Raw genomic sequence first — 72,089 nt, 5'->3', positions numbered from 1 at the left:
GCCAGCTCTTCCCCCAAGAAAGAGAATTCCATGGAAGGGGAAGAGGGAACCTGGCTGACGGGCAGCTTTCCCAGCCAGGCCGAGGTGTTCACACAGCATCCAGATCCTGTGCCCAGCGCATCTGCCAGAATAGTCCACACAGCCACAGACATCTCATACCTTGGCCTGTGCACAGCTGTAGAGGGCAAAGTGTTGTTCTATGACCATGGCCCTTGCCTGTCTTCCCTGCTCCTTCCCCAGGACCAAGAGCTGGGCAGGCAACAGGGGACTTTTGTGCCCCCCATGAGAGAGGCAGAAATGATTCAGATCCAGTCATAGAAATAAGGATGAGAATAACAGTGATGAGAATAATATTGATAACAATAATATGAGATGTTATTGTTACCACTATATGACAATCACATGATTAAGCTCTTCCCATGTGCCAGAGCCTGTGCTTATTCTATCAAGTTATATAGTCTTCTCCCAAACCCTAGGAGGTCGTGGCCATTAATATTCCCATTTAAAAGATGTAGTAAGACCCAGAACAGTTAAGCAGATTGTTGAGGTCACTCAAATCAAGCCCAGGTTTGCTGGCTGCAAGGCCAGGCTGTTAACTGCCATGGGGGACTGTCCTTAAAGCCACCTGGAGCCACAGATGAGTGGGAGAGGGAGGAAGGATTCAGGCAACCCTTCATGGTCAAGGGGTCCATCGGGTCTCGCCTTCCAGAGTGGTCTTGCAGCCCTGGCACTGCCAACCTCTGTGCCATCCTGAGACACCCAGCTTCCTCTCACCCTGTGCAAAGCACAGGCTGCTTCCTTTGCCTGGGACACTGGCTTCCCCTTTAGTCAATTCCCCTCTAGTCCCCCCTAAATACACCTTGGTTTACTATTGCTTGCTCCACAAAGCCCTGCTGCGCTTCCCAAGTCACAGCCCTTGTCCTCCCCTCCGCCGCCAACAGCCGTCCATATGGTCCTGAGCATTGGCCTGTGTCCCCCACCAGGCTACCAGCCCTGCAAAGGCTGACACACACGTGTTTGTCTTACCCCTGTGTTCCAAGAGCCCAGTCCGGTGCCTGGCACGTAACGGGTGCATGGTGACATGTGGCAAAGGCAGTTGGATGCTGGCACAGACTCGGCCACCTGGAGCCTGGAGCTGCAGCCCCCATATGAGAGCTGCACCCAGTGCTGCAGAGCAAGGAGGAGGGTCATCCCTCCCAAGATCTGAGGTGAGAGCGGCCAGAGCCTTGAGGAGGGACTCCCAGAGCAAGGGCCACTGAGCTGAGATCCATGCATGGAAGGCTTTTGATGGCCCAAAAGAAGGGGAAAGGTGTTTCAGACAGAAGGATTGGCATGTGCAAAGGCTCGACGGAATGAGAATGCATGGTGGGTCCCTTGGAGTGAGTGACAGGAGGTGAGACCTGGAAGGTCCCTAGCACATAAGCGTTTGACACGGTCCAAATGAAGCGCCGAGTAAAATGTTGGAGAAGAGAATGAATCCAAGCCTCCTCCCACGCTATTCACTTCCTCTTTATCCAAGCCTGCTCTCAGCAACTCATCATGGAGGGACCGGTTTCTGAGAACAGCTTGAGGCAGGAGTCCTTGAGGGGATTCTGCTTGATCAGGATCCAGACCTCCAGTGGCAAGGAGGTCAGAGGCGGTGTTCCAAGTGCTTCATGGCTTTAATCTCTACTCATTTGGTCTCTACAAGTACACTGCGTAGTAGATTCTGTTATTATACCAATTTTGCAGATGGGGAAACCAAGGCACTAAGAGGTTAAGACCTGCCCCAAATCTCACAGCTAGTACACTGGGTGATGGAACTGGGGTTTGAATGCAAGCCAACTGCTTCCAGGGAGCCTGGGAGCTCGACCACCCACCCCATTGCCTGCCCCTGTATGAAGCTCTTACTGAGAAGAAGCAAAATGCAGGTGTTTTCCAGGAAGTACTCACCTCGTCCCCTGGACAATCCTGAGATGCGTTACTGATCGTCCCTATTTTAGAGATTGGTACAGCCTCATTTAGACTAAGATTTCACAGTTATGGGAAGGAACCTCCTGACTAAAGTGCAAAAGTTGGCTTTAGCCTTTATTCAAGGCTCAATTGAGGGAACCGTCTGTGGGGAATAAACCTGTCCTGAGAACAATGCAGGTTTCCTGCCCTGTAGCCCCAGCTCAGGCCCAGGGAGCCACCATGGTCATGAAGAGGCAGTTTAGGCATTTCAGGATTAAGGTTGGCCGCCAGGAGGCCTCCTTCTTTGAGCTGGTGGAGGGAGAAAGGAGTGGGTTTGGAGTCAATTGTCCTAGAATCAATAACATCACCACTTCTCCCAGCCCCTGCCTATCTCTATGACCTTGGGCAAATCCTTTAACCTCTGTGCCTTAACTTCCCCATTTGTAAAATAGGGGAGATAATAGCTCCTTTGCAGAACTGTTATAAGGAGTAAATTAAATGTGAAATGAATACCTAAAGCCCTTAGTACATGGCTGGTATGTAGTCATGATGATGCAAATATTAAAAAGAATAACTGAGGCTCACAAAAAGTTCCCTTTCTGCTGGAACTCTTCCTTTTGTAGCCTCTATTTTTCTCAATGACTCCAGCATTCCGGCAGTTCCCATGGTTTAACACCAGAGTCCAGAGTCTTCTTTAACTGGTCCTTCTCCCTAGCAGCCCTCCTCCCAACCCACCCCCAGTGCAGGCCTCTGGCAAGTACTCAGTGACATGTGAGTCTATCTCCTGAGCTGCATCCTCACTGTTTCTGGTCCCATCTGTCTCTCCTCTGGGCCAGCTCAATAACCTTCTCAAAAACCAGAGGCCCGCACGGTGCCTAGGACTTCACAGGCGCTCAGTAAATGTTGTTGAGTGAATGCAGTCATGCTCTCTCCAGACACTTTCCTTCTTCATCCGCCCTTTCCCTGTAAAGTCCTCTAATCCTGAGATGACTTCAAATGCCTTGTCATGCACATACAAAGGCCACTACTATCAGCCCCTGTGTGGTCCCATCTGCCCAGCTAACTAACTAACCCCATCATTTCCTCCTGTATCCTTCATAATTCTCATCATTTACCTGCCTTTGCTCATTCTGTTCCCCGTGCTGGGGATGCCCTTCCCTTCCCTTCCCTTCCCTCCCAGGCCCATTTGGCAAATTTCTAGACATCTTTTAAAATACTCTTTATTCATTCCACAAGTATGTATTGAGTGTCCACGATGTGCCAGACACTGTTCTAGACCTTGAGGCTACATCAGGGAGCAAAATAGAAGTCCCTGACCACGTGATACTGGCAGCCTACTGACTATCTGGTAGCAGAAGCATCTAACCTGGTTAGAGGTTAACTAGGGGTGGGGGGGAGGGTATCTGCAGCTCCAGCAACCCCCTCTGAGAACCCTTTTCCCAAACCCCCCTCCATTCTCAGATAGCAGTGGCCGCCTCCTTCCTGGTGTCCCCTCTGTACCAGGACACCGACTACAAAGGTCTATTTACATGTCTGTTTGCCAGAGACGCCCAGGACTGTGTTGTATCTGTGTCATGCTGTCTGAAGTTTGTTCATGAGAAGGAAGGAAGAAAAGAAAAGACAGAGAGACTCCTAGGAGATGGAACAGGAAAGTTTCAGGGAGGTTGGAGCTGGAGGAGATAGCAGTGCTGTAGGTAGATGGGAACTTACCTCTTCCACAGCTCACGGCCTGGCCTGGACTCTGCCTCAGGTCTTGAAACGACCGAAACCTGGTGTTGGAAGTTTTCATCCCTAGTGGACTGGATGTTCCGCATTTAGAGTGCTCCTGTGGCTCCCAAAACCCCCAGTGGCTCTCAGCCTACCCTCCCCAGTCACCCCGGGAAACCAGTCAGCTTCACTGAGGAGCTGGGCAGTGGAACAAGATGAGAATGAACCCTTGGCCTTTCACACAGAAGGGATGTCATTTAAAGCCATCACCTCCCCACGTTGGTATTATTAACCCTGTTTTCAGCTGAAAAAAACCAGAGGTCAGAGCTTAAGTGATGTGCCCACAGTCGTCAGCTAGTGGCAGAGCCCAGATTCACACTCAGAGACCATACACGTACCTAATTTCAGTCCAAGTTTTAGGGTTCAAGCCAGGGTTTCTCACCCTGGGCACCACTGACATTTGGGCCGCTGTCCTGTGCCTTGTCAGGTGTTTTACAGCATTCCTGGCCTCTACTCACTAGATGCCAGTAACCCCACACACACACACCAATTATGACAACCAAAAATGTCTCTTGCTATTGCCCCATGTCGCCCTTGGGCAAAATCTTCCCTCCCCTATAAGACACTCTGGGCAAGTGGTCTCCAAGTGCTCAGTAAGTTTGGGGGGGGCAGGTAGCAACTTTATACTTATTTTAATACTTTATCTATTTACGTTTAATTTTATCCAAGATAAGAAGTTAATCTTTTCTAGTATTTGCTATTTAGACTGATGGTAGAACACACCTATGCTTCTAAACAAACATGATGGATGAAGACATGTCTGATAGTATCTACTGAGAGATGAAGGATCAGAAATGTTTGGAGACCCCTCTGTCTGATGGTTCCAAGGTTCCTGTTAGGTGCCTGTCCTGTTTATGGGAATACGGGAGGGAGAACCCTCTGCAGTATCGTGATGCCACCGACCCTTTTCCTCTCTGAGCATCAAGTTCCCCATCAGTTAAATGGAGATAGGAAAGTACCTACCTCATACGGTTGTTTTATGGGCCAATGAAATGATGCATGCATAGCGCTTAGAACAGTGTATAATAATACCCAGAAAAGTTCTTATTTTATATACAGACGAGAACACTGAGGCTACAGAATGTCCCAAAATTCTCCTTAGGTCCACACTCCTGTGTGCTGAAGCACAAACTCAAACCCCAGTGGTCTCACCCTAGTTCACCTTACTCCCCCCCCAATACTTAGATCTCATGGCACCCCCAGAGAATTCACTGAGGACAGACACCATTGCTTTTTGCCCTATGTACTCATGTCCCTATTACCTGGCACACAGTAGCACGTGTCAAATTTCTCTTGAACAAATAAACTGGTTCCCAGTCCCATTTCGTGTCAGCTACAATTTATACTTTCCTTGGGGAATGCAAAATGCAAAGCTATTACTCCAAAAGATAAGTGTTCATTATAATTTGTAAAAGGAATGAATCAGTGAATGAATAAACAATGAACAAAGGCAGTTTCTGTTTTGGGGTCAAACCTCAGTCAGATTTCCCCCAAATTACAAAAATGCTCAGGAAAGGGTACTGTCATAGCGCCCTAGAATGTTCCTTCAACATTCCTTCAAGCATCATGGTTTATAACTGTGTGATTGTCCGTTTCTCCCCTGCCACACCCTTCTCCCCAGGCGGTAATCTCCACGAACTCAGAATGTGTCCTTTCTGCTTGCTGTCATATGCCCTGTCCCTGCCTGCTATACAGTTGCACTCACGACCTGTGTGCTGACGGAACACGTGAGTCCATAAAGTACGTACCATCCTAGCCTCTCCGGTGTTTCACAGATGAGGCCTGGAGGATGGAAGTGACTTGGCCTCAGCCCACATCAGGACCAGGTCTACCGCTACCCCGATGCTTTTTTCCCTCCCTTCCCTTCATCAGGAAGATATGAGGACTGTGGCATTCCAGGTGTTCAGAATCCCAGGGGTGTTTCTGAAAAGAAAGGATAATAATTCCCTGCGGAACCAGTGGAAGATGCATGGCAGTAGGGAGAAAGCCATCCTTCCAGACTGCACCAAGGCCACACTGGAAACTGGAGCCAACCCCCCACCTTTGCCTCCCCAGCCTCTGACTCAATAGGTAATGACCAAACAGTGGTTTGTGGATGGACAGGTGTCTCAGAAGGAGAAACCAAGTAGTGCGCCCCAGCTCTGGGCTCACCAAAGTCATGCAGCCTCTCTTGCACCACCCACTCATCCGTCATCCCTCCATTCATACCGAGACAGAGAGTGGTGGTCAACAGCCGGGATGCCACTTGCTACTTGTGTGACTTTGCACAAACTTCTTAATATCGCTATGCCTCAGTACTCTTTCTGTAAAATGGGCACAATAACAATATTCATCTCAGAGGGTTGTTATGAGAATTTGCATTAATATATGTAAATGGCTCAGAGCGGTGCCTGGCACACAGTACAGCTATGGAAGTGTGGGTTTCTATTACTCTGCGCTAAGCACTGAGAATATACTTCACTGTCTCTTTGGCTCCTGTCCTATGACTTCTCTTTTGTTATCATGGTTGCATGCCAGGGCTTCTAGCAAACCCGCACTCCTCCCCTGGGTACCATATCCCATCCCGTCTCGTGTACTCAAGGCCAGTGCTCCAGTGATTCTCTCCTTTTCGCCCTCACCATCAATTTTTGCCTTTAGACTTGGTAATTCTCATCAGCATACAAACGTGCTGTGATGTCACACACACACACACACACACACACACACACCATCTCCTCTTGAGCCCACACCCTCCTCCATCCACCATCCTGCTACTTTGCTCCTCTTTATAGCAAAGATACTCAGAAAAGTTGAGTACATGCCCTACCTCCAAATCCTCTCCTCTCTCTTGCTCTTGGAATCACTCTGGTCAAGTTCACATCACCCTCCACCTCCCCTCTAAAAGTACTCTTGTTAAAGTCACAGCAACCCCTGACCATAAATCCAATGGTTGAGTCTCAGTCCGGATCTTAATGATCCAGGCAGCGGCAGGTAACACACCATTCACCACCTGCTCCGCCTCCATGAAGTTCTTTCTGCCCTTGGCTTTTACGATCAACAGTCTTTTGATTCCCCTTCCACCTGGGTGGCTTCTCCTCAGTCTGCTTTGCCGGTTCCTCCACATCTTCCCACACAGTTTACAGGAGGCCCAGGACTCAGTCCTCGGTCCTCTTCCCCTCTGTAACTGCCTTCACACGTCTGTGATCTCCTGCAGCCTCCTGGCTTCAAATACCATCTCTCCACGGTTGGCTCCCAAATGTCCACCTCCAGCCCAGCCTCTCCCCTGCCAGCTCAGCACCTCCACGTGGACGTCTTGAGGCATCTCACATCGCCTACAACACCTGGATGTTTACAAAAAATCCACTTCCTACCTCACCAAACATCCCCGCACCTCTTGCCATCTTTCCCATCTTGGCTAATGACAGCTCAGTCTTTCCCTTTGCTCAGGTCCAAATCCCTGGAGTCCTTCTTAGTTCCTCCCTCTTTTTCACACTGCCCTTCCAAGCTGTCAGCAAGTACTGTTGGCTCTCCCCTCAAAAGCGGTTCGGAGTCTGACCATGTCTTACCACCTCTGCTGCCCAAACCTGGGCACCATCGTCTCTCCCCTGAGTGGTCATCCAGTCTTCACAAGGAGTGTCCCCGCTTCCAGCCTCGTCCCCCTGGGCTGTTTTCAACACAGTCCTCAGAGAAATCCTATTAACACAAGAGGCAGGTCACGTGACTCCTCTGCTCCAAACCCTCCGATGCTCTCCCATTACAGACAGAACATAAGGCAGAGTCAGCAGAGGAGCCCGGAAGGTCCTGTAGGACCTGTGCCCGGCCCGCGCCCCCTCCGCCTTGCTCCTCGCCCTCCTGAGACCCGCCTGGGCCTGGCGCGCTGTGCCTTTGGAAGCCACGCCCAGGCTGGTGGGCGTCCCCCGCGTCTCTGTTCCAGGCCACCTTGTCAGCGAGGCCCTCCCTGACGCCCACGTGGATGTGGGCCTCTCCACCGCTCCCCTGTCTCTCCCCTGCTCTGCTGCCCCCTCCCCGGCACGCGGGGCCCTTCCTCCTGGGCCTGCGGTCAGCCCTGACTGGAACGCGAGCTGCTCGCCGGCCGCGGGTGAGGACAGCCTCGCTGACCGCCGGCGCCACGCAGTCAGCGTGCCGCCCACGTGTAACAAGCGAATGAATCTGCAGTTGGCTTTGTCTTCCTCCGTTTGTCGCCAGGGAAGAAGCTGCCTCTTCATATGTGCGCTCCTCTCAGTCCCAGTGGAGAGCCTTGCCGCGGTCTCCCATGAGAACATGTCGGAGGAACGAAGGGAAATTGGAGCGAGTAGCTGCACGGGGGTTGGGCTGGGCTGCGCCGGCCACGTTCTTTCAGGAGCCATCCTCCTTCTCAGTGGACTTCTCCGCCATGGGCGTGGGCTCCAGCTCCGGAAGATACGCCTCTCCTCTTCTCCCCCAAGGGGACCGCCTGCCCACAAACGCAGGACCTGCGCTCTTTCAGGGTCCACCTAGAGGCCTTCCCCTCCTCCCCGAGGCTCCTCCTGAGACCCTGGCCCAGCAGTCTCCCCCCTGGCCCTCAGTAACCTCTCCATCTCCAGCCTCGCCCCGCCAGGCGCCCAGTGAGTCGACAGGACGGACTCTTGCTCGCCCCTCCAGATGGGTGGAGACCGTCACCTGGGCAGAAATGTCCTTTCTCCAGCTGCCTGCCTGGAGAATGTCTCCAGAAGCTTCCCCTCCGCTTCTACCCTTAGACAGAGTAAGGCCCGCCCTCCCCAGGGCGTCCTCGTGGTAGGAGTGATGCGAGCACATTGGACTTCTCTTGCGAGGACTTCTGTTTCCCTGGTGAGCTGGGAAGCAAGGTCTCCAGCTGGAAGTGATGACGGAGGAGGAGGGGTTGGAGTTTGGAGGACAGAGGAGAAAGTTTGAAATAGCTGAGACTGGGAGAGTGACAGGAGAATAAACTATAGTATCTCGCCAGGCACAGTTAGCGTGTTTGCATGTTTTTCTCAGGCTGTGGTTAACTGCACGGGTGGGGCAGCAGAGTGAGTGGAGGGGCCACCATTAGCCAGGTTGGGGGCTTTGCCCTGCGGTGTAATGAGTCACGTGGGAACAAGAGAAACTGTACGTCAGGGAGTGACTGTAATGAAAATGACAATATGAGAGTTAAAAGGGTGTAATAAGGAAGCCAGTGGCCCAAAGGCTTAGGTTTGCTAGGAGGAGTCTGACAACGGATTTGGGATTTGGACAGTCCCAGAACATTTTTTCCAGAATGTTCAGGAACATCTTTCCCTGACCTACCCCTTTCCAGGGCAGCTCTGTCTCTCCTGTCTGTTCCCACAGCACCCTACGCTTGTCTCTGCTGTATTTTAGTACTTGATTTACTTGTCTGGCTTCCTTCTGGACTGTGGGCCCTTGAAGGAATGAACCAGGTCTCATATTTCTTTAGATCCCAAGGCCAGACCCAAGAAAAAGCTCACTCAGCAATCACTGACTGATTGACTGAATAAATTCATTTGATAGAAACCAGACCATACTCTGTATAATAATACATCCTCAACATTTGTATGGCAATTTACAGTTTGTAAAGCAATTTCACATCCATGATCTTATTTCAACCATACAATGACCCTACAAGATAGCAACTCATTCATTCATTCACTCACTCACTCATTCATTCAACTAAGTAAGAGCACTTAACTCTGTGTCAGGCACTGTTTTAGGCACCGGAATGCGGGAGCAAACGGAAGAGACAGAAGTCCCTGCTTTCATGGAGCTTATATTCCTATAGAACACATTACCTATTTTACAGATGGGCAGACTGAGTTTTGCTCAGGGAGGCTAAGCAATTTGGCCAAGGTCACGGGGCTTGCAGGGAAAAGAACCCCAGTTAGGACACAGGGCTGTCTGACTCCAAGTACAGAGAAAGCATTTTTCAAGAACACCAGTCACCTCAAGAGCTCATCCACTCGTCCATGAGGTGTCTTTTTTTTTCCCCCTAACTTAATGACAAATAAAAAGGAGACTTGGCAGAAATCCACACCCTGGGACTACCTTGGAGCTCCTTCCCTGGTCTGGTGTGTGTCTAACCAAGACGTGAGAAATACCTGCCAGGTCTCTTCTTGCCAGCGCCCACGACAGAAGCCACACAGCACTGTCAGCACAGCGTCTGCTTGTGTGCAAACCCGCAGGCATTTTTAGTAACTTTGGGGAACATAAAGAAAGCTGTTGGTTTTGTTTGCACATATTTTTCGCCTCTGCAAAAGGCTTCTCACCAAGCAGCAGCCTCAGAGCTGCCTTTTATTTGATCTTAAGACACGCAATGTCTTTATAACTCACGAGCTGAGCTACAGTTGGCAGATTCCTTCACCTGCGCTTGGATCCCACACATGGAAAATGGGTCTGGTAATAAAGGTTCCTGCCTCTCCTGGTGGTTGTGGGGATTAAATGAGGTCCTGCAGAAATGTCAGACGTCTGTAAAGCTTTGTGCCCGGGAGGAGGAGTGTGGTGAAGTCCACTGGAGGCGGCCTGGGGAGGAGAGGAATTTATTAGAATCTGAAGGATCTGGGTTGCAGTCTCAGCTCTATCACTTATGTGTGCAGAACCCCTGGCAAGTAACTAACCACCCTCACTCCTCCAGCCTCAGTCTCCGTCCTCAATGGGAATAGTGATACATACCCCCAAAGGATTGTTATGAATATTAACAATACTCATATATATACAGTGTCTGGCACTGAACCTGCATGTAATAATTGTCCAGTAAATGGCTCAAGGTGTTCATTAATATCATTATTGCTACTAGTATTGGGTTGGCCAAAATGTTCTTTCGAGTTTTCTGTAACATCTTATGGAAAAACCGGACGAACATTTTGGCCAACCCCATGTATGAGGGAAAAGGTCAACAAAGGCTTTAGGAATTTTAGGCTGTGAATTCCTTGGAACAAGCATATCTCTGTACTGCTGTATACCCAGTGCCGCGAACTCCATCTGGAAGTTAGCAACTGCTAGTGAAGTTTGAGAAGCTGGATTAGATGAAGCCCAAGTCCCTCAGAGTGGTAGCTCAGGCTTGAACAAGAACACGTGTCCACTGCACATGATCACGGGACAGCCTTTGTCTTTGCGTGTGTTTACTTCTCAGATAGACTTATGCAGCATGTCAGCAGTCAAATGACTTGCCCAAGTTCACACAGCTAGTGGGTGACAGAACAAGGGCTGGAACTCAAAGGGACAACTTTGGAGCTCACACCCTAAACCCCTGCCCTGCCCTGCCCTGCCAGGAAGAGTTCTGGTTTGAGGTTTGCCTTTCCTCTGACCTACTTGAGTTCCTGGCCCTCTAGCTGTTTCTGATGCTTCCAGCAGGAAGAGTACATCTCCTCTCTATAGAGGCCGAAATAAAAGATCTACATGGCCAGCCTGTGTTAATGTGTTGGGTGTTGGCTTGCGTTGTAGTGTGTCCCCATAACGGTGGGCGTTAGGACTGAAAAGAGAGGTGGACATCACACATCTGTGGTCATCCCTTCCCGGGCAGTGCCCACCCCCTCTGGAAGCAGATGTCACCCCCTACCACCAATGGACACAGGCATATCCGTTCATGAGCATCTCCTGGAAAGTATGTGCTGGCACCCAGAGCTGAAGGGGAGGAGAGGTGAGGAGGACCTGCTCCAAGAAGTCCTTGCCAGGGGAGCAGGGGCCAGCAGTTGGGTATATGTAGACACCAAATTCCTCCTCTGCTCCCAAACCATCAGCTGCTTCCATTAGGACATCACAGTGGGTATTCCCAACAGCCTTCTGTACAGCCCCACATCTAAATGCAGAATCATGGCCCCTCCGTCCGGAGATCGGAGAAGGCTTATCCAACGTAACACAGCCATTAGCGGTGGAGCCTGGACTGCCATTTCCCTCATTCCCAGGCCTGTGGTCTTTCTACAGGGTGATGTCAGGAGGTGGAGATCAAATCCCAAAAGAATTGTTTAAAGGACTATGTGAGTTACGTGTTTGAGTAGCACAACAACACAGCAGGTAGGACTTCTGTTTCTAAGGTGAGAGACACTGAGTCTGAGTTCCAGCTGCCCTGTCGCTAGTTTGGTGGCCTTGGACAAGTCACATAACCTGGAAACTTCAAGAGGAAGAATGTCCCTACCTGGGAGGCCACCATGGGTGTGAGATGATATAATGCATATAAAGCTCTTCACCCACCTCCTGGCAAACAGTGAGAGATCACAACATATTAGCTTTATTTCTTCCTTTGTTCTCCAAACATTTATTGGACATGAAAATGGGCACATTTACATACAATACTTCATTCAGTACTGACCATGCTCTAAGGTAGAGCCCCTTTAAGCAAGAGTGAACACAGCATAAAAAAGGTTAGGTGTCCGGGATCTCTTAACTGGTAAATGGGGACCCCGATTCTCTGACTCCAGAGCCCTTGTTTTCTATACTGGTTTGTAAGATGCATTTTATTTTGTCTTGTTTTCGTTTTAATGAGAGGGTGGTGTCGATGAACTAATAGTACCCTGCAAACTGTGACATGTGAGATTCCTGTTGTTCTTATTAACTGCCACCTTCCTTCAGAGGAACAGGATTCCTCCAAGCATGGTTCTCTTAGTACCTGCCTCAGAATCAGAAGGAGGTCTCGTCAAAGATGCAGGTTCCAAGGCCAAGGCCCCAGAGCCACTGAACCAGAATTGCTGGGTGCAGGGCTGTCTACCAAGCTTTCCTGCTGATTCTAAAACACACTCAGGCTTAAGAACAATTGCCTTTGGAGTCAATAATCCAGTAAACACTGGTTAAACAGAAGAGGGAAATCAGTTTTCAAAAACAAAACTCAAACATGTAACAAGCTTGAAAAGCCATCTGTGTGTCAGGATCAGAGTATGGCCATCAGGGATAAGCAGACCCTGGGCTGGGGAGAAGGGGATTCCAGACATCAAGAAGGCAGAACTGAACTGGTGATCCCCAAATGCCCCAGTTGTAGTGCCAATAGGGGTTCAGGTCTGGAAGAGCAGATATCAATGCAAGTAGTGTGGCAAAGGTGCCAGGGGTATCCCCAGCAGCAGGAAAAGCATCATGTCAGCAAATCCCGCAACAGGCGATGGGAAAGGGCCAGGGAAGAAGGAAGCAGGGACCGAGTCTGAACTTCTGGGAAACTGGCTGGAGGAAAAGGCAGGGGCCAGGGCTCCAACAGAGATGTAAGGCAAGATCTCCTTATAAGGCAAAAGACCAACCTAAAGGTCTAGGGCACAAGGTCAGAGGGGAACAGGGATAACTTGATGCAAACAGCTGAGCAAAAACCTCAAGCATACGGCCAGGGCAGCGTCCAGAGGAGGAAGTTAAGTGGGTCCAGCAGTGGGAGTTGCAGGGCTGCTGACATAGGGTGTCAGGCACACAACTGCAGTCTGCACCCCACATAGGCCACCCAGCTGAGCCACTCTTTTCAGAGTCTGACACTGGCCTGAAGCACACGGGGATGTATTATATCTTAATACTGGTCCTGCCATGAGCCGCCTGACCTCAGTCAATCCCCTTCTTGACTCTGGGTCTCTGTTCTCCGTCTGATACAGGAGGGACCATACTTGCTGACCCAGGTCCCTATCAGCTCTTACATCTACCTCCCAGCGTATCTGTGAACATTAACTACTGTATCTGTGAGCAAGCCAGACCACACACGTGTTCCTTGAATCTATCCTCTTGCTATTTTCTACCTGACTGGCATCTGCCCATCTTCTTCTAAGCCCAAGCCCAAGCAGGAGACAGGTCCCCAGTGGATTTCAAACCAGGGTTTCTCCCACTGATCAATCTGACTTGCCCTGGTTCTGCCACATGACAACAGAGCGGCCTGGGTGACAGCGGAGAGCTCTCCTGAGGGGGTGGGGTGGTGAGCATGCTTATCTTTGGCTAATGCAACAACAACAGAAAAAACAAAGAAGGGGAGGAAGGAGGCCCCAAGCCCAGAACACTTCTTGGTGGGCTGTCCAAATTTGGGAGGAAAATAGAAGCACTCCACTCAAGTGACAGCCCAGAGGACTGGGTCACATGAGAGCACTTGGCTAATCTGGAAAGTTATGAAATGATGGGAGCACACTGGTCCACTCACTCGAAAAATGCAAAGGAGGAAAAAACAAAGCAACACCGAAAAATATTTCCAGCCTGGGTGGCAGCAGAAGGAAGGAGCAGAGTTTTGCCTATTGTAGCAAAATTGACTAAAATCTTAGAAAGATTTTGCAAGATGATGGAAAGGGCCTCCTGAATACTCAGGGTGGCAATGGGAGGGTGGGAGGAAAAATGGAGAGAGGGAAGGGGGTCTTTGGAGGTTCCAGCTCTGCCAAGTATGTGTCGTGAGATCGAGGACAAAGTGTGTAGCCTCCCTGAGACTTAGTTTCTCAAATGTAGATGTGGATATCACCAAAATTTATTAGAGAATTTAAGGATAACTGTATCATAGCTCATAGATCCTAAGATAGTGATTTTAGCATCTCTGAAATTAGAATGTGTCTTGTAATCTCTCGCATTTTAGAGTCTATGAACTAGTGGCATGTAAAATGCATCACCCAAAGTGAACACTCAATAACTATGGACAAACATTATCTAGTAAAAGCCAAAAGGTGAATCCTGTAACACATCCTGCAATATAATTGAGGCAGTTAACAGAAATGTCAGGGTGGCCAGGTTGCTGGAGAATGGGAGCCACATCTTTTGTTCATTGTACACGGTTCATGATCTCTCAGGTGAATGGATATAACTGAAGGGCCTCAGGTTCATTTCAAATCCAAGATTCCAGGTTCCTCAGACAGTGTATCTGCTGCCGTAACACTACCAACCACCAAAGAGTTCCCTATTCTCTGAATCCAAGTTCAGGACACATGTTTTCTCATCAACCACAAAATGAAATCTAAAAAATGTCTGGTCAAACTCAAGTCATCAGTGGAGGCTAGAACCACCCCGAACAACCCAAAGTTCTTAGAACCGTATTGTTTCCCACCTCTGGCTCTTTGCATGTGCTGTTCCTCCTGCCCGGAATGCCCTCTTTTGTCCCTTCCCTTCTTCCTTCTTTCTCCTGTGTTGGGGGCATTGGATACAGCAGGACAAATGGACGAGGAATCCTTTCTGTCCACAAATTACTGAGAACTTGGCAGGAAAGAGAGTTAGACAAGTAATACCGGGTAAGGACAGGGTATGGGGAGTGCTGAGATCAGAAAGAGTGAACCTATCCTCACACTGACTACCCGACAAAACCCTACTCTTCTCTGAGGCATAAGTCAGCATCCCTCTTCAGTGAAGCTGTCCAGTACGCCTCCAATCAGGCGGACTTCCCCAAGCCTGAGGTAGCCCCTTTCACTCTGTGTCTCTGGACCTCTGACTTCATTTCTCAACAGTGAGCTCCTTGAGGGCAGAGATGTGTTTTATTCGTAGCTTAGTTCCTAGCAGGACAGCATGAACAGAGGAAGGGCTCAAGAAATGTTTGCTAAATGGAGATCAATGAAAAAAGGGTTTATCTGTGATTGGTGGGTTTCTCCATAGGAAAAGTCTTACAACAGATGTAAATAGCCAAATGCGTTTAACGCCTCTTCTCTGAGCCTTGGTGTCTGTCTCTGTGAAATGAAGAAATTAGTTACCAATGCTTTTCTTTAAAACACAATTCCCGTTCTCTCTCTGTCTCTCTGTCATCTCTCTCAATCTCTCTCTCTCTCTCTAGTAGTGAAATCTTTTCTTGAAGTGAAATCTTACTCGAAGCCCAATGTGCAATGCAAATAAAGTCCGAGCTTCTCTGAAGTGAGACGTGGTCTCTGACCCTTCAAGTCTCACCTCTGCTTTCCCTGTTCCAGGAGGAGTGCAGCTGGACACACTCTGAAGTCCCTCTCACCTCCAGGCCCTGATTACATCGAGTAGCCAGATTCACCTGGACCACATGTTACAGCCAGAATATAACGCTCAATATTGATTGAGTGCCTAACGTGTGTCAGAACAGTCAGGCCCTTTTAAAAATTATCTTATTTCCTCTTTTTTTCTTTCCATTCCTTTTTCTTTGCCCCCCGTTCTTTATTTTCCAGTTAAAAATAATCGTGTATTATTGTTAGCTGCCTTAAACACTTTTGGAGAATGAGTCAAGGTTGTAAATAGATATAAATACAAAACAAGGTGTTTGTGTAATCCCCACAACAAACCTGTGGGGTTGGTTTTAGCAATTCTGCTTCATGACTGAGATCAGCGGGGCTCAGAGAGGAAGGGAAGTTGCCCAAGATCATTCCAGGAAGTGCGTGAGCCCCATCCCAACTCCCACCTCCTGGGAGCTTCCCCCGCCCAGCAGCATGCTCACTAAAAGGTGCATGCTTACTAATTTATGTAACCCCTAGGAAACCCCATGAAGTGGATACTGTTGCTATAGGCATGTCGCAGATGAGAACACAGGATCAGAGAGGTGCAGTAGCTTGTCTGGAGCCAGGCAATCAATAAAAGCCGAGCCAGCCTTGAACCAAGTCTGGGTGATGCCCAAACCTGGGGTGGTACCCAATGTGGAGCCTCCAAAGCCCTGGTCCTAACTTCCCTCCCCCCTTTGAAGGGGCTCTCCATGCCCTCCTGGCCGGGGTTTGGGAAGATGCAGAAATGCCAGGGACAACACCATACAGAAGCACAAACCAAGGTCTTTAAGCAAACCAGGCTGCCTGCGGGCAAGTCTGGGTTTCATGGCAACTTGGCTGGGCGACTTTGACGAGTTACTTAACCTCTCTGTGTCAGTTTCCTCAGCCACAAAATGGGGATTACAATCGTAGCAACCTCAGAGGGATTGTTAGGCATGAAGACTCTTAGAACAGCATCTAGCATAGATTAAGTACTCGATAATTGCTAGCTCTTATTATGCGTGTAAAATGCCTAGCAATTAATAGCCGCTTTCTAATAATGTTATTACCATTTCAGTCTCTGTCTTGGGGGATTCCACACATCCGTGGAACTTTTGCCCACAGAGAAGCTAGAACAGGCCCCAGAACTGACTCCAAGTAGCGTCCTGATCCTGTTCATCTCTCCCAGGCTGAAGGCTTCTGCTCCCTTCCAACAGAAACTTACTCAAATCCACAGACACTCTTAAACACCTGCTATGTTCCAGGCCCTGTCTGAGACTCTGGGTCCACAGAAATCAACGAGAAATCTCCCCGCCTTTTGCGCGTGTGTGTGGTAAAGTATTCATAAGTAATATTTATCATTTTAACCATTCATAAGTGCCCAATGCAGTGGCATCAAAATACATTCTACCTTCTGTCTCTAACTACATGTTAAAACATTTTATTGTGATAAAATATACCGCTTAACATTTAACATTTTAACCATGTTTTAAGTGCATAGTTCAGTGAGTGGCATTAAGTATATTCACGTTTTTGTGCAACTATCCTCACCATCCACCTCCAGATTTCTCACGTTTTCAAACTGAAACTCTGTACCATTAAACACTGACTCCCCATCCTCTCTCCCTGGCTCCTGACAGCATTCTACTCCCTGTGTCTATGAACTTGACTCTTCTCGGAACCTGGCATCAGGGGAATCACGCAATATTTGTCTTTTTGTGCCTAGCTTATTTTCACTTAGCATCATGTCCACAGACATCAAGGTTTGTCTGTGTTGTAGCGTGTGTCGGAAATTCTTTGCTTTTTAAGGCTGAATAACATTCCATTGAGTGTACGGACCACACGCTACCTGTCCGTTCTTCTGTTGATGGATCTTTTTGGCTACTGTGATAACGCCACTACGAACAGGGGTGGACAGGTCTCCTCGGCTTGGAGCTGCTGTGGTCTAATGTGGGGGGCGACAGGTAGATTCACCAGCAAGTTACCCTGGATGAGCCCCCATTTTGTCATCTGTGAAATGGGGATACTGTTATCCACTGTAAGCGTTCAATGAAATAATGCACCATTTCGGGCAGTGCCGACACGTTGTAAACACTTGATAAATGTGACCGCTGACTGCAGCTGCTGCCGCCGTCGGGCAAGATGTGTCTAGAGAGGAGGAGGCCTGAAAGCGGGGGGTCAGCTTGCGCCCTCCAACAAAGGTCATGTCAGCCCACCCTCATGAACCTCCTGGCGAGTGGTCCTGAAGATCTCGATTTTCCAGGTGAGGAAACAGACTCAGAGAGGTCCTTGGCTGTGATGGTAGAGGTGGGTGTGATGGTGCTGGAATGGGGCTCCTCAGGCCTTCTCACTCAGATCCAGAGAGCAGGGATGGTGTCAAGGCCCAGGGGAGCGAGGGGCAGCCCACGACATCCCTCAGATGTCTGCAGCGCTGGCCCGGGAAAAGCCGACATGCTTGTCCCTGTTGGCCTTAGTGTCGGGAGGAAGAGCTGGGAAGGCAGAAGGGAGGAAAGGTGTTAACCTGGAGGCAGAAGGCACAGCCTGAGCGAAAGCCAAAGGGTGGAAGCAGCAGTGTCTGCACGAGAAATGGGAGGAGGCCGGTCTGCAGGGAGCAAAGGCCGCTGTGCGTGGCAGGGTGGGGTCGGGTCGTGGAGGGCAGGGGAGGTGGCCCAGCCCAGTCTGGTTCCAGTGCTGGGAGGGCTGGGATGAACTACACAAGTGGTGTTTCAGGAGATGAGTCAGGCTGATTGGACAGAGACGCTTGCCTCACGACGGATCCCTGCTTTCAAACCACGGGCGATATTTAAAAAATTATATGTGTGTTTCACCAGCATCACGTACATAGTTCAGAAAGTCAGACAGTCCTGTAAGGCCCTTTCCGCAGCCCCATTTCCCTCCATCCCCAAATCTCACTGCCCAGAGGCAGCCAACCACCAGTATTTCTTCCATAGTTAACTCCATATTTCTAAATAATGGGTTTAAACATCTCTTCCTTCATTTTCAGTTTGAGATATGTTCTATCGACTTGCTATGATGGAAGAGAAGGATCTAGCTCTCTTCCCTACAAAGCCACTTCCCCTTACCCCAACTTCCCAGTCCAGTTACAACATAATTTTTGGTTAGATTTAGCATTTAGTATTGCAACCCCGTAGATCACAGCTGGACCATATAGTATGATGATTAAATTTCTCCTTTTGTACAACTTATTCTTTTTGCTGAAATTAAGGTCTCAGTTTTTAATGTGATACACTTCATTTTCTGAGCACATTTATCCATCTGAGAATGTAAGTCTTTTCTCAGAAGTTTCGAACGCAATAGCTAATCAATTATCTGTCCGTCTTGCTTCCTTCCAGAGCCTTCAGTGCTCCTACTCTAATTCAGACACCTGTTCTCTGCATGCTGCAGAGGTAGCTACGCCCAGCTGTGTTTCAATGGAGCCCCTGAGGCCAGAGAGGTGACCAGGGTCAGATGCATCTTGGCCCAATGGTCATTCATCTATAGATTTTACTCAGAAAATACCTATTGTGTGCTTTCTAGGTCCCAAAGAGGTCCAGTGCCAGAGGCTGGGGACCCAGAGGTGAATTAGATGTGGTCTCCACCTCCAAAGGGGTCTGAGCCCAAGTAAGTGCTGGGCCAGAGGCGAGCTCTGGGAGTTTTGGGGTGGGGGGAGGGCAGAGAAGAAGCCCTTAACTCAGCCTTGGGAAGGGCCAGTATGGAAGGCTTCCCGGAGGAGATGAGGCTAAATGAGTCCCAACTTGTCAGGAGGAGTTTTCTAAGAGTTCTGGGAAGGGCATGCCAGGTAAGCAAGTGTCATGTGCACAGTCACGGGGACATGAGAAAGCATGACTCTTTCCGGGAATTTCAAATAAGTAATTAGTGATGATCATGTGGGAGGGTTCTAGTGGAGGGGCTGGTGGTGTCTTGTGTACCAGGCTCAGGGAGCTGAGGAAAACGGGGAGAACAGAAGGATCTTAAAGAAGGCAGACATGAACGGGTCTGCATTTTTTAGAAGACAGGATGGCTGCAGCGGGTCAGATAGATCGGAGAAAGAAACGGGCTAGTGAGGGGAACGTTGATGTCTGGCAAAGGATAAAAAGGGACTGAACTACCCCTGGCACTGGAGGTTAAGCATGGGGCTCATAAGACCTTATGGAGCCCAAATGGACTAGACTTGGGGTCACAGGGAACGTGAGAATACTGACCGATAATTCCCAGGTGTCCCAGGGAAAAGATGTTTCAATTCAATGCGTGGTTCCTGGGAAACCAGAAGCTACTCTGGGCTGGAAAGAAGGACATTGACTTCTTGGTGTGTTTGAACGGCCAGAGGTGCACAGAGAATGGATGCCCAGGGACTGAGGGAACAGGGTGAGGGCCAGGGAGTTTAGAAATTGGATGGCAAACACAAGATTAAAAGGCTATGGAGTCAGAAGGGTTGGTACAGCCTAGCTGGTAAGAGGATGAACTCTGGGCCCAGGCAGCCTTTGGTTTAAGTGCCTACTCTGACACCTGCTTGCTGAGCCTCTCTTTCTTCATCTGCAAAACGGGGACCATAATCCTACCTACCTCACGGGACATTTGTGAGGATTAAATGAACCCCTGGCTGTAAAGTGCTTGGCACAGTGGCTAGGACATAAGAAGTGCTTCATTTTGTGGCTTCCTATTATTTGTCTTAGGGATCAAGCACAGCTTCAAAAAGCAGGTGAGATCTGAGCTGACTTCGGAAGAGGAGGAGCCAGACCTAGCTTCATAGGAGTGTGACCTGTGCTGTCACACCAGGCCCTGTGCTCAGAAGATCCCTGTGCTTGGTTTAATGTTCTACTTTGCCATCTTGGAGTTCTGAATTTTTGAACAAAGGACCCCATATTTTCATTGTCCACTGGACCCGACAAATTATATAGCAGTGCTGCGAATAGGAGACCATCAGGCAGAGAAGAGGGGGTATCTTTGAAGCAAAAGGGTTCTGAGTGTGCAAAGGCATGCCGTAACTTGAGGCTTAGCTCATCCTGGAAACAGTGCCAGGCACGCTGTTTCTAGTCGGAGAGCTGTACATCCCGGGGAAGCGGGAGAAGCTCAAAGTGGAAAACAGTGAAAGGCTTCAAATGCAAAGTTAGGAGGTTTGGATGTTGTATGAGGTGTACATGGGGAGGCTTCCAAACTGTGAATTGGGAACGTGATAGTTCATGGATGGCACTGTGGCACTGTGGAGGCGAATGGTGCAGACGGTGTTATGATCTGTACTTTACAGATGGGGAAACTGAGACCCCAAGAGGTGATGTGAGCAGGGCTGCAAGAGAACTTTTGTGGGCTCTAGGCACTTTTAGCTTCATAGACCCCTTTCTTCATAGATGTGCATATATGTATACATATACATGTATGTACACATACGTACTCATGCACATATGCATGTACATATGTGTATGTATAATTATATTTTACAACTGCATTGGTATAAAGGCAAATACATTAATATTATATACTGAAACACTTTCTTTGACTTAAAGTACGGTGGGCCCGAGGTTCTGTGCCTGCTGCACTTAGCGGAATATCACCCCGGACATCGGCTGTTCAGCTCTTCTGGCTCTTCAGGAGCTGCCCTCAGGACTCCTGGATCTTCCTGGAATGGGTGGGCGGTCCTCTTCTCCCCAGGGGTAGCACTTGCCAGTCCCTAGGCCCCTTTCAGATGGAACCTGCTTTGCCTCCAAGGACTTTCCATCCCAGTTTCCTAAGGAGGGTGCTGATGACTGCTTGGATTTGTATCCGGATGGTGGGGCTGAGTGACAGGTAAAGGAGAGAGAGTTGCAAATGTCCCTGGGTTTGGGAGAAGATCAAAGGTCTCTGTGTCCGCAGATGTCTGTGACTTTTCTCCTGGTGCCACCTACAGCATCACGCCTGGAGACTGGGCTGCCCACTTACCCCACCCGTATGGAGGGTGGGGAGGCTGAGTCAGCGGTAGCTGCTGAGGATGCTGTCTGGAGAGGAGAAACATCACTGTCTGTCTGTCTGCGGTTCCAGGAAAACCTGCCTGGAGGTGGGGGAAGCACGAAGGTCTTTGTGGGTCAACTGCTCAGGTAGCCATCATGGAAGGTGGATGGGGGTTCGGGAACTGTCATCCCCACTTCATCTTCTTCCTCCAGCTTTCCTCACAGATGCCTCACTGGGCTTCTCGTTCTTTCCTCCGTATGCGCAGGATGGTGGCGGGATGGACTGATTCATGAGCTTCAGTCCAGTCTCCCACTTCCCACCTTTGGCCACTGGATGTACCTGGGTAGGCGAGGCGGGCAAGAGACGGCACAGAGAGTGCCAATTTGGGAAAGAAAAATAGGTCTGTCCTGGCTGTCCCTTTAGGTCTCAATCTTCCCTCATCTTCAAGTCACGTCTCTCGAAGCCCCAGATCCCTTCTCACTAGTTATTCATAATGGATGGATGAATAAATGAATGAGTGAACATCTAACCTTTCCCAGTCTTAGAAGTCACTTCTACTTCTGCCCTCCAATTCCTGCGGTCAGGACACAGAACCCAACTGTCTCTTCAATTTCAATGAAATTGAAACTTGCAGATTTGGAGAAAAGTCATTGAGAAAGTACCCACCTGATCGCTTCTATTTTCTCTATGAAGGCTGTGGGTCTGGTGGGAAGATAAAGGATGAAGTTTGGAATTGCTGTTGAACAGAAGGGAGACTTGACTTGATTGGGGATCTGCAGACACGTTGCAAGGTAGTGCCATGGACTCTATGATTTGGAGGGTGGGGGGTGGATAAGAGTAATAGCTCATATTCCTGGAGCAATTATTACAAGCCAGGAACTGGGCCTGGTGCCCTACTTACATGCCTTCCTTTCATCTTCACATTCACCCAGGAGGCAGGTGCCTAAGTAAGGATGACCCAGGTCATGCTGCAGAAATTTTAAAAAAACCACAACAACACACAAGAACCATTCTAAGTGGCTGACAGACACAAAAAATTTATTTCTTGCTCACGCAACTCGTCCATCCCTCAATGTATCAGAAGAAGAGACACAGAGAGACCAAGATCTGAAAGTCTGGGAAGGGAAGGAGGGAGGCGTCCAGAGCCTGGAATTCAGGAGGAGGTCAAAGGGCCAGTGTGGTGAGAGAGCTCTGGAAAGATAAGAGGGAGGGGTCAGAGAGTGGGACCCTGCTGTCTGAGATTTCAGGGGTGGAGCAATAGCCAGCCAAGATAAAAGCCAGGTGTGGCTTTGTGTGTGGGTAGCTGGAGTGGCATAAAGGTGAAGGTCCCCAGAGCTGAGGAGGTCAAGTTTCTGACAGATGGAGCTGTGCTTCCATTCCCTGGGGAGAATGGGAGTCCAGGCAAGGTTATAACAAGCCACTGATTAAGTATATTGCAGCTCCCTGGGCTGTACATTTCACCAGGAGATGAGGTTTGGAAATAATGACTTTTTAATAATCAAACATAGATTTATAAATATAAGACCTCAAAAAAGGTCTGTGTGGAAGCCCACTCCCCTCTCCAGTAGAAAGCTGGAGAAGCACTAGATGTAGAAGAATCACTGAAAAGTCGTAGATGATGACAACCAGGAGGATTTGAGATGCAAACATCCAACAACCAGGAGTCTATTAAAAGTTCCATTCAATGGTAACGAGAATAAAAGTTAACAGTTCATGAGAGCTTATTATATGCCACACACTGTCCTAACCACTTTATATGTATAGCTGCTTCAATTCTCTCATGACACCCTACACAGAGGTATCATTTTTATTCCCAGCACGGGTGGGGCTACATAACTTGGCCAAGGTTGTGTACTAATGTGTCAGAAGTGGGACTTGAACTCAGGCAAACTGGCTTTAGAGCCCATGCACTTAACTGCTACATGAGTGGGTCTCCAATGTGGGTCAGCATCAGAATCACCCAGGGCTCATTAGGCAGAGTGTTGGGACCCTCCCCTAGGGGTCTGGGGTGGGGCCTGAGATTTTTCATTCCTAAGAAGATCCCAGGTGATCCTCAGGCTGCGGGTCCCAAGACCACACTTGCTACTGCCTCACAAATAGACATAGAGCAACTATTCAGGGCACAGCAAGTACAACATCTCTTTCCAAACATGGCTACCAAATGCCTGGGAGCAGGTGTAGGTGTGTGCATGTGTGTGCGTGTGTGTGTGTGTGACAGAGGGCAGAGGATTATGACTTAAGTAGCACTGGGAGACAAGAAACTTGATCCTGCCTCTTGGCCCTGAGGTATGTGAGATATGGAAAAACAAAGCATCTCCAGAGAGAGAGCGAGTGGTACAGGTTCCGCTTAAAGCCCGGAGATGAGGCATACAGAGCGGCCAGGTTTTGAATGGCATGCATTTGGTACATATAGGGGCTCTAGAGGGCAGAGTGGGAAGAGGGGCAGAGAAGGCGGCAGCCATAGGCTAGAATGGGAGAGACTGGGGTGTGGGTGTTGGGTTGGTAAGGAAGATAGCAGTTGTCTGAAGATGGCCATGCAGGAGAGAAGCACAGACAAGTCATCACTGGAGGCCCTCCTGAAGCCGATTATCTCTCTTCCCCTTCTGGAAATTTCCCAGGGGTCTGTGATGACAAATAAGACAGGAGCTGATGCCTAAATAGAAGTTGAAGACTTTGAGGCTTTTCCTGGAAAGGAGTGAGCCAAAATCAGGTGTCAGCCTCTGCAGAGCCAGCCATAAATCTTAAATTCAGGGGTCACTGAAATGACCAACTCTTTGCCTCCTGAAGAAAACCTTCTGCCTTCCCCACTCACTGCCTTTGCGTGAGCATGCGGGGCCACCTCAGTTTCCCAGCCGCCATCCCTCCTGCAGCTTGGGGTCCAGCTTAATTAAGAGTCTGCCGGTCGATTGGTCTTGATCACCTCTCTAATTGGGCACCAGCTGTGTTTTCTCTCGACAAGGACTCCTTTATGGGAATTCTAAAATGCCTTACGTGAAAAAACATAACAGTTTAGGGTTATAGGATCATAAAACCAGGAACACTTGTTTTCTACAGAAATGGAGAGTGCATCTCTCTCTATGTTCCAGAAAATATTTTTTTGGAAAGTTGGGAGGGAGTGTACTGAACATCAAATTCTCCGTTCGTTTATGTTCTGGATATGAATGCTGATTGTGGTTTTAAACGGAGTTTTGCATAATCACAGGTGTTGGTGCATAAAGAATTCGGGAAGTTCCCTGGCAGAAATGTGAGACTTGAGAAATTGAACCATGAATGGCTCCATTTATGAACAGCCACCAGTGATTGACAGAATGACTATTAATAGCTAACATTAGCTGAGCCATTCATATGGGCTCAACCTTATGCCAAGCGCTTGGAATGGACTGTCTTGTTTAAACCTGGCAACATCCTTCTGAGATGGCTCTAAATGTTCTCCCCATTTTCACAGATCAGGAAAGTGAGACCCAGAGAGGTGAAATAATTCACGTTCAAGGTCACACGGCTCACCATTCTGTGGCTGAAATGGAACTGAAACCCACATGTCTCATGCCAAAATTCCTTTCTGCCTCTCTCAAACTAAACAATACAATTAACTTGCAGAACTCGAGTGCTTGGTTTGCAACAATTACAACAGCAACAACAATGACCCCTAACTTTTGTACAGAGTTTCATAGTTACTAAATTCACTTATGGTTGCTGTCTCATGTGATATGATAGCCCTGTGAGAGAAACAAAGCAATTCCTGAAACCTCTTCATCCCAAATTGGGAACCTAGGTATAAGGGGCTAGGTTATTTATTCAGACATGTACCACCAGCAAAGAACTGAGTCAGACCGTTCTAATTTCTACTCCAAGCCCAGTGCCCATTCCACTATTTCCCACCCCTCTCCCAATGTGGCACTTCCCCTAGAGGAAGCCAGATATATTTATATTTTTTCCCAGCCATTCATTCATTTATTCATTCATCCATCCCTTCATTTATTCATTCAGTCATATTACATTTTCGTTTCCCCTAGCCTGATTATTTACATTTACTTTGTTGCTGTCTGCCTCCCTTCCTTGGAATATAAGCACCATGAGAGCAGACCCCTGCCCTTCTTGTGGATTATAATGTGTCCAGCCCCCCAAATAGTGCCTAGAACTTAAGTATTTATTGTTCAATGCATTCAAACAAATATTAATTCATTCACTCAGAAAATACTTATTGAGCATCTACTATGTGCCAGGCACAAGTAGGTTGTAGGGATACTGCACAGAATAAGACAGGCATGATTTCCCACGTCCATGGAGCTTATATTCTAATTTTGGGTGGGGGGGTGGGGGGGTACTTATACACAAGTAAATAAAAAAGATAATTGCTGACTGGGATTTGTGCAATGTGGGGACTTCACAGAGTAATGCGATAGAAAATGACAGTTACTCAGTTCTTGTCCCAGAGCTGTTCCCATGCTGGGGGGGCAGACCATGCAGCCAACAGGCAGTCTCCATCTCGTGGGAATAGTGGGGTTTTTGCAAACTCAGAGGCAGTGCACTTAGCTCAGAGGGCTTGGACAAGGATGGAGGCAGGGAAGACTTCCTGAGAAGGCAGCACCTGGGTGGTTTTAAAGACAAATAAGAGTCATCTCGGAAAGGGGTGGGTAAGATTCCAGGCCTGTGCAGGGACAGGTGGCAGGAGGCCAGCTGGCACAGGGCACGGGGTGACCGAGCCTAGAGTGTGAGGTAGGGACAGAGAGAAAAAAAAGAGGTGAGGACAAGGATAGAGCAGGGCCAAGAGTATCATGTAGTGATGCTTCATTTTCTGTGTTGACTTGGCCAGGCTGTAGTTCCCAGTTATTCAATCAAACACTAATCTGGGTGTCACTGTGAGCGTATTTTGTAGATATGGGTAACATCTACCATCAGTTGACTTTAAGTAAAGATTATCCTTAATAATCTGGGTGGCCCTCATCTAATCCATTGACAGGCCTTAAGAACAAAACTGTGGTTTCCCTGAGAAGGAAGCAATTCTACCTGTGGACTGCAGTGTCAGCTCCTACCTGAGAGTTTCCAGCCTTCGGGCTGACCTACACCTCTGGGACTTGCTTAGCCAGGCCCCACAACTACGGAAGCCAATTCCTTGAAATAAATCTCGAGATGATAGAGATAGGGAGATAGGTAGATAGACAGACTCCTAATCTCCCCCTGGCTCTCTTTCTCTGGTAGACCCCTAACTGACTGATACACATCTAGCCAGCTAAATGGACTTCACCCTTAAGGTGGTGGAAAGGGGCCATGGGAGGCTTTGAGCAAAAGAGGACCATAACCCGATTTGTGTTTCTAAATCACACTGGCTGCAATGTCAAGTGGATTAGAAGGGCAAAACTCAAGGCTGGTAGACCATGTCAGAAGCAGTTGCCTGAAGTAAGTCATGGCAGTAAGAATGGCTGGAAAGAAGGGGACCAATCCAAGTGATATTACGAAAGCAGAATTGACAAGTCTTGGTGTCCAGTTACACATGGATGGTGAAGATGGTTGCAATGAGTCCCAGGTCACTGGACATCTTGGTAGACGGAACATAAATGCCATGAGAGCAGGGACTTTGTTCTGTTCCCTGCTGTCCTGTTTGCACCCGCAGCAGTGCCTGGCGCCCCAAAGCTGCTCCTTGCACGTTTAATGAATGGATGGTGGTGCATTTCCCTGAGATTCGGATCACAGGGTGGATGGCTGGGCGGCGAGGATGAGGCATCTACACGTGGAGTGTGGGGCAGGTTGAGTCTGAGGTGGCTGTCAGACAGCTGGGAGGCCCAGAAGGAAGCTGGAGAGATGGTCCAGGGGCAGAAGAGGCCTCCAGGATAGAGACTGAGTGTTGTGTCCTAAGTACCAGGATTGGACCTGAAACCAGGGGTGAGGGCACACGGAGGGTGTGTGGAGTGCGGAGAAAAGAGGTTGGGGGCTGAATCTTGGAGAAATTGCAACATGTAAGGACTGGAGCAGGGGACGGACCCTTAGAGGAGAATCAGAAGGAGTGGCCAGAGAGGGAGGAGGCAGATCAAGGGAACAGGGTGGCAGGGAGCCGGCAAGGACACGGGTCTCCCCCCTGCTGCTGAGAGGTCAAGAGTCATGTGGACTTCCAATAGTGACCTTGGCCAGCGAGGTAGGGGTGGAGGGGACAGAGGTCAGAGGTCAGATGCAGATACTTGAAAAAGGCATGGACAGTGACGTAGGGGAGGCCGTGTCTCCAGAGGTCTCTCCCAGATTCCCTTCGCAGTAGTTGACCAGACATTACCAGCCCATATTCAAGGGTGTGAAACTGAGGCCCAGAGACATGAAGCTGGTGAAACGTCATCACAGGCCAAAGGGGACCGTGCTCTAAGACAACAGCTGCTCAGAACGTACACACTGCCTTTTATGACTTGTCAGGATGCGGACTTGGAAAAGAGTGGTGGTTGTGCAGGGTGGGGTCCAGGCCCTGTCCCGGCTGATCGCTGGGACGACGTGCAGGGCAAGAGCCTCCAGGGCGTGCAAGAACATTTTCTCAGGGGGAACCACCTTCTCTTGAAACAGCCTGTTCTGCTGAGTTGACAGGAGAGAGGAATGGGGACTTCTCAGTCCTGGGCCGGGTGCCAAAACCTGCTCGAAGGCGGAAGGCGCCGGCAGGCCTGTCGGGCTGTAGCCTCCCTGGGCCCTGCGTGGGCCATACCAGCTCCTCTGCCTTCTCCGGGGACTACAGAGAAGCTGCAAGTGCTGGATGTTTTTGTTTTGAACTAACACTGAAGAAGCACTTACAAGGAGCCACGCTCTGTATTCATTTTTACGCACTTGAGTTTCTTTAATCCTCACAGCGTGCTTCGAGGAATGTATGCTGATTGTTCTCAGTTAAGAATGAGAAAACTAAGGCCCAGAGAAGTTATGTCCCCTGCCCAAGGCTTCACAGCTGGTTCTGCAGGTGGGAGGGCAGGGATGCTTAAGTCCTGAATCTGTGGGTTGGAAGACTATTTAGCCCTGGAGTATGGGTTCAAATCCTCAGTGCGGGTGGGGAGGAGGATACAGGCTTCTCTCTCCAGCTCTGGGGTCTTAGGTGAATTTCATCATGGTGCTGAGACTCTGTTTCCTCATCTGTAAAATGGGGGTAATGTTGCCCACCTCATAAGGCTATAATGAGGATCAACGGAAGTGTCTTTTGTTTGTAAAGTGTCTCACAGAGAGTGCCCAGCCCAGGGAAGACGTTCCCTAGATGTCCCCTTTCCCTTTTCTTTTCTTTTTTTTGGGGGGTGGGGGAGGGGGAGAAGCTTTGTCTTGAAGCTGCAAAAAGGTCCAAGAAAAGGTCAGAAAATTAGGACAGGAGCACTGGACTCTGAATCAGACCGACAAGGAATCGAATGCTGCTTCTGATACCTATTAGCTATTTGATTTTAAACAAGTCATTTTTCCTTGCCAGGGCCTCAGTTCCCCCAGCTGTAAAATATAGGAAGATCAGTTTAGTCCAAGATGGCAATCAAGCCTCCACAACCCCTTGCACCGCTCTGCAGCTATCACTAGTTGATCACATCTTTGTTTCCACTGAGCCAAGGTAATACAGTTTTATTCTCAAGTGGTATGAACTGCCTATAGTTTGGCTATAATTCTACTAGTAGGCAATTATGCATGGATTACATTACCATGTTTCCAGAAGGCACTCGCTGAAGTGCAAAGCCCTCTGATGGAGATAACACATTAATCTTGGCATATATTTGCATCACTAAGGACAATGTCTTATGGGGCTCTAGAAAGCACAGGTCCGTTTGTTGTTGTAGTTGTATGTTTTGGATTTTGTTCTAAGTAGTGTAGAGTACAAACAAGTAAGCCTGCGACAGAGGGTTCATAAAGCTGGAGGAAGGTCGGTAATGGAGCAGTTATTGGGAGGGAATCACCATTGACCGCAATATACAGAGGAGAAAACTGTGGAAACACGAACCAGCTCAGTAACTTGCCTGCGGTCACAGCTAGTAAATGGCAGAGCTGGCAACCCTGCCATGAATGCAAAATCCATTTATTTAGTCTGAAAATGATTACTGGCTGCCTCCTCTGCACAAGGCACCGCTTTCAGTGTGAGAACTCAGTAGTGAATAAAATTGTCCAAATGCCTTGCCCTCAGGGAGCTTATAGTCCAGGGTCGCATTTACTGGTGCCCGTTATATGCCTTGTACTTCACCAGCACTGGAGGCAAAGAAGCCCAGGTTTGATGGCTCATCTGTACAGGAACATACGTTTGAACCTTAGCTCCGTGGCTTCTTATTAGGTGAGGGAAGCCATTCCATCACTTTTCTTCTCAGTTTCTGCATCTGAAACATGAAGATAATAAAAGCTATTTCCGAGGGGTTCTATGAGGTTTAAAAGAAAGAATATTTATAAAGCATGCAACACTAAAAATTTTATTTACTCAATGAATTGTAGTTAGTATTATTAATTCTGAATCCTCTTAACAACTCTGTGAAGTTGGTACTGTTTTCACCATTTTACGCAGGAGGAAATAAAATCTCGGAGAGTTTCAATCTCAGAGAGATTAGGTTACTTACCCAAGATCACACAGCTAACGAGTGGTAGAACTGAGGTTCAGACCCAGGGCTACTTGACTTCATTACTCAAATATGATGCTGTGGCCACATGTTTCCCAAACTCGCAATTGGACTAGCTGCAGTGCAACAGAAAACTGTGTTCCTCTTTGGCATCTTATGCAACAAACCATATGGACCCTCAAGCTCTTACATAACAGGCCCAGCGCTAACGAGAGGAAGTTTAACAACAACACAAAAAACAGATCGCATTCACAACAGACCACCATATGTTCTCCCGTTCTCTGACAGCAGCCGTCCCAACGCCTACTCGGGCGCCCACAGAAATCTTCTCGAGGAAAACAGTTTTATTCTCAAGTGACTCAAATGATGGATGCCTTTACAAAAAGCAGGGAGGGAAAAAAGAATCTGAGCTTCTTCAAAAGAAAGAAATCTTGTTCACTCCTCGGGAAAGCCCAGAAAACTCAACCTCCTCTCCTTGGCCTTGGAACCTGCCGGCTTCTCCAGGGACAGTCTGACCCTCTGTGACCTGGCAGTTGCTTCACGCAGAGTGAGGGCCGCTGTGATGATGTCTGGTTTCTGAGACACCAAGTTAAATTGCCTGGGTGCTTTGAGTCATCCCCTTCACTTGGTCTTGAACTCCTTCACTATCTTGTGCCCTTGCTTATTTCTAAAGTCTCAAGTTTGCTGCAGGTTTCTGGAAGTGGGCCCCTAGAACTGAACCCAATTCTAGAAGGGTGGTTTCACCTGTAGACACTGGGGAGCAGCAGCTGGCTCCAGGCCAGATGCCATCTTCCTACTCTTTACCTCTCGCCTGGTCTCCTGCCTCTTTGCCTCCCTCCCATCCGTGTCCCTATCCTGCAGCCAAAGCGATCCTGACAATATGTAAATTCGATCCTTACTCTAAATTCCTTACAGCCCCAGGGGTGCTACATGCCCCTCACCCCACTTTGCAGTGCTCGGCCCATTCATCCATCCCCCTTTCACTCCTTCCTCATCTTCCAAATCTCAGCTGCCTGTGGCTATTGGACCCTTGAAATGTGGTTATTGAAACTGAGGAATTCAACTTTTAATTTTATTAGTTTTAATTAGTTTAAAATAATGTTAGATTAATTCTCAGGTTGCAAAGAAATTCTCTTTCCCATATTTTCTTCCTATATTTATGGATTCACTTCTTATATTAGAATACATTTGGTATTTATCTTAATATGAGCTACAGATACACAGAAGTTGCCTATCCAAATGTCTACCTGTGACACTTTGTATTTTCCAAAGAATGCCATATCGATATAGATCCCACCCCATATTCTTTTTTTACAATTCGACGGTGACAGTCCTTCATAGCGAAGTGGAACTGGGTGGATTTTTGTAACTGACCAAGAGAATATGATGCTCATGACAGCATGTGCCTTCTGAGACTAGGTCATAAAAGTTAGCATTGCATCCTGCACCTTGGAATCCTCTAATTCCTCACTCTGAGGGAAACAAGCCACCATGCTATGAGGACCCTGATGTGAAGAGGAACTAAAGGTATCAGAAAAGATCCAACACCAATTTGCCAGTCATGTGAGCCAGCCACCTCAGAAGTGGATTCTCCAGCCCTGGTCAAGCCTTCAGATAACGACAGCCCCAGCTAATATCTGATTACAATTTCATAAGACATCCCACGTCAGACCTCCCCAGCTGAGCCTTTTCAGACATCCTGACCCTCAGAATCTGTGAACACTATAAACATCATAGTTTTAGGTCACTAAGTTTTGGGGCAGTTTGTTATGCAGTCATAATAACTCTAGTCATTTTTTTCCAACATCATTTATTGAATAGTTTATCTTTTCCCTACAGATACGAGACGTCACTTTCATCATGAATTAAATCCTCATAGACTACGGGCCTACTGTTGGTCTTATTTTGTTCTATTGGACCATGTCAATTAAAAAAAGGATACCAAGTTGTTTAAGTCATTGATGTTTTATTATATGTGTTACTATATAGTAAATGTAGCCACATTAAGTCATTGATGTTTTATTATATGTGTTACTATATAGTAAATGTAGCCACCCTCCAATACTGATATTCTGTTTCCTAGTTTGCCTGGATATTGTCATTTACTTGTTCATAGGAGTTTTAGAATCAGCTTGTCTAGTTTATTAAAAAAAAGGACATGCTGCATTTTTATTGCGCTTGTGATGAACTTACAAAATAATATAAGGAAAATTGATATATTTATGATAGTGCAGCTTCTTGTATAAAAATACAATGTACTTTCTCATTTAAGTTTTGTGATGTTCAGGAATGTTTTAAAGTTGTGTTCATATTTAGTTGCATATTTCTTACAAAGTCTACACTTTTATATTTTGGTTAATGATATAAATGGATTTTTTTCTGTTATGCTTACTATTCTAATTGTGATTTGCATATGTGAAGACTATTGATTTCTGTACATTAATTTTGTATGCTACTCCCTTACTGAATGATCTATTTATTTATGGTGGCTTTTAGTTGATTCTCTGTATTACCAGGTATACGACTATATTGTATGCAAATTGAGACAGTTTAATCTTCTTTTCTAATATTTATGCCTCCAATTACATATTAATATTTTTGCCTCTAGTATAGTGTAGTGGTAATAGTGGGCATTCTTAGGAGACCACTTCTAAAGAGTACATCTAGCCATGTGGGGCTCTTGGACTCTTGACATGTGGCTATCGAGACTGAGGAATTTTATTAGTCTTAATTAATTTAAATTTAAATAGCTACCTGTGGGTAGTAATTACCATATTGGACAACACAGGATGAGAATTTCTTCATTTAGTATAATGCTAGCTTTCGGATTGAGACACACATGTGGAACATTCAAAAGTCCTTATTTCATTGGCTTTTTAAAAATTAAAAAAACAGCTGTTGAATGTTGTGAAATGCTTCTTCAGTATCTATGGAGATGATTATGTTGTTTTTCTTCTTATATCTACTAATATCATGAATCATATTGAACTGTCCTTGCTTTGGATTAAGCCCAACTTGGTTATGATGTATTATTCTTTTAATTGATTGCTTCATCCTGTTTGTTAATATTTCATTTAGGATTTTTGAATCAATGCTAGCCATCTCTTGTGTAATCTTTGTTAGATTTTGATAGCAGTGAATTCTCACGTCTTAAAAAAAAAAAGAAAGAAAACTTGAAAGTTTTTATTTTATGACCTGACATAGTTTAAATAGAACTGTCATTATTTGCTTTAAGGGTTTTGTAGGATTTTCTAGTGAAATTCTTTAGGGGTGAAATTTGGGAAAGGGAGTACATCATTGACTAGTTTCTCTATTTCTTCTATACAGATCAATCTGTTTAGATTTTCTACATCTTTTAGGCTCAGTTTTGGTATATTGCATTTTCCTCAAAAATTGTTTCATCCAGATTTTTAGAAAAAAATGTTTGCAAAGGAGAATCATATATTTATTTTAATTTATTGTTCCTTGATTGTACTCTCATGTTTCTATAATTTTTAGTAATTGCCCTTTCTCCACACCCCTCTTCCCCACAGCTTTTTCAGTGATTAGGTGACCTAGTATTTCATCTATTGTGTTGTATTAGCTTTTTAAAAAGAATCAGTCTATTTATTTATTCATTCATTCATTCATTCATTCACTCATTCTGATCTGTTTCCTAACATTAAATTTTTTTATTTATTAATTTATTCCTTCTGCTTTCCAACAATTTGGCTATTTTTTTTCTAAATTTTTGACATACGTTTGGTCCATTGGTTCCTGTACTTTTTTTAAAAAAAGATTTATTTGTTATTTATTTCTTTTATTTATTTTTTGGCTGCATCGTGTCTTAGTTGAGGCACGCGGGATTTTTGTTGAGGCAAGCAAGATCTTTCTTTGAGGCGCACTGGCTTCTCTCTAGTTGTGGCGTGTGGGTTTTCTCTTCTCTAGTTGTGGCACACAGGCTCCAGAGCACGTGGGCTCTGTAGTTTGTGGCACATGGGCTCGCTCTTTGAGGCATGCAGGCTCAGTAGTTGCAGCACACAGGCTTAGTTGGCCCGCAGCATATGGGTTCTTAGTTCCCTGACCAGGGGTCGAACCCGCTTCCCCTGCATTGTAAGGTGGATTCTTTACCACTGGACCACCAGGGAAGTCCCTCCTGTACTTTCTTTTTCTTTTTTTTCTTTTATTATTATTTTTGGCTGTGTTGGGTCTTCGCTGCTGCGCACGAGATTTCTGTAGTTGTGGCGAGCAGGGGCTACTCTTGGTTGCAGTGCGCGGGCTTCTCATTGTGGTGGCTTCCCTTGTTGCAGAGCATGGGCTCTAGGCGCACAGGCTTCAGTAGTTGTGGCACGCAGGCTCCGTAGCTGTGGCTCGCGGGCTCTAGAGCACAGGCTCAGTAGTTGTGGCGCGTGGGCTGAGTTGCTCTGCGGCATGTGGGATCTTCCAGGACCAGGGCTCGAACCCGTATCCCCTGCATTGGTAGGCAGATTCTTTTTTTTTTTTTTGAATTTTACTTTATTTATTTTTTTATATAGCAGGTTCTTGTTAGTCATCCATTTTGTACACATCAGTGTATACATGTCAATCCCAATCTCCCAATTCATCACACCACCACCCCCACCCCCGCCACTTTCCCTCCTTGGTGTCCATACGTTTGTTCTCTACATCTGTGTCTCTATTTCTGTCGGCAGGCAGATTCTTAACCACTGTGCAACCAGGGAAGCCCACCTCCTGTACTTTTCAATTGATATAAATATTGAGGAATAAATTTACCTCTGAAACTGCTTTTGCAGTATCCCATGGTTTTAATACATGATATTTTTATTAATGTTGCTTAAAACTCTGTCTGAATTAAAAGTTATTTAACTGAAATACATAAATCTCTAAATTTATTTTTAAATTTTATTTTAATTTCTATTTTTCTTGCTTTGTAAGAAGAAAATATTGCCATAAGTGTTTCTGCATTTTAGAATTTTTTTAGTTTGGGCACCTATTATATGACAAATTTTGTGAGTATAAAATGGGATTTGTAAAACCATAAGATGTAGTCTCCATTTTCAGATTACACAGTTTGAAATACAGTTGGCCCTCCATATCCAGAGATGCCACATCCACAGATACAACCAACTGCAGATCAAAAATATGCAGGGGAAAAAAAAGAAACAAGAAAGTTCCTAAAAGCAAAACTTGAATTTGCTGCACTCCAACTTAACACAGCATTTACCTTGTATTAGGTATTGTAAGTAACCTAGAGGTAATTTAAAGTGTAAGGGAAAATGTGCATAGATTATATGCACGCACTACACCATTTTATATAAGGAACTTGAGCATCTGCAGATTTTGGTGTCCGCGGGGGTCCTGGAACCAATTCCCTGTAGATACTGAGCGACAACTATATATCAATTAGATTTGTTTTACATTTTTGTTTAGATATTTATTATATTTATTTATTTATTTATCCATCTGCTTCATCTATCAGAGTCTAAGAGGAAAAATCACCTCTTTTTTTTTTTTTTTAACATTTTTTTCCCCTACTACCACAGATTATGTGGTCAAGTTTCCCACATTTGGGGAAATCACAGGGGTCAGCACATCTGGAGTGCAATGGATAAGCCATGCCCTGGGAAAACCACCTTCGTGATCATGGTATCTCCCCTGCCAGGTAAGTATATAAATTACCTTTTAATACCATGATTTTATTGTTGTTAATGTCTCCTTGCATCTCTTATAATTTCTGTTGTATGAATATTGCTGCTGTGTAATTTGGTTCACTGATTTTCAAAATTCTTATATCCTCATTGTGAATTGCACCCTTTACCATTATACAATATCTTCCTTGTTTGGCTTAGTATTTTTTTAAACCTGAATTCAATGTTTTCTCATATGAATGGGCAACCTCAGCTTTCTTTCAATTTGCATTTGCCTGTTACACATTGCCACCTTTTTAACCTTTCTGGGTTAATTTGAATTTTGCTTTGTGCTTTGCTTTGTGATTCAGTCTGATAGTGTTTTCGTGAGTTAATACCCATTTATACTTACTGATATAAGAGATATGTTTGGCTCTTATTTCTGTCATCTAATTGTATGCTATATTCTCAACTTTACATACATTTTACTTTTAAAGTAAGTAATGGGTTTTTTGTACCAACTTTATTGACGTATAATTTTCATATGATAAAGTGAATATCTTCAAAATGTACACTTTGATAACTTTTGACATATATATGGGTATGTATGTATATGTATATATGTATACAACCATCATCACAATCTAGATAGTGTACATGTTCATCATGTACTACAAATTTTTCTCAAGCTTTTTGCAATCTCTCCCTCCCATCCTAGTCTGCTTCCCACTCACACCCCCAGCAAACACAGATCTGCTTTCTACCACTATGGATTTGTTTGTATTTTTTTAGATTTTTCTATCAATGGAATCATACAATATATATTCTTTTTATGTCTGCCTTGTATTCACACAGCATAATTTTAAGATTCATCCTTCTTGCTGGATGTATAATACTTAATTCCTTTTTATTGCTGAGTAGTATTGTATTGTATAAATATACCACAGTTTGTTGACCCATTCTCCTGTTGATGAACATTTGTGTTGTTCCCAGTTTTTAGCTATTACATATAAACCCGTGATAAACATTCATATACATACTCATATTAATATTGTTTTAAAAATTCTATGTCTAAATCAAAAGTTATTCTCTTAGATAATACCTAGAAGTGGAATGACAGGATAGGTGCATGTTTAACATCATAAGAAACTTCCAAACTATTTTTCAAAGTAGTTGTACCATTTTATAGTCCTACTATCAGTGCATGAGCGTTCTGGTTGTTCCACACCCTAGCCTACACTAGAAATGGTCAGTCTTTCTAACTGTATGTATTCTAATACACATGTAGTGGTATTTAATTATGGTCTGAATTTGCACTTCCCTAATGATGTTGAGCTTTTTTTGTATGCTTATTTGTCATCCATATTTCCTTTGGTGAAATGTCTGTTTAAGTCTTTTGGGTTGTTTTCTCATTACTGAGTTTTGAGAGTTATTTATATACAGTTAACCTTTGATCAACATCAGTTTGAACTGTGTGGGTCCACTTATATGTGGATTTTTTTTCAATAAACATGTACTAAATGATCTGTGGTTGGTTGAATCCATGAATGTGGAACTGGATATGGAGGGCCGCTGAAAGTTATACATGGATTTTCAACCGTGTGGAGGGTTGAAAATCCACACGGTTGTTCAAGGGTCAACTATAGTCTGTGTACAGCACTTTACAGATATAAGCTTTACACACATTATCTCCCAGTTGATGGCTTGTCTTTTCATTCTCTTAATAGTATCTTTCAAGAAAAATTAAGTTCTTAATTTTTTTTTTTTTAATGAATCCTAGATATTTATTCACATCTGCATTAGTTTGCTAGGGCTACCATAACAAAATCACAGACAGGGTGGCTTAAACAACGGAAATTCATTTTTTCACAGTTCTGGAGGCTAGAAGTCCAAGATCATAGTGTTCACAGGTTTGGTTTCTTTTTCTTTTTTTTTTTTTTTTTTAGTTGTTTTGTTTGTTTGTTGTTTTATACTGCAGGTTCTTATTAGGCATCAATTTTATACACATCAGTGTATACATGTCAATCCCAATCGCCCAATTCAGCACACCACCATCCCCACCCCACCGCAGTTTTCCCCCCTTGGTGTCCATATGTCCATTCTCTACATCTGTGTCTCAACTTCTGCCCTGCAAACTGGCTCATCTGTACCATTTTTCTAGGTTCCACATACATGCGTTAATATACGATATTTGTTTTTCTCTTTCTGACTTACTTCACTCTGTATGACAGTCTCTAGATCCATCCACGTCTCAACAAATGACTCAATTTCGTTCCTTTTTATGGCTGAGTAATATTCCATTGTATATATGTACCACGACTTCTTTATCCATTCGTCTGTCGATGGGCATTTAGGTTGCTTCCATGACCTGGCTATTGTAAATAGTGCTGCAATGAACATTCGGGTGCATGTGTCTTTTTGAATTATGGTTTTCTCTGGGTATACGCCCAGTAGTGGGATTGCTGGGTCATATGGTAATCTATTTTTAGTTTTTTAAGGAGGCTCCATACTGTTCTCCATAGTGGCTGTATCAGTTTACATTCCCACCAACAGTGCAAGAGGGTTCCCTTTTCTCCACACCCTCTCCAGCATTTGTTGTTTGTAGATTTTCTAATGATGCCCATTCTAACTGGTGTGAGGTGATACCTCATTGTAGTTTTGATTTGCATTTCTCTAATAATTAGTGATGTTGAGCATCTTTTCATGTGCTTCTTGGCCATCTGTATGTCTTCTTTGGAGAAATGTCTGTTTAGGTCTTCTGCCCGTTTTTGAATTGGGTTGTTTGTTTCTTTAATATTGAGCTGAATGAGCTATTTATATATTTTGGAGATTAATCCTTTGTCCGTTGATTCATTTGCAAATATTTTCTCCCATTCTGAGGGTTGTCTTTTCGTCTTGTTTATGGTTTCCTTTGCTGTGCAAAAGCTTTGAAGTTTCATTAGGTCCCATTTGTTTATTTTTGTTTTTATTTCCATTACTCTAGGAGGTGGATCAAAAAAGATCTTGCTGTGATTTATGTCAAAGAGTGTTCTTCCTATGTTTTCCTCTAAGAGTTTTATAGTGTCCGGTCTTACATTTAGGTCTCTAATCCATTTTGAGTTTATTTTTGTGTATGGTGTTAGGGAGTGTTCTAATTTCATTCTTTTACATGTAGCTGTCCAGTTTTCCCAGCACCACTTATTGAAGAGACTGTCTTTTCTCCATTGTATATCTTTGCCTCCTTTGTCATAGATTAGTTGACCATAGGTGCGTGGGTTTATCTCTGGGCTTTCTATCTTGTTCCATTGATCTATGTTTCTGTTTTTGTGCCAGTACCATATTGTCTTGATTACTGTAGCTTTGTAGTACAGTCTGAAGTCAGGGAGTCTGATTCCTCCAGCTCCGTTTTTTTCCCTCAAGACTGCTTTGGCTATTCGGGGTCTTTTGTGTCTCCATACAAATTTTAAGATGATTTGTTCTAGTTCCGTAAAAAATGCCATTGCTAGTTTGATAGGGATGGCATTGAATCTGTAGATTGCTTTGGGTAGTATAGTCATTTTCACAATGTTGATTCTTCCAATCCAAGAACATGGTATATCTCTCCATCTGTTGGTATCATCTTTAATTTCTTTCATCAGTGTCTTATAGTTTTCTGCATACAGGTCTTTTGTCTCCCTAGGTAGGTTTATTCCTAGGTATTTTATTCTTTTTGTTGCAATGGTAAATGGGAGTGTTTCCATAATTTCTCTTTCAGATTCTTCATCATTAGTGTATAGGAATGCAAGAGATTTCTGTGCATTAATTTTGTATCCTGCAACTTTACCATATTCATTAATTAGCTCTAGCAGTTTTCTGGTGGCAGTTTTAGGATTCTCTATGTATAGTATCATGTCATCCGCAAACAGTGACAGTTTTACTTCTTCCTTTCCAATTTGTATTCCTTTTATTTCTTTTTCTTCTCTGATTGCCGTGGCTAGGACTTCCAGAACTATGTTGAATAATAGTGGTGAGAGTGGACATCCTTGTCTCGTTCCTGATCTTAGAGGAAATACTTACAGTTTTTCACCATTGAGAATGATGTTTGCTGTGGGTTTGTCATATATGGCCTTTATTATGTTGAGGTAGGTTCCCTCTATGCCCACTTTCTGGAGAGTTTTTATCAGAAATGGGTGTTGAATGTTGTCAAAAGCTTTTTCTGCATCTATTGAGATGATCATATGGTTTTTCTTCTTCAATTGGTTAATATGGTGTATCACATTGATTGATTTGCGTATATTGAAGAATCCTTGCATCCCTGGGATAAATCCCACTTGATCGTGGTGTATGATCCTTTTAATGTGTTGTTGGATTCTGTTTGCTAGTATTTTGTTGAGGATTTTTGCATCTATATTCATCAGTGATATTGGTCTGTAATTTTCTTTCTTTGTAGTGTCTTTGTCTGGTTTTGGTATCAGGGTGATGGTGGCCTCATAGAATGAGTTTGGGAGTGTTCCTTCCTCTGCAATTTTTTGGAAGAGTTTGAGAAGGATAGGTGTTAGCTCTTCTCTAAATGTTTGATAGAATTCACCTGTGAAGCCATCTGGTCCTGGACTTTTGTTTGTTGGAAGATTTTTAATCACAGTTTCAATTTCATTGCTTGTGATTGGTCTGTTCATATTTTCTGTTTCTTCCTGGTTCAGTCTTGGAAGGTTATACCTTTCTAAGAATTTGTCCATTTCTTCCAGGTTGTCCATTTTATTGGCATAAAGTTGCTTGTAGTAGTCTCGTAGGATGCTTTGTATTTCTGCAGTGTCTGTTGTAACTTCTCCTTTTTCATTTCTGATTTTATTGATTTGAGTCCTCTCCCTCTTTTTCTTGATGAGTCTGGCTAATGGCTTATCAATTTTGTTTATCTTCTCAAAGAACCAGCTTTTAGTTTTATTGATCTTTGCTATTGTTCTCTTTGTTTCTATTTCATTTATTTCTGCTCTGATCTTTATGATTTCTTCCCTTCTGCTAACTTTGGGTTTTGTTTGTTCTTCTTTCTCTAGTTTCTTTAGGTGTAAGGTTAGATTGTTTACTTGAGATTCTTCTTGTTTCTTTAGGTAGGCTTGTATAGCTATAAACTTCCCTCTTAGAACTGCTTTTGCTGCATCCCATAGGTTCTGGGTCATCGTGTTTTCATTGTCATTTGTCTCTAGGTATTTTTTGATTTCCTCTTTGATTTCTTCAGTGATCTCTTGGTTATTTAGTAATGTATTGTTTAGCCTCCATGAGTTTGGATTTTTTACGTTTTTTTCCCTGTAATTCATTTCTAATCTCATAGCATTGTGGTCAGAAAAGATGCTTGATATGATTTCAATTTTCTTAAATTTACTGAGGCTTGATTTGTGACCCAAGATGTGATCTATCCTGGAGAATGTTCCGTGCGCACTTGAGAAGAACGTGTAATCTGCTGTTTTTGGATGGAATGTCCTATAAATATCAATTAAATCTATCTGGTCTATTGTGTCATTTAAAGCTTCTGTTTCCTTATTTATTTTCTGTTTGGATGATCTGTCCATTGGTGTAAGTGAGGTGTTAAAGTCCCCCACTATTATTGTGTTACTGTCAATTTCCTCTTTTATAGCTGTTAGCAGTTGCCTTATGTATTGAGGTGCTCCTATGTTGGGTGCATATATATTTATAATTGTTATATCTTCTTCTTGGATTGATCCCTTGATCATTATGTAGTGTCCTTCCTTGTCTCTTGTAACATTCTTTACTTTAAAGTCTATTTTATCTGATATGAGTATAGCTACTCCAGCTTTCTTTTGATTTCCATTTGCATGGAATATCTTTTTCCATCCCCTCACTTTCAGTCTGTATGTGTCCCTAGGTCTAAAGTGGGTCTCTTGTAGACAGCATATATATGGGTCTTGTTTTTGTATCCGTTCAGCAAGCCTGTGTCTTTTGGTTGGGGCATTTAATCCATTCACGTTTAAGGTAATTATCGATGTGTATGTTCCTATGACCATTTTCTTAGTTGTTTTGGGTTTGTTTTTGTAGGTCCTTTTCTTCTCTTGTGTTTCCCCCTTAGAGAAGTTCCTTTAGCATTTGTTGTAGAGCTGGTTTGGTGGTGCTGAATTCTCTTAGCTTTTGCTTGTCTGTAAAGCTTTTGATTTCTCCATCAAATCTAAATGAGATCCTTGCCGGGTAGAGTAATCTTGGTTGTAGGTTCTTCCCTTTCATCACTTTAAGTATATCATGCCACTCCCTTCTGGCTTGTAGAGTTTCTGCTGAGAAATCCGCTGTTAACCTTATGGGAGTTCCCTTGTATGTTATTTGTCGTTTTTCCCTTGCTGCTTTCAATAATTTTTCTTTGTCTTTAATTTTTGCCATTTTGATTACTATGTGTCTCGGCGTGTTTCTCCTTGGGTTTATCCTGTATGGGACTCTCTGTGCTTCCTGGACTTGGGTGGCTATTTCCTTTCCCATGTTAGGGAAGTTTTCGACTATAATCTCTTCAAATATTTTCTCTGGCCCTTTCTCTCTCTCTTCTCCTTCTGGGACCCCTATAATGCGAATGTTGTTGCGTTTAATGTTGTCCCAGAGGTCTCTTAGGCTGTCTTCATTTCTTCTCATTCTTTTTTCTTTAGTCTGTTCCGCAGCAGTGAATTCCACCATTCTGTCTTCCAGGTCACTTATCCGTTCTTCTGCCTCAGTTATTCTGCTATTGATTCCTTCTAGTGTAGTTTTCATTTCAGTTATTGTATTGGTCATCTCTGTTGTTTGTTCTTTAATTCTTCTAGGTCTTTGTTAATCATTTCTTGCATCTTCTCAATCTTTCCCTCCATTCTTATTCCGAGGTCCTGGATCATCTTCACTATCATTATTCTGAATTCTTTTTCTGGAAGGTTGCCTATCTCCACTTCATTTAGTTGTTTTTCTGGGTTTTTTTCTTGTTCCTTCATCTGATATATAGCCCTCTGCCTTTTCATCTTGTCTATCTTTCTGTAACTGTGGGTTTTGGTCCACAGGCTGCAGGATTGTAGTTTTTCTTGCTTCTGCTGTCTGTCCTCTGGTGGTTGAGGCTATCTAAGAGGCTTGATGGGAGGCTCTGGTGGTGGGTAGAGCTGACTGTTGCTGTGGCGGACAGAGCTCCGTAACACTTTAATCCACTTAACTGTTGATGGGTGGGGCTGGGTTCCCTCCCTGTTGGTTGTTTTGCCTGAGGAAACCCAACACTGGAGCCTACCTGGGCTCTTTGATGGGGTTAATGGCAGACTCTGGGAGGGCTCACGCCAAGGAGCACTTCCCAGAACCTCTGCTGCCAGTGTCCTTGTCCCCAGGGTGAAACAGAGCCACCCCCCGCCTCTGCAGGAGACCCCCCCAACACCAGCAGGTAAGTCTGGTTCAGTCTCCCCCAGGGTCACTGTTCCTTCCCCTGGGTCCCGATGCACACACTACTTTGTGTGTGCCCTCCAAGAGTGGGGTCTCTGTTTCCCCCAGTCCTGTCGAAGTCCTGCAATCAATTCCCACTAGGCTTCAAAGTCTGATTCTCTAGGAATTCCTCCTCCCGTTGCCGGACCCCCAGGTTGGGAAGCCTGACGTGGGGCTCAGAAGCTTCACTCCAGTGGGTGGACTTCTGTGGTATAAGTGCTCGCCAGTCTGTGAGTCACCCACCCAGCAGTTATGGGATTTGATTTTACTCTGATTGCGCCCCTCCTACCGTCTCACTGTGGCTTCTCCTCTGTCCTTGGATGTGGGGTATCCTCCTTGGTGAGTTCCAGTGTCTTCCTGTCGATGATTGTCCAGCAGCCAGTTGTGATTCTGGTGCTCTCGCAAGAGGGAGTGAGAGCACCCAGGTTTGGTTTCTTTTGAGGCCTCTCTCCTTGGCTTGCAGATGGCTACCTTCTTGCTGTGTCCTCTCAAGGTCTTTCTTCTGTGCCTACACATCCCTGTTGACTCTTCCTCTTCAAGTTCTTAATTTTTGATGAAGTCCGATTTATCAATTTGTTCTTTTATGGATCATGGTTTTGATGTTGTATCTAAGAAAACTTTCTGACTCAAGGTTAAAATTTTTCTTCTATGCTTTTTTTAAAGAAGTTTTATAGTTTGGGGTTTCACATTTATGTCTATGATCCATTCTGAGTTAACGTTTGTGCATGATGCAAGGTTTAAATCAAAGTTCAATATTTTTGCAATTGGATATAGATATCCAGTTGTCCTAGTACCGTTTGTTGAAAAGACTATCCTTTCCCACTAAATTGCTTTTACACCTTTGTCAAAAGTCAATTGTTCATATATGTATGGCTCTACTTATTGATTCTCTATTCTGTTCCGTTGAATTATTTGTTTGCCTTTTCACCAATACCAACCATACTGTTCTGATACCTGCAGCTTTATAATACATTTTGAAATCAGGTAGCATTAAGTCTCTAATTTTATTATTTTTCAAAGTTGTTTTGGTTATTCAAGGTTCTTTATAATTCCATATTGATTTTAGAAATAGCTTGTCAATTGATACAAAAATGTCCACTGAGGTTGTGATTGAGATTGTATTGAATCTATAGATTAACTTGGGGAGAACTAACATCTTAACAATATTAGGTCTCTGGTCTCATGAAGAAGATGCATCTCTCCATTTATTTAAGTCTTCTGTTACTTCTCTCAGCAATGTTTTATAGTTTTTAGTAGACAGGTCTTGCACATTTTTTGTCAGATTTATCCCTGAGTATTTCACATTTTTTAATGCTATTGTAAATATTATTTTCCACAACTTAAATTTCCAATTTTTCATTACTACTAAATAGAAATACAATTGATTTTTAATATTAATCTTGTATCCTGTGACCTTGCTGAACTCATTAGTTCTAGTAGCTTTGTTCTAGATTCCATCAGATTTTCTGTAGACTATAATGTTGTCTAAGAATAAAGAGAATTTTATTTCTTCTTTTCTAATCTGGATTCCCCTTATTTTTTCTGGCCTTGTTGCACTGGATAGAAACTCCATTGCAGTGTTGATAAAATGTGATGAGAGTTGATATCATTGTTTTTTCCCAGTGTTAGGGGGAAGCATTCATTCTTTTACTGTTAAGTAGGATGTTAGCTGTAGGTTTTTCATAGATACCATTTAACAGGTTGAGAAAGTTCCCTTCTATTCCTAGCTTGCTAAGAGTTTTTATCAGGAATGCATATTTCATCTATTGAGATAAACATAATGTGCGTTTTTTTTTTTTTTACTTTGCTAATATGATAAATGTCATTGGCTGATTTTTTAAATATTAAACCAACTTTTCATTCCTTGGATAAACTCCATTTGGTCATAAGTATTACTATTTTTATATATGTTCAATTCAGTTTGCTAAAATTTTGTTTAAATTTTTGCATCTATGATCATGAGGAATATTGGCTGGTAGGTTTTTGTTTTTGTTTATTTTTTTTCTTTGTCCGGTTTTGGTATCAGTGTAATTCTGGCACCACAGAATTAGTTGGAAAGTATTCCTTCCTTTTAATTTTCTGGGAGAGTTTGTGTAGATTGTGTAAAATCTTCCTTAAATGTTTGGTAAGATTCATCCAATGAAGCCAGTTGGGCCTAGAATTAGTTTCCAACTACAAATTCACTTTCTCTGACAGAGGGCAATTCAGGTTTTCTATTTCTTAAGTGAGCTTTAGCAGTTTGTATTCTTCAAGGATTTTGTCCATTTCATCTAAGTTTTCAAATTTATTGGCATAGCTTTGTTCATAATATTCCCTAGTAATCCTATCAATATCTGAAGTGATGTTGCCTTTCTTATTCTTGATATTGAAAATTTGTCTCTTCTTATTTTTTCCTGATTAGTCCAACTAAAGTTTTATTGATTTATTGACTTCCTTAAAGAACTAACTTTCATTTTCATTGATTTTCTCCATTGCTTTTCTGTTTTCTAGTCCATATTTTCTGCTCTGACCTTTATCATATCCTTTCTGCTGCTCATCTTGGGTTTGATTTGCTCTTTTGTTTCTAGTTTCTTAAGGTAGAAGCTGAAGTCATTGATTTGAGATCTTTCTTTTTTACTAATATAAGCATTTAGTGCTATAAATTTTCCTGTAGGTACTGCTTTAGCAACATTCTACAAGTTTTAATATGAAGTATTCTTATTTTCATTAAGTTCCAAATACTTTATAATTTCCTTTGATTTCGTCTTTGACCCACGAGTTACTCACAAATGCAAGAGTGCTTATCCTTTTGGAGGGTTCTTTCCCTGGTCTTGGATAACTTCCTCATGTGTGTGCTGACCAAAACCCTGTGCAGCTCTTCAAAGTCCTCTGTCTGTGAGTCTTTCCTCTCAGTACTCTGTCCTGTGAATTCTATCTGCCTTTGTCTCTCTGAACTCTCAGCTTCATCTCCTCAACTCAGGGAGTCTTCTAGGCTCTGCCTGAATTCCTTCCTTATGCCAAAAACTGAAAACTCTCTCAAGATAGTAAACTGGGGCAGTTGTAGGGCTCACCTTATTTGTTTCCTGTCTTTCAGAGATAACTGTTCTTCATTTCCAGATATCTAGAGTCTTGAAAAACATTGTTTAATATATTTTGTCTGGTCTTTTTGGCTGTTTCTGGGTGGGAGAGTAAATTCAGTCCGTCTTATCCATCTTGGCTGGAATCAGAAGGTAGTTAGCCTTTATTTACAATTATTTATGTATTTATGACACTCACTATATAAACGGTTTTGATTTGTTATTTTTACGTATAGTTTTTCTGCTATTTAGGATGGTTTGTATTTCTGTTCTAGTGGTTACCATGTTAATTATATCTTTATGTAACAGCTTTAGTTCTCTCTACTTTTTGGGCAGTATCTATTAGTTCGTTACTCTAAGCAATGACACAATTATTGTGCTTGTCTTCCTCTCCTTCTTCTTAACAAACCAATTTCAGTCAACAACATTATCTTTCTTAGTGTGCATGTTTGCATAGATACTTATGTAATTAAGCTTATATTTCAGTTACTTGAATCTTCAGCTTTTTTCCCCTGTTCTTATTGTGTCTTTAGTATAATTTCTTTTTTTTTTTTAACATCTTTATTGGAGTATAATTGCCCTACAATGGTGTGTTAGTTTCTGCCTTACAACAAAGTGAATCAGTCACACATACACATACGTTCCCATATCTCCTCCCTCTTGCATCTCCCTCCCCCCCACCCTCCCTATCCCACCCCTCTAGGTGGTCACAAAGCACAAAGCTGATCTCCCTGTGCTAAGCGGTTGCTTCCCACTAGCTATCTATTTTATGTTTGGTAGTGTATATACGTCCATGCCACTCTCTCACTTTGTCACATCTTACCCTTCCCCCTCCCCATATCCTCAAGTCCATTCTCTAGTAGGTCTGGGTCTTTATTCCCGTCTTGCCACTAGGTTCTTCATGACCTTTTTTTTTTTTTTTTCCTTAGATTCCATATATATGTGTTAGCATACTGTATTTGTTTTTCTCTTTCTGACTTACTTCACTCTGTATGACAGACTCTAACTCCATCCACCTCACTACAAATAACTCCATTTCGTTTCTTTTTATGGCTGAGTAATATTCCATTGTATATATGTGCCACATCTTCTTTATCCATTCATCCGATGAGGGACACTTAGGTTGCTTCTGTGTCCTGGCTATTGTAAATAGAGCTGCAATGAACATTTTGGTACATGACTCTTTTTGAATTATGGTTTTCTCAGGGTATATGCCCAGTAGTGGGATTGCTGGGTCGTATGGTAGTTCTATTTTTAGTTTTTTAAGGAACCTCCATACTGTTCTCCATAGTGGCTGTATCAATTTACATTCCCACCAACAGTGCAAGAGTGTTCCCTTTTCTCCACACCCTCTCTAGCATTTATTGTTTCTAGATTTTTTGATGATGGCCATTCTGACCGGTGTGAGATGATATCTCATTGAAGTTTTGATTTGCATTTCTCTAATGATTAAGGATGTTGAGCATTCTTTCATGTGTTTGTTGGCAATCTGTATATCTTCTTTGGAGAAATGTCTATTTAGGTCTTCTGCCTAATTTTGAATTGGGTTGTTTGTTTTTCTGTTATTGAGCTGCATGAGCTGCTTGTAAATTTTGGAGCTTAATCCTTTGTCAGTTGCTTCATTTGCAAATATTTTCTCCCATTCTGAGGGTTGTCTTTTGGTCTTGTTTATGGTTTCCTTTGCTGTGCAAAAGCTTTTAAGTTTCATTAGGTCCCATTTGTTTATTTTTGTTTTTATTTCCATTTCTCTAGGAGCTGGGTCAAAAAGGATCTTGCTGTGATTTATGTCATAGAGTCTTCTGCCTGTGTTTTCCTCTAAGAGTTTGATAGTGTCTGGCCTTACATTTAGGTCTTTAATCCATTTTGAGTTTATTTGTGTGTATGGTGTTAGGGAGTGTTCTAATTTCATTCTTTTACATGTAGCTGTCCAGTTTTCCCAGCACCACTTATTGAAGAGGCTGTCTTTTATCCACTGTATATGCTTGCCTCCTTTATCAAAGATAAGGTGACCATATGTGCATGGGTTTATCTCTGGGCTTTCTATCTTGTTCCATTGATCTATGTTTCTGTTTTTGTGCCAGTACCATACTGTCTTGATTACTGTAGCTTTGTAGTATAGTCTGAAGTCAGGGAGCCTGATTCCTCCAGCTCCATTTTTCATTCGCAAGGTTGCTTTGGCTATTCGGGGTCTTTTGTATTTCCATACAAATTGTGAAATTTTTTGTTCTAGTTCTGTGAAAAATTCCATTGGTAGTTTGATAGGGATTGCATTGAATCTACAGATTCAATGCAATCCCTATCAAACTACCACTGGCATTCTTCACAGAACTAGTATAATTTCTTAGTAGGATAATGGGGAAAATGTTGTCTTAAGACATATTTGCATTGGAAGTCCCAAATGCCTCAGTTTAGGATAGAGAGAGATGCATCTGAGCCCTGGTTCTCTTAATTACCAGCTCTATTGTGACCTTGGAGTAGATGCTTAACCTATTAAAGCCTCAATTTCCTAGTCTGTAGGATGGGATAATAAGATCTCTCTTTTAAAACTGTGATGAGACTTAAAAAATATAATACATGTGAAATGCTTAGAAAGCACCTAGAAAACATTAGACACTGTTATTATTAATACAAGTAAAAATCAACAAGCAAACATCAATATAGTACATACCACACACCAGGTTCTGGGATCGCTGCCTTACATTCCTTATTTCACTTAATCTTTACAATGAATCTGTGGCAGATTTATTGCCTTCATATTAGAGATGAGGGAGGGAGGCTACAGGAGGTTAAGAATATAACCAAAGTCATCCAGTTCAGAAATGACAATGGTGGGAATTAAAACCCAAATATTCTGATGCCAAGTTCAGAGCTCTCACCACTACCCCACAGTTGCCTTTATTATCCTGAACTCTGTCCTGCTAATGAAAGCACACACACACGCACACGCGCGCACCCACACACACACGCACACACACATACGCACACACACGTGCATGTACTCACTTTATTCTGAGAACAAACTTGGCCTTACAGCTCAGTATGTAGACAGGATACACCTGGGCGAATATAATTTGCCTGTTTTTCCAAACACTAGGTTCAGAGTCTGGCTTGCAAACAAGGTACAGATGGAAATCTTCTTGGACTCAGACCAAGAAGAGGAGAAAGGGTGGGAAAGGCTTGCCCCATGGCCCGCAGTAGCACTGAGTAAACCCAACTTAGACTGATACTTGGAGATTAGCTGGAGGAATCATGCCTTTGACTCCCACTGGCTGATCCAGCACTTCACAGAGTTCTTCAGCATCCATGCCCTCTTGCACTTTTCACAGCAATATTATAGCTGGGGAAACGGAGGCTCAGAAATGTTAATGTCTTGCCCAAGGCCACAGAGCTAATTGGCGATGGGGCCCAGATGTCCTAACCACCTGTCCAGTGCTTTTCTCACGATATATTTCTGGCTTCGTGGAAGGCATTTACCCTCTCATAGTTCTGATGGTACCCCACAGATGTGTACGTCAATATTTAACTGGACTTGTCCATGTCCTCAGCACTATACTCTGAGCTGCAAGAGATAAAAAGACATAGAAGTTGTCCTTGTTCTCAATACTCATTCATTCATTTATTCACTCATTCACTCATTCTAAGAATTCATTAGGTGTCAGGCCCTGTGAGGAGAGCCCAATACTCCTCAAAGGGCTCATTGTGTAATGGAGGAGACAGATTCAGAAGCCGACTGCTCCGATTCAGGGGGAGAAGCTAAAATAAGAATACCTGGGGTGTGATGAGCATGCTGTTGACAGTACTCTACTCTGCCTGTGGGATCCAGGAAGGCGTCCTTGAAAGGAGCTGAGCCCGGAAGGGTCCGTAGGAGCTGAGGGAGTGGGACCCGACACCTGACACCCACAGGGGCAGAAGTGAGCCTGTGCACTCAGAGGACCACAAGTGCTTCGGCGTGGCTCCGGCGGGGGGGCGGTGGGAGCAAAGCCGAGAGCGAGGCAGAGGTCGCGCGGGGTAGTTTCGACTCTCCCCTATAGATGAGGGGAAGACGTTCTAAAATGAAAGCAGAAAAGCGGTGAGGTGGTCAGATTTTTTTAAAATTGAGGTAAAGTTGATTTACAATACCTATGTTTCAGGTGTACAACATAGTGATTCACAATTTTTAAAGATTATACTCCATTTATATTTATTATAAAATATTGGTTATATTCCCTCTGCTGTACAATATATCCTTGTAGCTTATTTATTTTGTACATAGCAGTTGGTACTTCTTAATCCCCTACTCCTACCTTGCCCCTCCCCTCTCTGCACTGATAACCACTAGTTTGTTCTCTGTATCTATGAGTCTGATTGGATTTGATTAGAAAGTCACTGGCGCAGGTCTGAAGAACAGACTGATGGAGTGGGAACAATGAAGAGGTTGGTCAAGGCGAGGGCCCACGCTGGGCGGGGCAGTGGGAATGGGGAGGATTTCTCTGGCTAACTCACCCCTACTCAGAGTTTAAGGCTCAGCACAGACAGCAGCTCAATGGACCTTCAGTCTCATTAGAAGCTCCTCCTCTGGTGCCCTGAAACCCTTCTCCCGGGTCCATAAGCAGAGGCAGAGTTCGGTGGTGGCTAACAGCAATGGCTTTTTAGCTGGCTTCGAAGCTTTTTAAACCATTGCATCCTGCCTCAATGGCTGCCTAGCTGTGTGACCTTGGGCAAGTTGCTTATTTACTCCGTTGTCTAGGTTTCCTTGTCTATAAAATAAAGATAACAATAGTGCCTATCTCTTCGGGTTATTGTGATGATTAAATGATTTAATACATTTAAAGCGCTTAGGACAGCGGCTAGCAGTGTTAAGGGTGCAATAAAAGTGGGCTTTTATCACCATCACACACATTCACTGTAGGGGAATTGTGTGTCTGTGGGTGTATCTGACCAGTCCGGAAGCTCCTTGGGGAAGGGTATCCTTATGCCCAGCAGAGAGCCTGGGACAGGGCAGGCTGTCAGGGAATATCTGTTGGATGGAATGGAGATGATGGTGAAGACACATTCAGGCGCTAGTTAGGAGTGAAATCCTGCTTCCCTGAGGGACTGATTAGACATGAGGAAGAGAGTTAACAAGGAGGATAAAATCATTCCCAGGTTCTGAACTGGGACCGGAGGAGGAGGATGGTGCCCTGACTGAGACAGGGAGTTTGAGAGAAGGAGTTGGTTCAGAGGGTAAGTGGCTAATCTGTTGAAGATCAAATCTATAGTAACTAGTGAAGCTGAGGTTGCAACCCAGGTCTGTTCATATTCCATAGACAGTTTACATAACCTGCATGTCTACACCTGGCCTAGGACCTGATGCAGTGGGTATTTAGCAATATATAGCAGATGAGCTGGTTAGTGCTTGAATGAATGGATTTGTTTGGTAGATGCCAGGGTTTCAGGGTTACTTTTATTTTCAATGGTAAACAGATGTCTGTAGAGGTAGGGGGAAAGAAAGAAAAAAAGAAAGAGAGAGAGAGAGAGGGAGGGAGGGAGGAAGAAAGGAGGGAGGGAGGGAGGGAGGAAGGAAAGTAAAGAAAAGAAAAAAGAGAAAGAAGAAAAGAAAGTCACCATGAAAGATTAAAGAAGAAAGAACTAGTCAGCAATATTTCAAGTGAATAAACATGAGGCGCCATCTTCCTTCTTTTTCCCTTTTTCTGACATATCAGGACATTTTTTATGGTCTCCAGCTTCTTAACCTACTCTTGCAAACTGCTAGGAAGGATGACTAAAACTACCCACCAGGAAGTTTGACAAAGCCCAAGCCAAAAAACAAAACAAACAGACAAACAAAAAAAAAATGCGCTATCAAGGACTCTAGGAACATAGGAAAATGCCTGATGGCAAAGGAACCAGTCACACAGGCTTCTCTACGTACAATTCCTATGTCAATCACCACCTCCTCAGAAACAGGTTTCTTAGGTTAAGCTGCTTTTGGGACTGGCATATGGGCATTACGGCAGAAAGAATTGTCGGCTATTTGAAATTGATAAGCTCTCCTTCAGTGCAAGCTTGGTGAGTAGGGTAGTAATAATTACAATAATTCTGATATAAAATTATAAGTTAATTTATAATATTAATATATTAATATTATATAATTAAATTAATGCCTATAAGTTTTGAATGTTTACTACTTTCAGAAACTGGTGAGTGCTTTCCATATGCTATTTCATTTAAACCTCACCAAATCCTACAAGACACTTACTGTTCTCCCCATTTGAGAGGGGAAAACTAAGCCTCAGAGAGATTAAGTAACCTAAGCCTCAGAGAGGTTAAGTAACTTGACCAAAGTCACTCAGCAAGTAAGTGGGGAATCAGGATCTGAACCCCAGCTTGCCTGATTCCAAAGCTCATGATGCAAACCCTAACCCATGCACCATTTTCCTCCTCGACTCTGAATTTGGGGCTGTGCATGGTTTAACTGTATCCATGTAATAAGCCTCATTGAGGCAGGGAGCTCACATCTAACTCCAGGTATGACAAGATAAGAGTGTCCCTGCTCAAAGGCTCTTTGTCAATCCAAAAGAATTAGAGGGGTGTTGTGCAGGGATCAAGAGACATGGATTCAGAGAACTAGGTCCAGATATTGACTTTGCCACTTACTGGCCGTGAGCTTCTGTTGGATCGTTTAAATACTCTGGCCCTCTGTTAGTGTCTTAGTTTTCATGTGCCTTCTCCCCTCCCCCCAACACACAGACTCTTTGGAATATGGAATAAAAGGGTTTATCTAAATGATCTTTCAAAGCTTTTAGAAAACTGATTTTGTTTTATTTCAACATTTGTATCTTTTCCAATAAAAACTTTTCTAGCTAAGAAGTAATACATACTTACTAAAGAAAAAACATACCCGCTCAAGGAAAAGTACAAGAAAAAGCGATACACACTTGTTTAAGAAGGGTATAGAAAAGTAGAAAGAAACCTGATTCTTTTTAGTGCAAATGCAGTCACTATTCAAATTATGAATTTAAAGGACTCACAAAGAGGCTTGATACGTATTTAACATTTAACAACAACAATGAAAAATCATGTGCGGGCACCTCTTGTCATTTTCCTAAATATTTCTTGACTTTCCTTTTGAAGGCTTTTGTATTTCATATCTACCTTTCAGTGTTTAGGTATAAAGGCAAGTTCTTATGAAGCCTTTTTTATTCCTTTGATGACTGCAAATAAAGTAAACCCAAACAAAAACTTCTTGGGGAATATTTTTTTTTCCAAAATAATTCACTCCACAACCTCTTGCTAAGAGCCCACCGTGTCTGGGACTTACACAAGGAGACACACAGAATACAGCCTGGTGCTTGGTGAGGAGGCCCAAAGCCTAGTGGGAGAAAAAGTGAGTGAAGGTAAGTGCCCTGAGAATGTGTAGGCAGAGCTATTAATCTGTCACAGAGGAAGGGACAAAGGTTGCGTCTGCCAGAGTGGACTGACATCCAATAGATGGCAGAGCCTTAGAAAAGCAACCACCTAGACAAGCTCTTGTTTGGTTATCTAGTGCTAGCGGGACATACAATTTATCTTCCACGCTAGGGTACTTGGTAATAAAAGGAGAACTACTGATAATTATTTCAGGACCTTGGGTGAAAACCAGAACTTCCTGGGCAAACAAGATCAGATGGCCACCTGACTTCATGCTAACATTTTGTTATTGTGAAGAACAGGGCTCTGAATCTCCTTCTTTATACATTGGAAACTGTGATGAAAATGACACGTTCAAAATGCCCCAGGGAAGCCTTCCCCACCCTGGCTAACTTCCTGAACAAGTTATAGAGGTTCCCCTAACAATGCTTTTCAGTCCTATTGTTGGACTTTAGCATAACACAGTGAATTGTTACAATTTAGGAGCACATTCTTGAAACATCCTTAAATTAGCTTCGTAGTATCGTAACGCAAGATTTTCCAAACCACATTGATATGCAGCCTTATGAGTTTGAGTTTTACCACAATACTTTTGGTAATGCTTTTGGTTAGGGCACTCAATGCCCTAACTCTAAATGTTTCCACTTGATGTTCCTTGATTTGTTTATTTATGTGTTTAGTTGCAATTCTAAAAAGGCAGCCACGATTCTCTCTTTGCAGGGACTATTTGGAAAAATCTTGGGAATTGAAGAGGAAATACAACATGTTTTAAAATGGGATTGGTGTCATCTAGATGTGACATCTGTTGGCATGCCATGGGCAAAAGGAATACCATATACAAAGGCATGGAGGAGGGAACAAACATGGAGTATTTAGGGAACCGTATGGAATTCTCTGGCTGGAAATAGGATTGGGTATACGATGGGAGAAGAGGTAAAAAGGGTGAGTTGGGACTAGATAGTGAAGGGCCTTGAGTGCCACCCCATGGATTTTGGACTTCATCTTGTTGGCAATGATGAGTCTCTATAGCTATTCAAGCAGGATATTTATTTTTGGTAAAAGGACAAACCGAACAAAGCCAGGCAAAGTGAGGAATCCTGGAGCCAATTTCTCCTTTAAGGGCTTCCCTGGTGGTGCAGTGGATAAGAATCTGCCTGCCAAGGCAGGGGACACAGGTTCGATCCCTGGTCTGGGAAGATCCCACATGCTGCAGAGCAACAAAGCCCGTGCGCCACAACTACTGAGCCTGAGCTCTAGAGCCTGCGAGCCACAACTACTGAGCCCACGTGTCACAACTACTGAGCCCGCGAGCCTCGAGCCCATGCTCCTCAACAAGAGAAGCCACCGCAATGAGAAGCCCGCGCACCGCAATGAAGGGTAGCAACCGCTCGCTGCAACTAGAGAAAGCCCATGCATAGCAATGAAGCCCCGATGCAGCCAAAAAAATTTTAAAATAAATAAATAAATAAACTAGCCCTGCCTCCCCAGGGAACCATAAAAAAAAAAAAAAAAAATTTCTCCTTTCAGTTTTGCAGTCCTGACTTGCTCCAAACTTTCTGTTTACATGTTCCCTGAAATACCACCCCCAAGGGAATGTATCTCAACTGACTGGTGATTACAGACACAAATTTCTGATTCTTTGCATTCAGCCAATCCCAGTCTAGGCTATACTGAAATACATCCCTCAGATCTATCCCCAGGTCAGACTCTGTGGATGAGGGGCCTGGGCCAGGCCCAGAAAGGTGAGAACAGAGGCTTCTGTCTTCTGACCACTCTGTAGTAAACTGCTCCTGAAGACTTCCAGGGGGTGGGGGTGGGGATTTATAATCTCCCTTCCCTTAACCCTGTACTTAAGCCATGACTGCCTTGAGTGTAAGTCCAAAGTCATGAAGCAAATGTAAAAATGGCAGCTTTACCCTTCTCAGCTATTCAGGATGCCTAATAATGGACCGCCTTGAAAGATAATATGTTCCTTGTCCTCACAGGTATTTGAACAGGCTCTAGGGAGGATTCTCGCAGGCAGTAGGGAATTGGAATCTGACAAACAAGGACTCTACTCCCTGTCCAACTACTTCCAACCTCTGAGCCTCTGGTTTCTCAGCTGTAACACAGGATCACAGTAATACCTCTTTATAGGGTTCTTGAGAAAAATAAACAGGATAATGATGGCACACGGCCCAAGGCCCAGCGCTAATATGTGCTCAGTAAAAGCTGGCCCTAATCATGGTTAACACAATCACCTACCAGTGGTTGAGGTTTGTGCTTCCAATGGTGAGCCAGTCATTTATTTCTGGGTATGACCTCTAACTTGGAACATTACCCCAGTAAAAGCCCTACAGGCAAAGAATTAATACCACTGAATATTACTTTGCAAAGACCATCCAGCTGTGGGAGCCAAACTTCTCTTTCAGTTGAAGAGAGTGAGGAAGAGACAGGCCCAAGTCCACACACTAAGTTAGAGACAGATTCAGGACCAGGTCTTAGGTCCCTCGACACTTACCCCTTGCTCAGTGACATTCTTTTTATGTTTCACTTTCTGTTAACAAGCAAAATTCAGGACCTCAGCAATCCCGTCTTCATTCAATGGACATCTGTCACTCAAGAGATTCGCAGTGGTATATTTAGATCTACACAGATCTAGCTGTTCGTTCAATCCTACAGCAAGGCCATGAGGCTGATCTTATTGTTAATTTCCATTTTATGATAAGAGAAGTGAGGCAGAGAGAACTGAAGTTACTTATTCAAGCTCCACAGCCAGCAAGTGGTAAAGCCAAGATTTGAGCCTGGGCAGTTGGGCTTTTAAGCCTGTACTTAATTACAGCACCATACTGACCCTCCCAAGGTGAAAGAAGTGTACAGCGTCTGCCTCAGAGAAGCATACTCCCTGGAGAAGAGACTCAGTCCACAAGGGTGTGCAGTCACATGCTACACGCACCAGGAGAACAAAAGAGGGAGGGTTTGTTCTACAAGGGGAAGAGGGAGAGAATTAGGAAAGCTGCCTGGAGGAAGTGACCTTTATCCACTTTCCAGAGCTCACTCCTTTCCCTCCAAATTGGTGAGCCTGGGGGAAGAGAAGGCATTCCCTGTAGATGGAGGCACCTCTGCTGAGGCTGGCAGGTGTGGACTAGCTGGGGTTTAAGGGACACCCAGAAGGAGGGAGGCCAGGACACCAGGTACTAACTCAGTGTGTGACGTGGGCAAGTTACTTAACCTCCAGGAGCCTCCACTCTCCCACCTGTATAACACTTGCTTTGTGAAGCTGTTTGAATATTACATGAGGTCATGTGTATATACTTTCCAGCCCAGAGTTACTCCTCTTTCTTTATTTACATCTCATAAAACTATTTCCCTCAGTAAAAACTTTTAATTGAGCCTATTTTTTTTACACCTATGCTCACAGTAGCATTAGTAATAATCCTGAGTGTCATGATTAGTCATTGGTAATAACGATATAATAATAATGTTAATTGACATTGATTGAAGGCACTAAATACTTACTTAATATGTATAATCTCTATCTAATCTACTCCTCAGAACATATCTTAGAGATACGTATAACTATCCCCATTTTACAGATGAGGACAGCAAGGCTCAGAGAGATGAAGAAATTTACACAAAGGTCACCGGCTAGGAAGTGGCAGAAGTGGTACTCAGACCCAGGTCTGTCTGTCCAGAAAAACATCTGACAGAGAATGCCCTGAGTTTGAGTTCATGTTGGTCTTGGCAATGTCCCTCAGCCTCTTTCTCAGAAAGAAAACAAACATTCTAAGCATTTTGCTAACACTGTGTAACACCAACGCCCTAGAGAGGGAGGGACAAGCCAGGCTGAAGCAGGAAGATCGGTCCATATTTGGAGGGTGGGCCTGGGGCGGCCGCCTCGTCTCCCAGCCTGGCTGTCCTGGCCAGAGCCTGACTGGACCTGGAACCTTGAGCCACCTTCAGGTGACTCTTGGGCAGCCGGGGGTGCCCGCAGGGACTGTCACCCGCCAGGGAGGCCGCGCGCTGGTAACCCAGCTCGTTCCCACGTGGGTGGCTCCCAGGCAGCAGGGAGTTAATCTGCTATCTGTTGGGAAGGCTTCCAGAACCCTCCTCCCAGCCTCCCAGTTTGCTCAGGGGCGGGCTCTTCAGAAACTGAAAGCAGCAGGACGCCAGGCCCCGCCGGCCCTCGTGGGATCCTGCCCGGGCTTACCTTCTATGGGGAGGCCCGGAGGACTGGGCGCAGCCGAGTGTGCAGCTGGGCGGGGCCGGCGACGTGGCGGCCCGGCTCCCTCCCCTCCTCCCCAGAGTCACCCCCGCCCCTGCTCAGGGGACCTGCTGCGCCCCGGGGAAGCACGTGGGCCCACCGGCCCCCGCCCCCGCCCCCGGGATGGCTGGATTCCCGGCCCCGTCTCTCACCACCTCTGAGACGCTGAGTACACCACTAAACCTCTGAGTTTCGGTTTCTTTCACTGTAAAATGGGGATAAATCATGCTTAGCCTCTGGAATCAGTAACATCTATCCAGTGCCTCTGATCCAAAAGAAAAGCTCCATATATGGTGACTGTATTGGCACCTTTGTTATTAGTATTGCTGTTCTCACGATGGGCTGGGCAGCCTGCCTTGTGAGGTGGTGTGAAGTTCCCGTCACTCAAAGTGTCAAGCACAAGCTAAATGAGATGGAAAAAAAGAAAAAAGTTAGAACAGGAAGGGAGCCATACTTGCCATACCCAGATACTGACCTGCTCGTCTCAGAATCACCTGGGAAGCTCACACCATCTCAGATCCACTGAATCAAAACCCCGGATGGCAAGCTTTTTCTAAGTATAGCTTCGCTGCTTCCTTTCGTAAACCACTGATCTAGGCCAATAATCCCGACATTGTTCCTCTTCAAAAGACCCTTAGGTTATTCCCTCCTACCCCATTGATTGTACAGGGTGAAAGATTTTATTGACCAAATTAGATCTGTTAGCTCATAGGCAATTTTACTCTCTACATAAATTATTAACCAAAGACCCAGAGTTCATTCAACAAATAGTCGTTCATTCAAATATTTATTGAGTAACTACTGTGTGTCAGACACTGTGCAGGGTACTGGGGGATGGTACAGGAGCTTGGTCCTCAGGGGCTCTCCAGTCTGGTGAGGGATGCAGAAAGGAAACAAGGATTTGAATACTGACCCTGAAGCCAAGGGAATGCGGCTGGGCGTAAGATGCCCAGTACTCCTACAGCGAGCAGATAGAGTTCCAGTCAAAAGCAAATAAAGTTGATGCACGATATCTCTCTACAGCCTCATTATATAGAAAGGTGGATGCCCCTCTCCAACACACACACACACACACACACACCACACACACACACACACAAAAGACACCATGGCATTATTACTTTTATGGATTACATGAGGTCCAAGAACATCTAAGGCCTTGTGAAGAAAGGGAGACCCTTTGGATCTAATTCCTGCTTGTGTGGCCAGTCTCCTCGCCTGCCATGCACCCCCCCAAACACTCAGAGCAGAGTGGCTGAGAGTGTGGGCTCTGAAGCCAGGCTGCCTGGGGTAGGGTTAATTCCAACTCGATTCCTTACTAGCTGTGAGGTCATGGGCAAGTTACTGTGTGATCCTAGGCACATAGGCAAGACGACTGTGTGCCTGGGTTTCCTCTTCTATAAAGTGGTCTGAATAGAACGTGCTTCACAGAGTTGCTGCGGGTTAGGGTTAGGGTTAGGGTTATGGTTAGGGTTACGGCACTGAAAGCTGGTGGTAGGCACACACCCTCTGAGCTGTTCTGACACTGCGTCACGTGTGGCCTTTGATGCTCTCTCTGCCTGGACTACCCCTCCTTTTCTCCACCTGGGAAGCATATAGTTATCGGTGCAATGTCCTCTCCTTTCTAGAGCCTTCCTTGCTTTTACTTCACCAAGCAATTTGCTGCTTTTTCCTCTAAGTTCCTGTAGGTCTTTTTAGATACCTCTTACAGCACCTCTCATCCCACAATCCTTTTTCTTATTGTGGTTTAGGTGTTTTCTTTCCTCACCGGATTTTGGGTTCTTGAAGAGCAGGGGCCATATTTTATACATCTTTTCATCACTAGGGACCAGGCAGTCCCTGGGACAGAATAAGCACTTGCCATTAATTCTGTTGAATTAATGAATGGATGGGTGATGGATGGATGGACAGGTGAAGTGACTTACTTGCCCAGGACCACAGAATTCAAATGGATCTGCATTTAGCGTATGTTGGGAAAATTACCTTTCTGAGCTTCTCGTTTCTCATCTGGAAGACAGATCTGATGATAATGGTCGATAATAATGTCTTGGGGTTGGGAGGGTTAAACGAGGAACGTACAGGACAGTGGTCAATAGTGTAAGCTCTAGAATCGGATTGTTTGCGTTCTAGTCCCAGCTCCACCGCTCACGAGCTGTGTGAACACACTAATGGGCCGTTCAGAGAATTAAAAGAGCTATGCTTTATAGGTGCCTGGCACAGGGGAGGTATTCAGTAAATAAATACTTGTTCCCTTCCCTGACCTTCTCCAAACCTGTAGGCCCTGGGCTCTGAATGCTCGAGACAGCTGTTCAGATGCCACATTTTGCTCCCGGTGACTAATGTTCCTTAAGCCAAGGTTAGAAAGCTGACTCCAGAACCAAGCTTACATTTGAGAGCTGAATTAGAAGCAGGGAATATGGCTGACTAGTTTATTTAATTAATACGGAAACTTTTGAAAAGGAGCAGTTTAAAATCAACAGCCATACCGAGGAAATTGAAAAGCAAGCGCTAACCCACAATTTTGTATGTGGGTTTCACGTGTCGTTGGAAGAGTCCCTTATGAATGAATAATGTATCATCCAAAACCAAGTGAATGTTTTACAAACTGTAAGAGCAGTGATTGTTTTTGGAGCAAATTAACCAACTAGTCAGTGCATGACATTGTAACAATTCTTGAATTTCCTGCTGCTTTTTGACAATATATTCTAACACACTCATTATTCAAAATTCTCCAGTGGTCGCATGTCTATTACTAAGCCAAAGGGTATTGAAGAGAAAAAAAGGTATTTCCTTTTGGACCTAGAATCCCATCACATGCCCACGTGAATCCCCCAAACCTCCTCCTTTTTTGTGGGATTTGGAAAGGGCTGAAATGAGGGTGCCCAGGGCCCTGGGCACTGGGGTTGGCAGTGGCTCACCCAGCAAGCATTTGGCAGTTCAGCTGAGAGAGGAAATCGGAGAGGGCAGGGGCCCAGCCAGACCTAAAGGGATGAGCTTCACAGAGGAGGAGGGAGAAGGGCAGGGATCTTATTAGCAAAACCAGCTGCCTGCCAAGTAGGGCGTGTGTCTCAATTTCTGAAGGAAAGAGAAAATTGCAGCTGTTAGTTTTAACCTCAGGCCCTCAAAGATCGGGAAGAAAGTGGGCAGTGGGGAGGGAAGAGTCCGCTACTCTCTATTCCCCAAACAAACTCCCTGTATCTTCTACCTTCTTCTTCCTTAACCTCACACCTCCCCATCCATACCTAGAGCCGCTTCAGACACCTGTTCCAAGAACTCTTTCCTCATCTCTCCAACTTGGGGAAGATTCTCTCTCTTCTCCCCCATGTGCCCAGGGAACTCTCTGTCCCCATTTAAGACTTCTCACAGAGTTCTTTAATTATATGCCTGCCGACCTCCTTCTTTCTTTTTCCCCTCTTATCTTTTTCTTTTTTTAATAGCTTTATTGGAGGTATCATTGAGTGCAATAAATTTAAGAGCACAATTCGCTGTGTACAGACCTGGGAAACCATCACCACCACCGAGGTAGTGTACTTACCCAACACCTCAAAATATCCTCGTGTCCCCTCGCATTCTCTCCTCCTGTCTCCCTTCTCCGAACAACTACTCATCTGCTTTCTAACCCTGTAGATCAGCCTGCATTTTCTAGAGTTCTATATAAATGGAATGATAGAGTATGACTGTTTTTTGACTAGCTTTATTCACTGAATTATGTTGAGATTCACCCATTCAACCTTCACTCCTCCCTGGAATGTGGGTTCTGGTATGGGGTGGGGGGAATGGGGTACAGATCCTGGGCACAAAGGAAGGCCCATCATCAAGGACACTGGTGTGATGGGCAGACAATCCAAGCCTCAGTTTCCTCATACATAAATTGGGGTTGATGATAAACTCCCTTCTCTCCGGAGAGCTCTGTGAGACTCCACTGAGCCAGGAGATAAAGTGCTCTGTAAACTGTGAAAGGTCAGTCCTGGGCAAGGGATTAGGCCTGGATCAAGGCAGCAGCACACTGGGAATGCCCCAGCTCCCAGGGCTATTTAAAGGCCGCCTTGAATCCAGGGGAGCTGCCTGGATTGGCGATTCTTCACAGAAACGGCCAATAAGAGCTATGCCTGGTGGCCTTTAATCCTGATCCAGTCATGAAAATGTCAAGGATTCTTTTCCAGCGACCCTCCCCCCGTTCCTCCGCTGGGGCTGTGTTTACTTACAAGGTCTCCCTCCCTCCAGGGAGCCGCATGTGACCTGAGGATTCCTCCTCTGGCTTGGAGCCGGCTGATAAGGGCAGCCCATCTGCTGGGGGCTCCAAGAACCACAGGTACAGGAACCGGGAGCAGGAGGGGAGGGAGGGGGAGCCCGCCAGGCCTGGCTGCCGCTTCCTTTGGCCGGGATTGGCACAGAGGGGACAAGGCAGGAGGGACAGAAAGAAAGAATTGTCTCCCGTTTAAAACCGACTTGACCTATAAAATCATACCAGATTTGAGGAAACTTCCTATCTCTTTTCATGAACTGGGTTTCTTATTTGCTGTTGATCGGTAAAGAGAGGTGAGGTGAACCAGAAGGACCCAGAGAAGGAGGTTCAAGTTCTGGCAGTGTCATTTCTTCTGTGAACTTGGCAAAGCCACTTCCCTTTCCGGGCTTTAGTTAATTAGTTATCATTTGTTGAACACCTACTATGCATCAGGCGTGACACTGCATTTTCTATATGTTTTTTCAGTGTAATCCTCAAAGCCATACTGAGAGGTGAATACTCTTCCCCTCATTTTACAATTGATGAAGGTGAAATAACATATCCAAGGTCACCTAGGATTTGAGCCAGAATTTGAACTCAGTGCCATCTGACAACAGAATCTATGTTCTTTTGAGAACTGGAGGACAGCAACGCTCAAGGAATGAACTTAACATAAAGTTCATTTAATAAGGGGAATGCTGCCTACAGTGTCCTTGTCATGAAGACCCACGGCGTACATTTAATCTAGAAGGTTCTGAGAAGTCCTGGAATAGAGGCACTTAACTTTGTTTTCAACCAAGAATTTCCCATATTAAATTGATCATCACTCTCTTTTTTCCTGTAACATCCATTCATATTCTAAGGAACAGGTGCCCCTCAGAGACTCAAAGTTGGGAACCACACTGAAGCAGAATTAAAGGGATTACAGAGTTTATCCAACTAACTCTAAGAATTCCATGAACAACAGCTTTTTTAAACATCTCCAGGGATGGTGAGAGACTCATTACCTGGTCAGACAGCCTGCTCCATTGTTGTACAAACGCAGTGGTTAGAATAGTACTGCCCAACAGAAAGATACTGCAAGCCACAGGTGTGGCTCTCAATTTTCTAGAGGCCACAGGACGAAACCTAAAACGGAACAGGCAAAATTCATTTTAATAATATATGTTATTTAACCCAATGGATATAAAAATATCATTTCAATACGGAACTAATAAAAAATGATTAATGAGATATTTTACACTTGTTTTTTCTTTTTTAATTGTCTTTAAAATCCAGACTAGCCACATTTCAAGTGCTCAATGGCTACGTTTATCTAGTGTCTCCCAAACTGGAGAGCGCAGGGTTAGAAGATTCTTCTTTAGGCTGAGCTAAGCTCTTCCTGCCTGTGCCTCTGCCTCTGCCCCATGGCCCTTGGGTTCAAGGTTACCGTCTACAGATGCATAACTCAGCCACCAGCCCTGAGGATGAGTTCTGTTTGGCCATGTCCTTGCCCATCAAGCATCCACCATGATGGAGCTCACCCTCAGGCAGTGATCTGCTGAGGTCCGTCTCCCCCTTGGAAAGGGCTTTCCAACACTAAAATGCTGTATAAATGCAAGGCCTCATTCTCCTAACCCCTACTGGGGCAGGGTTTTCAGTGGTCTCATCACACGGTTATTTTACGTTAAACCTGCAGGCCGCTGTTAATACAATGCCAGGCCTGGGGCGACTCCTTCTTTCTGCTCCCTGGGCCTCAGTTTCCCCATCTATCAAATAATATTAATAAATTTGAGTTTTCTATGATTCAGACCCTTCCCGCTTCTTTTCATCCAATACCACTCTCTTGGCCTTCTGACTAAATTTCCCTTTAAACTAGGTCTTAGTTAGAATTCAGGCACAGTTATAGCTTCCCATATATCATAATAATAAGCATTTTCTGGGAGTCTGTCACAAGTCAGGCACTGTGTGCTAAGAGCCTTATGTATAGCATCTCATTTAATCCTCTCCATACCCGAGTGAAGTAAGCACTATTATTATTATTCCCTTTTATAATTGTGGCATCAAGTGGTGGAGTCACAGGTCGCACACTTAATATGGGGAACAGCTGGAGCTTCCCGCCCAGGCCCTTCCCCCGGCTCCCTGTTCCCAGGCTGTGAATGCACGTCCAGCCCTGGGACCTGAGGTGGGCTCTCTGATAACTAACAAGGGAATGGGCGAAGCTGCTTCTCACCTTTTGTCGTCGTTGTTGTTGTTCTTGCTAAAACCCACAGAGCGTACTCCTTCTGTTTTGCAGAGGAAGAAAATATCGTTATACCTTCCTCGCTAAGGAAACCCTCCTCTTTACGAGTCAACTTTCCTCCCATCCCCTTGACATTGCAGGGAAGGGGCTGAGGCCCCTGAAGGCTCTGGAGGAGACCCGAGGAGCTCAGGGCAGGGGTATTTTTAGAGTTGGCCGCACTGTTTACAAGGAAGCTGGTCCCCCGAGCCTACGGGGGCGGAATCCTGGCTGGCGGGCCCACCTGCAGCCCAGCTCCGGCTCTCCCTCCCTCCCTCCTGGCTGCTCCTCTCCTGTCCTCTCTGTCACACGTGGGCTCTCTCAGCACGTGGGTGCGCTGTCATTACTGCCCTGGGAGGACAACGGAGAAGAGCCGCAGCCCATGGCACTGAACACCTCCTGACACTGGAGAAACCAAGAAGCTGCCATCCGTTGGGAAGATGGGGCTGGCAGCTGGCGATGAACCGGAAATCCTGCAAATGGACGTTTCTCCCCTGAAATAGTTTCAGAGCCTCGCCGTCCTGGGTCTTCACTTCCAAGAGGTTGGGTGTGGTGGATGAGGAGGTCACAGAGCATGCCTCCAACTCTCACCCTGGGCGCCAGGGGCTCTGAACTGTGACAAGTCCCTCTCCCGCCCCAGCCCCCCTTTCTGCAGCCACAGAGCCAGGATGGCTTGGAGAGTGGGGCTCCCCAGTCACTGGCTGAATGTCTGAGCCTCCTCCATGACAAGCTGAGGATTCCTAGGCCCCCTCAGGGGGCGGCGGTGGTATTAAATCACCAATGGGGTGGACACAGTGGGCGTGCACTACGTAGGGCCATTCATAATAATTCCATATCGCCAGCACTTTACACAGCGCCTGGCACGAAGTCAGGTCTCCACGAGGGATGCTTTCCTTTATTCTTATAGCTCAGGCTTCACCTCGAAGCCTACACAAACCTCCCCTCCAACTATGCCCTTTTTAAAATTGCGTGTTTACTCCTTCTCACCCAGCCCTGCAGCCCTGTCCCCCAGTGGGTCAGGAGTCTTACAGCAGGCCCTGGAAGTCCCTTCTCTCAGTCACAGTCCTGAGGCTTCCCAGGCGGGCTACACATTTGTACCCCATCCCCGGTGGCTCTTGAGACACGGCATCCCGACCCAGGGGGGCTGGACCCAACCCAGGTAAGCAAGTCTTCCAAGGATCTGACCACAGGCTGGCAGGCCTGGCGGGAAGCTGGACCCAGGCAGCCCAGCCCTCACCCAAGCTTCCCTGGGATGCGGCTGTGAAGATGACGGGGCCTCCAGGCTCCTCAGAGGAAGTGCCAACTTCCTCTGTTCTCTGGGCAGGCTGGACTTCTCCTCCAGTGGCTGAAAGACGTTCAGGGATTGTCACTAGCAGTGGCTAAACTCCCACCATGTTTCTTCCATCTCCCTCCTCCATCCCACCATCCCCCTTCTGTTTCCCACTTCCCCTCCCCAGTCCTTTTCCTTCCTCCCCCCCGCCCCACCCCCGCCTCCTCTTCTCCACAGCTGTGCTTTTGACCCGAATGATGGTCTACTGTCTTCCTAAGAGGGAAGTCCCAGCAGAGGGGAGAGGAGTTGATTTCCCTCTGTGGCCTCATGCCTCCCCATTCTTGAGACCTTCCACAAGGACGTCCTGGTGGCCTCTGATGCTCCAGGCACTGGGCCAGCCATTCGAAGGAGTGGCCAGGTGAGAACACCACGGGCTAGTTAGCCTGGTGGGCTGGGGCCAGGGTGGCCCTCCTGGTTGGCTGGGAAAGTTGCATGTTAAAAAGGTGCCGCCTTTAACCACCTTCTCTACTGTCTCGAGGTCCTCCATTCACACTTTCTCTCGTGTCATTTTGCTGTCATACAGGTGCCACTTTTGGAGAATGTGGTTACAGCAAGAGGTGCCCTGCCCATCTCCCCCTCCCCTGACCACCAGGCAGAAGAAACAGCTTGTTTACCAGGACAAAAGCCTGAAACGGTAATGGTGCCAGCCGGCTAAGTGTGACAGGTGTGGCTGGAGCGTAGGGCGCTGGCAAGGGAGAAGGTCAGGAGAGTAGGCTGGGAACCCGGGATGGGACCCTCACGCCAGGAGCCACAGCTGGAAGCCTGCATCAGGGGCCGCCTTGAGGGGATGTCAGGCTGGGCTGCAGGAGGGAGAGAGTACCAGCAGGGAGACCTCACAGGACACGGTGACGGTTCTTCTTGTCTCCTTGAACCTCCTCAATCCCTAGTCCTTCCTTCTGAGCTCCCCGCAGACTTTGCAGACCTGAAGATTTCCCAGGGGTGTGCTCATTCGCAACACTCTTCCTCACCCACCTTCTGCTTCCTACTAGCTGGTGACCTTAGACAAGTCCTTCAGCTTCTGTGGCTTGATTTCTTTCACCTGTAAATCAGAGAAAGGGTGTGCAGTGTGTGTGTGTGTGTGTGTGTGTACATGAAGGTACACACACACACACACGCACACACACACCCCAAGGGCTGTTATGAAGCTAAAGTAAATAAGACACTGTGGAAGGAAGCCCTCTGGAAAGCACAGGCCGTTCCTGATCTCTCTTCGCCCGCCCTCAGCTGCTATTCCCATTCCAGAGGGGAAATCCTCGCCCGGAAAGCCCTGCTCACACTGGCATGGGGCCCAGGGCAGGCGCAGAGGCTGGGTCTCTCCCTTCCCATTTCCCTTGTTGATTCCAGTGCGACTGTTGTTGGCTTGCAGATGGACAGGCAGTTTTCCGGGCTCGCCCTGCTGCCAGACTGAGGTCCCACCTTGGCTGCTCGGGCTCTGAGACTGGTATCGAGGACCCACAGGGGCTCAAGGGGGCTCTGCCTGGACGGGGATCTCAGGTGTCTCAGCAGAGCTGGACAAGGGCTTCTTATGTTTAGGCTGCAGCTCAGAGATGACCTGTCACTGCTACAGAGGCCTTCCGGCAAGATGAAGAGGTGAAGTTGGGGAGGTGATCTGAGCCAGGAAAGAGGGGCGACATGAAAGGGGCAGGAACCCCAGGAAGGAGATGGAGCTTCCGCAAAGGCAGAGAGGTGTGGGCAAGCAGGAGGGCTGGCAGCCCGGCAGCTCCTCCCCTGCACGCAGCTGCCTACCTGCTGATGAGCTGCCCTTTGGCTTTGACCCCTCCCTTTCCCCCACTACCCCACCCCTATTGACTCCCAAGTTCCGCAAGTGTTCAGGCCTTAGATGTCTCTGGTACCCCTCTTCTCTTCTCTAGCCACTGCCTGGGACTCATAGCCCTTTCCGGCCTGGACTAATTAAAACAGCTTCCTTTGTGTCCACCTAGAGGGGTGGGATAGGGAGGGTGGGAGGGAGGGAGATGCAAGAGGGAGGCGATATGGGGATATATGTATATGTATAGCTGATTCACTTTGTTATAAAGCAGACACTGACACACCATTGTAAAGCAATTATACTCTAATAAAGATGTTAAAAAATAAATAAAATAAATAAAAAAATAAAACAGCTTCCTGACTGTTCTTCCCTCCAGTTCCCCCCTCCTTCTAATCCATCCACCTCACAGTGGCCAAAATGATCTTTTCTATTATGCAGATCTGATTGTGACATGTCTGCTTAAATCCATCAAGGGCTCCTCACCACCTTCCAGATCAATTCTGCAGCTTAGAACCCAGGACCCTCCATGGTCTGACCCCATCATCTACCTCTCCTGCCTCCTTTCCCACCAAAACCTGCACAAACCCTGAGTTCCTGCCACACTAAACTTCAGTTCCTCCGATGAGGCATACTATTTCATGCTGTCAGGTGTTCTTTCCTGGAGACCCGCCACCCCTATTTCCCTGGCTACTCCTAACCCTCCCTCAGAACACAGCTAAGAAGCCACCCCGTCTAGAAAGTTTCTCCTGAGCCCTCCTTTGTGCTCTTGGAAGCCACCATGTGTATACCTCTAGCACAGAGTTTCTTTTTTTTGAATTTTTTTCACTCTTTTTTATTTTTACTTATTTATTTAACATCTTTATTGGATTATAATTGCTTTACAATGGTGTGTTAGTTTCTGCTGTATAACAAAGTGAATCAGATATACATATACATATATCTCCATATCCCTTCCCTCTTGCATCTCCCTCCCCCCCACCCTCCCTATCCCACCCCTCTAGGTGGTCACAAAGCACCGAGCTGATCTCCCTGTGCCATGCGGCTGCTTCCCACTAGCTAGCTATTTTACATTTGGTAGTGTATATATGTCCATGCCACTCTCTCACTTCGTCCCAGCTTACCCTTCCCCCTCCCCGTGTCCTCAAATCCATTCTCTATGTCTGCATCTTTATTCCTGTCCTGCCCCTAGGTTCTTCAGAACCTTTTTTTTTTTTTAGATTCCATATATATGTGTTAACATATGGTATTTGTTTTTCTCTTTCTGACTTACTTCACTCTGTATGACAGACTCTAGGTTTGAATTTTATTTTTTTATACAGCAGGTTCTTACTAGTTATCTATTTTATACATATTAGTGTATATATGTCAACCCCAATCTCCCAATTCATCCCACCACCACCATTCCACCCTACCCAGTTTCTCCCGTTGGTGTCCATACGTTTGTTCTCTACATCTGTGTCTCTATTTCTGCCTTGCAAACTGGTTCATGTGTACCATTTTTCTAGATTCCACATATATGAGTTAATATATGATATTTGTTTTTCTCCTTCTGACTTACTTCACTCCGTATGACAGTCTCTAGGTCCATCCACGTCTCTACAAATGACCCAATTTCGTTCCTTTTTATGGCTGAGTAATATTCCATTGTATATATGCACCACATCTTCTTTATCCATTCGTCTGTCGATGGGCATTTAGGTTGCTTCCATGACCTGGCTATTGTAAATAGTAGCACAGATTAACCTAGGGTCAGAATCAGGAACTTTGTGAACTTGCATGGGGGAAAATAATTGCATCATTATATTCACTAACCTCTACCAAAATTTAACATTTCTTTTGGTTACAAATGTAGACTCAGATCACAGTGATACCCGTTGTACCTGTGATTTATCACCAAAGAAGTCAAATAAATTTTCCTATCACTCTAGAGTTCTGGAAGATTTTCTCACAAATGGTCTATGCTCATCAATATTATGAAATTTCAAAGTTAATAAACCTATAGATGTGATTATTTAATGTGTAAATAAAGACACTCATAAATTATACCAATTTGATTTTTCCTGTATATTGGGTTGGCCAAAAAAGTTCATTTGGATTTTTCCATAAGATGTTACGGAAAAAACCCAAAAGAACTTTTTTGGCCAATCCAATATTTTGTTAATTCTTTTAAAAAATAATTGACTGCCTTTGCAATCAGATACTTTTTACATTATGCATTTTAAAATGTTACTCTGAGAAGAGGTCCATGGGCTTCACCAGGCTGCCTGTGGGCTTCCTGCCATGAAATACCCTTTCTTCAGCAGAAACCTATAACCCCCTCCACTGGGACTGTTGGTTTATCTTGTCCATCTCTGTCAACTTAAAAGCAAGAGACCCTCTTCTTACCTGCAAGTCTTAATACAGTGCATGGCCGCTGGCATGTGCCTAAAAATATTTTTTTGGAATGAAGAAATAAATAAAGACAAAAAGGAAGGAAGGAAAGGGAGGGAGGGAGTAAATTCAATCTTCAAAGAGCATCTGCTCTTCCCTCTATCTGGCACCTTCTCCCGGATAGCTGTAAGGCTTGCTGCCACCCACCTTTGTGTCTTTGCTCTAATGTCACCTTCTCAGTGAGACTCTTCATAACACCACATTTGAAGTTACTAGAACCATCGCCCTAGGTGTGCTCTGTCCTTCCCTGCTTTGTCCTCGTCACACTCATCACCATCTGACACAGCACTTTTTTCTGATTTTTAATTCACTTATTCCCTGTTTCCCCTTGCTAGAATATAAGCTCCATGAAGGCAGGAACTTTTATCCTATTCATTCCTTTCTGTGTCTCTGGCACCTGAAACAACACCTCACAGATAATGAGCATTCAGTAAATATTTGTTGGATGGGTGGATGGAAGCAAGCAAGTGGTGAAGGCCAGTCAGTTAAATCAGCCCCCATTCGGCAGAGGAGGAAGCCAAACCTGGGAGAGTTTAGGGCCCCGAGTCACACAGGGGGTTGGTGGCAGAGCTGAATGGATGTGAGTGGGTGGTGGGAAGAAGCATGGGTTGCTTGGATTGGGCTCAGAAAGAAGGACCTGGAACCCCAGGCCAGGAAGTTTTGTCCTAAGGCATAGGGCATGTTTTCAGTGGGGAAATGACAGAGCCCCAGGAAGACTGGTGTGACTTGTAAGCAGGACCGAGGGGCAATATGGAGGTTCATCGGGGACAGGTCTTATCTTTCGGCTGTTGCTGTTTGATCAACAGCCTGGATTTGTAAAAATCCTGCCCCTCCATCCTCCTCTGGGAAAAGCCAAAGCCTGTTCACCCTGAGGGGGCTGACAGCTCGAAGGATCTCTGAAGGATTCAGGACCGGAATAAGTGGGTCCCCCCGGATGCCTAACAGCTCTTGTGCAAACCTCTGCCACAGTGCTTCCCCTGCTGGGCTAGAACGTTCCCTTTTCCATGAGGTCTCTGATAACAGGACTACAGCACAGACTTCTCTTTTTGGCAGTGAAAGGCCCGAGCACGATGCACAGGAAGACTTTAAGGACTATTTATTGAAGAAAAAATTGTGATTAGAAAATTGTGGCTGCTATAGTGATCATGAGATTCGATCATGGGGGAGAGTAATGAACTCTGATTGAGCTATGACAGTATAGTAGGTACTGTGCTGGGTACCTGAGCTACAGAGCTGAGTGAATTGGGGCTCTTGACCTCTAGGAGCTCACGACAGAGGAGGAGACCAATACGTGAACGGGCAAGGATGGAGGGGCTGCAACCCCCAGGTGCTCTGGCACTTACCAACCTGAAGTTATATTGTCATTTCATTACTTGGACTCTGACTGTCTTCCCACAAGAATGTAAGCTCCAAGAAAGCAAGGGTTTTGTCTTGTTCCAAGCTCTGCTCCCAGCACAGAGCAGGTGCTCACTTAGGAAGTGTCTGTGGATGAGTCAGTGCCTCAAGGAAACACAGAGGGTTGTGGGTGTCTAACCCACTTCAGGGGTGGGGGTCAAAGAAGACTTCAGGGACAATAGAGGCCTTGGCCAGGAGAATGGTGTTCCAGAACTTATACCTCCTTCAACATCCCCTATTTCATGACTTCCATACAACTCAGTGGTGTCAGAACTACTTTATAAATAAAGAAACAAATCTCGGAGAAGGGGAATCAGCTTGGTCAAGGTCACTCAGCTGGCAGAGCAAAGACTTGAGCCCAGATCTCCTAAGTCAAAAGCCTGTGCCTTCTCCACACAGGCCTGGAAAACCATTCAAGAGGGTACTAAGTCCAAAGGACAGATCATCGTCACCAGCATCAACATCAACCCTCCTCCTCATCACCATCACCATCATCATCATCTTCATCATCTTTATGGCAGCTATAGTCTTCTGATTTAAATCTCCCCTTTTTGCTTAAGCAAGTTTAATTTGGGATTTTGCTCCTTGTAACCAATAGAGTTTTGAACAATTAAGGCAAGAAGTTCGTAAGTTCAGATTTGGAGAGGAGGGGATAGGCATGAAAGACAAGTCAGAGGCAGAGTTAAAAGAATGTGGTAACCAATTTTGATGAGTCATGTAAAAGAAGGGGTATCCAAGGGGAAGTCCCAGGTTTTTAGCTTGAGTGATTGGAGGGGGATGGTAGTGTCTTCAGCAGAAGTAGGCAATCCGGAAGATAAACTATGGGGGGGGGGGGGGCGGCGCGGACGGCAGGAGGAAGGGAAAATGCATTCCTTCATTCATTCACCCATCCATCCATCATCCATCCATTCATTCATTGAACAATTATTTGCCAAGCCCTTTCTGGGCAATGGGGACTTAGTAGTGGATAAGGTGAGCTGAGGTTTGGATAGTATCTGTGGACCATCATTGACTTATTTATTTAACTAACAATAATCACCAACTATGGGCCATGCTCTGTCCAGAGAACTGAGCATAAATC

At 45.1% G+C, this 72,089-nt stretch overlaps 1 long non-coding RNA gene and 1 pseudogene across 1 annotated transcript; both read right to left on the bottom strand.

Moving 5' to 3' along the window:
* Nucleotides 1–28,997: 28,997 nt before the first annotated feature.
* LOC137761084 (uncharacterized) lies at nt 28,998–57,636 on the bottom strand. Its single transcript, XR_011073394.1, has 3 exons — nt 57,550–57,636; nt 49,761–50,039; nt 28,998–29,716 (listed from the first exon to the last, which is right to left on the bottom strand). It is a non-coding gene; the product is annotated as an uncharacterized lncRNA (long non-coding RNA).
* Nucleotides 35,414–35,599, bottom strand: LOC137763205 (U1 spliceosomal RNA; annotated as a pseudogene).
* Nucleotides 57,637–72,089: the final 14,453 nt, after the last annotated feature.

The sequence above is a fragment of the Eschrichtius robustus genome, chromosome 3, assembly GCF_028021215.1.
Source record: "Eschrichtius robustus isolate mEscRob2 chromosome 3, mEscRob2.pri, whole genome shotgun sequence".
NCBI lineage: Eukaryota > Metazoa > Chordata > Mammalia > Artiodactyla > Eschrichtiidae > Eschrichtius > Eschrichtius robustus.
This window is presented reverse-complemented; position numbering and strand designations above follow the sequence as displayed.